The 72,089-nt window shown below is 47.0% G+C and overlaps 1 protein-coding gene across 1 annotated transcript; it reads right to left on the bottom strand.

Moving 5' to 3' along the window:
- Positions 1-1,376: 1,376 nt before the first annotated feature.
- Positions 1,377-37,352, bottom strand: LOC119445176 (protein gooseberry). The gene is made up of 10 exons (XM_049664907.1): positions 37,260-37,352; positions 35,490-35,663; positions 34,374-34,514; positions 33,473-33,635; positions 14,862-15,067; positions 13,620-13,821; positions 11,257-11,375; positions 10,249-10,481; positions 2,945-3,066; positions 1,377-2,011 (listed from the first exon to the last, which is right to left on the bottom strand). The coding sequence occupies exons 1-10, from the start codon at positions 37,350-37,352 to the stop codon at positions 1,905-1,907; spliced, it is 1,560 nt and encodes a 519-aa protein (XP_049520864.1). The 3' UTR covers positions 1,377-1,904.
- Between the last annotated feature and the right edge of the window lie 34,737 nt (positions 37,353-72,089).

Consider the following 72,089-nt stretch of genomic DNA (forward strand, 5'->3'; position numbering starts at 1 on the left):
ACAGACCTCGTTATAACGAAGTCTCATTTCACACAAATACCTTCATTACATACAATATTCGTCATATGCCATTATCGGTGAGAAGTATTTCATTTACTTTATTATTTTCTGGTCATCGTACTATCGAGAGAGTGAGAGAGAAAGCTCTTTATGTATTCATATGCAGAGAATTCTGCCAGCGAATACATAGAGCCTACATGATACTCTGCATGGGGAAGGGGATCAGGGACAGAAGGCCCTAAGAGGAAGAGGACGCAAAAATTATGATCATAATATGTACAGGTGGTACAAAGGTGATGGTGTTCATGTAAACAGGCTAGACATCGTCAATTAATTAATCTGATGTCTTTAAGGAATATAAAAAATTAAAGCTTGCCTGATGTCTGTTAGAAACTGTGCAACACATTTTGTTGGGATGTCTAGGTTGCAGATACGAGAGATATCTTGTTATTTCGGTAGAATGGGCTCCGTTTCACAAGAACCAATATATTTAGGAAGGATACTAGATCTTATGCACTCTCATTCAAAGCATTTGTAGGAGAAGACATAGGACCTAGTATTCTTTCAGATTATAGTGGTTCTTTGGAAATTGAGCCCATTCTACCGAATTAACAAGATCTCTCTCATATCTGCAACCTGGACAATCCATCAAAATGTGTTCCACAGTTTCTAACCCACCACAGTTACCGCAATGCGGGTTGGTGGTCAGTTCAAGGCGGTAGAGGTAGCTATTGGTGAATGCAGGGTTCAGACGAAGTCAATGATAGACATAGTCTCAATGGGACGGGGAAGCTGATTTGGAAGTGATGATGTTAGGATTGGTTCTATTGAGTGGACAAGCGAGGTTGAAGTGAATACTCCACATGCGATTCCTGTGTACGCATATTTCTTTGCCGCTGGTGATGCATCAGATTTTGTAAAATCTTCGACGTATACTCCTGCTTGCAATACTGTCGAGTTTTTACTCTGATGACACCTAGGCATGGACCCTCTGCATTTATGCAGATCAAGTGTACCGTCTGTTGTGGAATCCAGGCTGGTGACCTTGTGGTCCCCAGATCGTAGTATATCTGGCCAGGGTTAATTCATTCCAATAATTGTAAACTTTCTGCAAAATTTACTTCATTTGGGCATTAGGCACATATGACTGATTCCAATAAATTGGAAGCGATGTTAAATCTCAGAGGAGATCAAGCAGCAAGGGGTACAGTGTCCTGTCAGAGTCATTTCTCTTTACATTCCAAATAATTATCTCTCTCTCTCTCCAGGGCACTAACTGAGAAGCGATGCTGCATAGCACCATTGTGAGCTTGTTCATTGTACACTGTGGCTGCTCTTTCTATAATAATAATAATAAAAAAACAAGGAAGTCTGAAGTTTATTTTTTATTTTCATGACATCCAATCACTCATAATGGTATTTATCTAACAAAAAGCACTGTACATGTTAGTGGATGAACACAGCAGGTGACATACACATATGAGCAAAACGGGAAGTTAAAATAATGTGTGAAGTTGTTATAAAGTTAAACGAAAGGACAAGCAGCCCTTCAAGGAGATTTTTGGGCTCCCAGATGAATATACAGAAAAACCATTTGGCACATATGTTTTCAACAATATTGCCGAGTGGCCAAGCAAGTTTATTTACAACATTCAAAAAGTGCTGCATGGCCTCTTTATAAGATTTTCTGTATTTTCATGCAACGCAGTCATACATAAAGGTATTTACGCAACAGAGAGCACTGTACTTGTTGGAGGATGAAGGGAAGTACAAACATGCCCATAAGAGCAAAATGGGAAGTAATAAACAGAGAAATGAGTTTTTTGATGTAGATGTGTGCAAAGTCTTCTTTGTACAGGCGCGACATCTACGTTCCTAAATGAGCAGTGCTGAAAAACATTGGTTTAGAAAAGTCCTAGTGCAACGGCGTGTTCCCGAGACCTCTGTCGCAGACTTGCTAGAGCCGTGGCTGGCATGTCGAATTCCTTGCACATCTGATTGGCACTTGCTCCTGCAGAAGAGAGGGGGCATACAAAACAAAACCTCTTCGTTATAAAAAATACCCTTAAAATTTGAGTTGAGATAACACCACAATGCTGCGTCATAAGCCGTTCCCAAGACATTCAAAGGGTCACTAAGCACGAACATTAAATTGGTTTAGATTGCTGAAGTATTTTATATTGATGACGACTGCCCCGTTTTCAGCCAGATAATCAAGGTCACACACACAAATGCTTCTGCGTAAGACTGCAATATTGCAGATTCTGGTATGCGACCTCAGTAAATAATTATGGAGGTTGCCAAGCAGCAAAGACAAAAAGAAGAAGAAAAAGAGGTGGGGTGCATGATGTAAACTTGATGCGGGTCCTCAGCTCTGGTATGGGAGAAGGCAGGGCAGAACTGTCACTTGTAGACAAGTTCAGGCAGGAGGTGAGAGTGCCTATGTTGTCAGTGGCAGCATGGCAAACACGACATATCAATTGTCTTCTATCTCCCCCAATAATTAACCAATGTGAATAATTATTCCAGTAGAATGCTCCCTAGGCGACACTCTACAACGTCCAGTGTATAAGCAAAATTTGCAATGGCACCTAATGAGGGGCCCTTTAACAATTAACCAGTGAATATCCGTGACATCACAGGGAGCTTGTGCGAAAGCTTCACGACAGCGCCACCACTAGTCTTTCGTTTTTGCTTAGTTTCTGGGTAACCAAGCGCCGACTTGCAGTAAAAGTGTCCGTTTTGCTATTGCAGAAGCGTAATTTGGTAATACAGCTTAACTTAATATTCCTATTTACTGTCACTTTAAAGGATTGTAACTACATGCATTGCGCAATACTTTGTTTCAGCGATTAGTATATAAGGAAGTCGAGGGCTACATGATAATGCTTTCTGTGCCCAAAACTTTATAACTAATGCAAGAACACTTAGTTTACCGACTTACCAGCAGCAAACTGACTTCCGTACGGAAATGATGGCTTCACATCCATTCCCATGGCGCTGTGAGAGCTGTTGAGGTTGTTGAATGTGCTTGAAATAAATCCTTCTGCGTTTCCAATCATTCCACTGCAAGTAAAATTAATACAAAATATTAGTTTCTTTTTTTCAGTACTGTTAGCTGGCAAACACTGAACTGAACTGTTAGCTACTGCATGTGCACTTGATGATCCAGGATTGTTGCCCTGTGAAGCTTGGCACTATAGTTAATCGTAGGGATGTCAATAAAATAAGCAGTATAATGCTAGCCCGCTTTTGTTGCAGATGGAACTGTCTTTGGGGAGATAGGATACATGCGAGCCGCAATTGCGTAATAAACGCAGTTCCATGCTCTGCCATTGGGTCAACTGAAACTGAAGCTGAAAACCATTTTGTCACCGTGTCACGGAGCGGCATCGTCTCTCGAGACATCGACACGCCGATTAACGGGCGTCAAAAAAAAAAAAAAAAAAAAAGGTTGTGGTCCCACTGCGCGGCATTTAGTTTCGAGAAGGCAACACGTCGATTAACGGGCGTCAAAAACGTCGTTGCACCACGGGGTGGCATCTCGTTTTGAGAAAGCGACACGCCGATTAACGGACCCAGGTGTATGCGTGTGCGGCCGCGTGGTGCAGTGCCGGGGCTCGACCTTGGAGAGAGGGGAATATACCGTCCTTCCCTCCTGGTGAAAGGGGTGCGGGCAAGACTTTCGGGAGGAGTCACGAAATAATTAGGTGAACGCTACATACCGACAGTTCTCCTACATAGGGAACTAGGGAAAGGAGAGGCTATTTAAAGGCAGGTTTTTGGGCCCTGCTAATTAGTCTAGAAGCTGAGCCTGGAATCTGCTGAGAAGCAGTCAAGGAGCTAGTGCCGTCCAGTATCGCCTGGGCCGCCTAGCCGCGTCGGAACTCCAAGTAACTAGTTGACGTACGAGAAGTCAAACCGGGGTCTGCAACGAAGCTCACGGTAGTTGGCCTCAAGTTAGCTCAACCTGCTTGAGGGAAGTCGTCAGATCTAGACTCCCGGAAAACCCAGCCCAGCCATCGCATCGACCTCGACGAGATCGGCCTGCCAGCATTCTTCGGGAAAGCTCTGCGCGCCGACTTCACGGTTTATGGACTTGCTGCTGCTGCCCGGCCATGCGTATATGACACCATTTGTTTTCTTTTGAACTTTGTTTTAGTGGAATACTGTTAAGTGTATTCTTGTATATTTGATACCGCCCTGTTTCATTTTTATATCCACTGTTAATTGCTCGTCATATTGACTTGTCATCATCATTGTGCTATATTAAGTTCAAATGTGTTAGCCTGCCTTGTGTCTTTTTGATTATTTTATTTTATTAATTTGTGTATATTTATCAGTAGATAAATATCTTGTTTTTTTTTACTCCCGACTCTGACTCTTTTCACTGGGTTCGCTCGAGTACGAAACGACCAACCGGCTTGTATACCCCGTCGATCGACTTCGCGCCAACGGCGAACGGGGGACAGCTGCGACATAAACTGGCGTCCGCGACAGGACGTTCTGTACAAAAGCAGCACGGTGAACGACGATCGTGGATATTGATCGATTAGTGCTACTGACACATTCTTGTGCAGTGTCGAAGGCACGTGCATGCGAATTGTGAGCGCAATGTTTTTGGTGGTGTAGCAGCATTTTGGAGGGAATGGAGTTCGAAAAGTTGGTGGAACAAGGCAAACAATTGGGCCTAGAGGGCTCCGAGTTTAGGACATGGATTACGCAACAGCAGGGGCAGGCTCGAGAGAAAAAGCAGAAAGAGCGAGATGAAAAGGAGAAAAAGCGAGTGGCAGCGAAGAAAGCTGGAGAGCGCGAAATACGGTTGTTACAATTAAAGATTCAGCTTATTCAAAGTGGCAACGAGAGCAGGGCCAGCAACGAGCACCTAGAAGTACAGGAGGAGAAGCAGAAATGTCAGGCGCCTGTAGAAGTCGCGCACGGAAAATGCGAACAGGTCGCATGCACGGTTCTGCCGATGGTAGAAAGAGAGGCTAATCTTTGTGAGCCTAAAGGTACAGTCACAGGCGAGGCGAGATCCGTAGACCGTGGCGTAGTTGTTGAGGAACCCGTTGATGGGTACCGGATTGAGCGCGATGAGATACTGTGCCAATGGAATGCTAGAGAAGCAGCTAGGTCAGCTGTGGACGATCCGGCACAGTTATCTTGGGAGTACGTCGCGAAGGTAGCTGTTGCAGAAGTAGTCGGAAGTGGCACTAACTCGTTAGGCAAGAGCACCAGTGTAGAGCTCAATCGGTCAGAAAAGTGCTCTAAAGCACAATGCGGGCAGGACAGAGCAGTTGTGGACAGCTCTCGGGTATGCGAGCTGCGTTGCGCAGGAGAAAATACCGGCATTGTCTCGAGTTGTTTGCGGCTTTCCGCCACTGAAGGTGGGATTGAGAGGGGTGATTCACCCGCTAATCATCCAGACCGTGCGGTTGAGGTGGCAATCGTGACCGACGATATGCGTGCCGGTCATCACGAGATGCGAGCGGAAGAACCAGCAAGCGTGCTAGGAGAAAGAATCGGTGTCGCAGAGTCCGGAATACGACAGAGAAGGCAACGCAGCCGAGTGAAACAAAAGGCGCTAATCCCTGTGGGAAGCGCAGTGAAGGATTTGGAAAGGCCAGTTGGCCGACTGCAATGTCTCCAGTAGGAGCGCGTCCGAGCCGCCGGGTGAGGAGGCAAGGAAAGGGCCGTTCGGCGCGGGGGCGGACAAAAGCAAGGGTCCATGCATTATGTTCCCTCTCGTTCGGTTCCTTGCAAGGCGTGCAAGGCATGGCACAGGAGAGAGAGCCGGTACGGTGCCGCCAATTAGTCATACGCGTCAGTGAAGTCGCAGTGCGATGTCTGAGAGGCACGTTACCTGTCTGTAAAGTGTCGGGGGTGGGCAGCGAGAAGGACCTACGTGCCGTTTGTATTCCCTCGTTGGCAAGACGAGCTGTCAGACCGCGCCCGCCTCGGGTACGGCTTAATAAGGATATGGCGCTACCATAAGCTACTTGAAATGAAAGCGACGCAGGTTTTGGAGAAACAGTTGGTTTGTTTCTTTATTTTTCTGTGTTCGGTTAATCTTTTGGAGATCTCCGATACTAAAGATCGTTTGAATAAGCAAGTTTAGAGCTTTGTGTAAATTGTTTTAGAAGCTCTACGATATTCTAAAAGAGCTGGTTAGCGCGCGCATAAATTTTTTGAAACTTTGTTTTCTTGGTATGTCGTTCTTTCTTAGGCGGGTAGACTTCTTGAGTGAGATACCCTGGCAGCGCCAAGTCTAGGTTATTTGTTTGAATCAAGTCTGGCGTGCTGGAGTATCGGTTCACTTTACGGAAGTTGTTCCGATATATTTTTTTTTTCTTTGAGAGTAAGTGCTTTATTTGAAGGAGCCGTTGTGTAACCGTACCTGTTGGAAATTGTGTGTACCGTTCCGCGGTACACACAATTTCAAGCGTGTCTTGCGCGGACAAAGGGAAGCAAAAGCACTGGCGCGTGTCTCGCGCGTGTATTTAGAACGCGGCAGCATTTTTTAAAGTTTCATTTAGTGCATGGAAGTGCTTTGCAATACGCGCGAATGTTCTTGTAGTCTTGAGCGCGTGGTTTGCGCAAGATTTTTTTCCAGTTGCACTAGTACGTTTATTAAAACGGATGTGGAGTGCGAACAGATGGTTCATGGCGTTTGTGCTGCATATGATATTTTCAGTGCCATTTATATAGGGCCATTCTGCAGTGAAGTTGGAGAAATTTTGTGTTGTATGCATAGAAGTGTAGTGTTCTGTTCAATAATTTTTTTTGTATAGTACACGATGTATATTGTATGTATAATGTTATGTATACATGGAACGATGTTCTTTTTCTTGTTTTTTTTTGCGCGAAAATGCCGCTCGCGCAAGAGAATATTATGTTATAATATTCTGAAATTGGGGGGGGGGGGGGGGGGGGCAGTGTCACAGAGCGGCATAGTCTCTCGAGACATCGACACGCCGATTAACCGGCGGCAAAAAAACGTCGTGGTCCCACTGTGCGGCATTTAGTTTCAAGAATGCGACACGCCGATTAACGGGCGTCAAAAACGTCGTGGCCCCACGGGTGGCATCTCGTTTCGAGAAAGGGACAAGCCGATTAACGGACCCAGGTGCGTGCGTGTGCGTGCGTGTGGTGCAGTGCCGGGGCTCGACCTTGGAGAGAGGAGAATATACCGTCCTTCCCTCCTGGTGAAAGGGGTGCGGCCAAGACTTTTGGGAGGAGTCATGAAATAAGTGGGTGAACACTGCATACCGGCAGTTCCCCTACATAGGGAACTAGGGAAACGAGACGCTATTTAAGCGCAGGTTTTGGGCCCTGCTAATTAGTCTAGAAGCTGAGCTTATAATCTGCTGAGAAGCAGTCAAGGAGCTAGTGCCGTCCAGTATCGCCTGGGCCACCTAGCCGCGTTGGAACTCCAAGTAACTATAGTTGACGTACGAGACGTCAAACCGGGGTCTGCAACGAAGCTCATGCATGGTAGTTCGCCTTAAGTTAGCTCAACCTGCTTGAGGGAAGTCGTCAGATCTAGACTCCAGGGAAACCCAGCCCAGCAATCGCATGCACCTCGACAAGCTCTGCGCGCCGACTTCACGGTTTATGGACTTGCTGCTGTTGCCCGCCATGCGTATGACACCATTTGTATTCTTTTGAACTTTGTTTTAGTGAAATACTGTGAAGTGTATTCTTGTATATTTTATCCGCGCCCTGTTTCATTTTTATATCCACTGTTAATTGCTCGTCATATTTATTTGTCATCATCATTGCGCTATATTAAGTGCAAGTGTGTTAGTCTGTCTTGTGTTTTTTGATTATTTTATTTGATTAATTTGTGTATGTTGTTTTTTTTGTTTACTCCCGACTCTGGCTCTTCTCACTGTGTTCGCTCGAGTACGGAACGACCAACCGGCTTGTATACCCCGTCGATCGACTTCGCGCCAACGGCAAACGGGTGACAGCTGTGACACACCGACTTTGGGAACACTACGCAAAACTGATGTCATTCTCAGAATTCGTTCCGAGTGGATATCCCTTTCAATGTCGCCGATGTGCTGTAGAGCAATTATTTCTGAGTAATTCTCAAAACTTAATTAGCACAATATTTATTTTGATTTCTCGTGCAAGATCATTTTCGTGTACGAGAATAATCCATCTCAAGAAGTAGAATTTATCTGCATACCACTTGCGATCCTTAAAAATTCGGTTTACAATAAAAAAAACATTGTTATTACACTATTTTTTTAAAGGTTTATTTGTAACACAAGAGCAAAAAAAAAAAAAAAAAAGAAGCACACATCTTAGGAAGTAAATTAGGAGGTCTCAAAGTAGAACTGTGCGGGGGACCTCCTGTTTTACAATGCATACGATATAATCACATAAACAGCAGCAGGATGCATCCAACAAGCGATTACGACTTTACACAAATCAGAATGTTATATAAAAACAAAATAACAAGATAATACAATAAAAATAAAGAAATGTCATAAAAAGGTTGTTTCATTATGATAAGCTAACAAAGGCATAAAAACAGATTATGAAGATAGTTTAACTTGTGAATTTAAAGCAATACAACACGAACGTCTTTATTTAAAATCTCTATGAACAATGAGTGAAGAAATTTATACGTGGTAGAAATTCCCACAAAAATACTAGAAAACACAACCGCAGAACATACAAAGACGAAAAGGAAAATCGGCAAAAAAAATCGGCAAGAAAAAAAAAAAAAGAAACAAAGACAAAGAGAAAGATCACAGAGGAAGCAGCTCTTGTAACAATTTTATTTTTAATTTCGTTTAAAGGAGTAGAAAGAAGAGGTAACCCTAATGTCTGCAGCAATTGCATTCCAAACACTTATACCAGTGAATCTGAGGGTAAACTTTCCATAATTTGATGTGATTTGCCGTAAAAGGAGGTTGTTAATTCTGTTCATAAAACCTTGTGTTGTATGAATTATCGATGTGACACAAAGAAAGGACGTCCGTAGGTTTGTCAAGATGAATGAAGCGAACATGAGAAGCAATAACTTATATTGAAAAATACCGAAGGGGTAGAATACGAAGAAGTTGGTAAAGAGGCAGGGAATGGCATCGCAGTGGTGTAAATGTCATGAGCTTCAATGCTTGGTTTTGGAGGCGTTCTAAAGGCTTGAGGTGAGTAGGATATGTGTTTCCCCATGTAGACACACAGTATGTTAAATGGCTGCCTTTATTTTCATGATATAATGAAGTCAGAATATGTGGTGCAAAGTACACACATGCTTTGATGAGAACATGAATACCAAATGACACTTTGTGCAGTAATGAACTCACATGGCAGTGGTATTTTAGGTGTTTGTCAAGGGTAACACCAAGAAATGTCATTTTTTCAGATATCGGTAGTACATAGTTATTAAAAGAAATAGTTATAGGATTTACTAATACTTTTGGTGGACTATGGAAGAGGACAAACATTGTCTTAACTGGATTTATACGCAGTTGGTTTAAGGGACACCATGCATGGACGTTGGAGAGGTCAGTAATTGAATGTAGCTTCACTATAAGCTGGAGCAGCACGGCTGAAACGTGGACACCAAGAAAAACGCACACCACAGATGGAACGCTAGCTCTAGACAACGAACTAATGCTCCGAGATATTTCCAGTGTTTCAGGAGAAAAAGAAACACCACTGAAAAATGGCAAAGCGACAGGCTACGAAGGGCAGCAGGCGTCTTTTTTGTCTTTCATTTTCCCTTGAAGCGCTGGAAATGTCTCGGATGTCTAAGCTCGAACGAGCTCGGCTGTCTGCATTTAGTACATATAACCCTCACCAAGATGGTATTACTACAAATTTATGCTAGTAGCTAAATAGCTCATGTCCGTCATTGAAGTATTTCTGCGCCTCTGGTCGAACTCGGCGACACAAGATGGCGCCACCAACACTGCTACTCACGTTTACGTCATCGTTGTTTCAAAATGTATATGTTTATTTTTTATTTGTAACACCTTCATGGTACATGGTACATTGCAGATGGGAGGAGTAAAAAGTATGTAATTTTTTTACATACCGTAGCCTTGTTAGGGCTGTGGTAAGGCATTTCCAAATGTATATGGAAAGGCTAAAAACTCTTTATCTGAGGGCTGGCCGCAGGCTTTAGGGCATGGCAAATTTTGCGACAGACAGTACGTGTCACCGCGAAAAAAAAAAGGAGCTTGATACTACGCCGTTGTTAGGTGCGTATATTGTCCTGCCACATACCCGAAGTTGTCCGACGCGGCCGCAGCGCCGAACGCCCCGTGGTGTCCGAAGACGCTGGTGGCCGCCGGCGCGTCCGCCCTGGCTGACAGCGCTGCTGCCGAGCTGACGAGACTTGGCGACCAGCCGGCCATGTCGTTGGCCGCACTCAGAGCCGGTATGTGGAAATCCGGCACGCTGAGCGAGGACGGGCCTCCCGCAGTTCCGCTTCCGTTACCGCTGAGCAGGCCATAGACCTGCGGACGAAGCGATCGAAGGGGCTATAGTTAGCAATTAATGACTACTGCTTGTCAAAGAAGAAAAATTTGCTGACTGTGCTCTATAAGTACCAGGCTGCCACCTGGCTATCGGTCAGCAGTATGAAGAGGACGGAGGAGACGGCATAGAAGGTGTAAAGAGCAGAGCTATAAAAATAGCGAACGCAAGCAGCTTAGGGCACCCAAAGGGTGTACGGTCAACAACGCCAAGCTTTTGCAAAGTCGGGGAGCTTTTGAAATAACGGATGCAAAGTTAGCCTATTATATCCGTCCTGCGTACAAAAGAACAGCGTCCGCTTGCCTGGGCTATTTTTAAAGCTATTTCATTGCTCGTAGCAGACAGTGCGAGTACAGTAATAACTGCACGGTACAGAAAAATTACACCCGGCTCAAGCGACATCCGTATACATCCGATATATATATTATTTGCTTCTGTATCCGGTGCGGTCGGAATGCAAAAGCGCATGTGCACTTGTGTACCATGATTTTCTTGCTCGTTGAAGAACCCTAGGCGATCGAAATTAATCCGGTAACGGCCCCACTACGGAATACCCATAGCCTGTGCGTGGCTTTACGAAGTTAGGCCGTGAAATTTACGATAAACCATGGCGAGACACTCGATTCTCACTAAGTTAAGAGCTTCATTAAGAGCAAGAGCTTCATTTGATAGCCTGCTCCATATGCAGAATATAGTTATATATAGGTCTTCAACAGCAGCTAAGTGGAGCTACGTTCTCGCGTCATAGTATCTTACCTGTTGAGGCAAAGGGTCCCCGTTGATGCAGGACTCTGTCGCGTACGAGCCGTACCCTGGCTGCAACACTGAGCTCGACGATGCCAGAGACTGATGCGAGCGGTGCCACGCTGTGGTGTCTGCGATCAGTGAAAATAAATATACCAGTTTAGAACACTGACGTCCCCAGGTTTCAATATAACTAGCATGTCATGTCATTCTCTAAAAAAATAATTAAACATTTCCTTATTTCTATCGTATCAATACAAGAAAATATAGCTCCCATATGTAGCTTCCCTAAGCTTTTGAAGCAACAAGAATTCTTCCTCATACACACTTCCCTTCCATGACCTTAACAGCGACTCTACTTTTGTTCGTGATCATTATAAGCCTGAAATATCGGGGACACCGGAATTGAAGGTTGTGCGACGCCACTGCTTGATTATCTTTATCGCAAAAATTTAAATAAAATCCTCCAACCAAGAAGGTAGAAAAGAATGGCTGTTGCAAACTACTTTTATGAAACCGGTTCAACGTTTTCCAGCTCCTCTCACGGACATGTTTGCCATCCTTCTTTCTATGTCATGATTTGGAATTATTTTTAAGGAGACATGCTAGGTGAGTCGTACGGCTTATATTGGGGCGACGAAGAGGTCAATACACTAGAGAGAGCGAGGGAAATGAAAAAAAAAAAATGACGAAATACTTTGTGAATAGAAAAAAAAAAAAAGAAAAAAAGTCGCAGTGTCGCCCGAAAGTCGAAGCATTGATAGCGATAACAATGTATTGCACTACACGAAGTAAGGTTCATTGTTTTATCTGGCCGTTTAATTTGCAATAAGTATTCGCTTACTAATTAAATTAACAAGCACAGTGTCACGATGAATCACTCAATGAATGCGAACACTCGCTGTCACAATGCTGGCGTGATGTAGAACGCCGGCCTCGGGGAGCGTACCGTTTCGCGCTGCCTCTCGCTTCAGCGGGTGTCCGACACTTGCGCGATTCGGTAATGCACTGCTTCTGAATAAAAGATTGGTTCTACCTTCCTCCTCACGCACGAAGACGCCAGTGTTCAGTCGAGCACATGCCTTTAAATGTGGCTTCGCTGCACAAAGGGTACTAGTGCTGGAAAGCCAAATAATTCGCTACAGGCTGCGATTTTGGTGGCGAGCGGCGCACGATATGCAATGCCTGAAAATTTCAATGCATGCCATGTAGAAGTATACGTCGTTGGTTTTTGTTTGTAAAATCGAATATACAGGAACATTAGCCAAGCATTTGATTTTCGCTTCCCACCCTAGGAAAGCATATGCGACGCCCGCTAGGACTGATATCTGTTAATGGCCCAACTTTAAGGCGCACGACATCTTCCTGGCCAATAAAGTAAGCTCTGACAGGAAGGTTTCTTTTTTCCCCCTCTCATTGTACATTTAAAAGGGCGCAAAGATGCACTGTGCAGAAACTAGTAGAGCTACTCGAACACAATTATGACAATGCCCTGAATCAGCCATATGACCCAGGCATCGGTGAAAAGCCTTTACCGTTGATCACGAACACAAAACATTAAGGATCAAAACAAACCATCGCAATACTACGTTTAACTCGTGGCGAGAAAACTCCGTCGCTGTTGCCGCGATGGAGTTTTCTATCTCACCCTCGCGCGCCACCGCGCCACACAGGGGAAAGGGCGCGTTGGAATGCGTGGAATCTCAATGGCCGTTATCGCAACGCAACGTTATCATTCCTTAGCGACGAAAAATTTCGAACAGAAGCCGTCAAAGTCAAAGACGTCACAGTGAGCTGGCGCAGGAAACCTCAAAGCGTTGTCGGCAGCCGTCTTTCGTTTAAGAACGCATCATGCCTGGGCCGTATCAAGCCCCGTCTAGCTCACAGTAAGGATTTTTTTTTAGCATTGTTGAAAGCTAATCTACCAATGCAGCTCAACTCGCTTATTTTTTGCCTCTCTATCTTTAGGGACCATTTAACGTTACAGCTATTGTTATCCGCCCTATAGCTTTTCGCTAAGTCCTTGACTTATTTTCAAGCTACTTGACGAAGACCTGAGTTACCGAGGAAGAGTGCCAGCTATACTAGTATGATAGCTTAGACGAAGATCAACAATTATACGATACGTGCACGTTTCTGCTACAGATTTATTTATTCTACTCATTATGTTACTCTGATTGCGGTACTTGTTGACTTATTGTGCCTTCTAGTTTTTGTATGTGACTATGATATTTGTACATTACAGGCACAAGCCGTAATTTACAAGCCCCCCCTCAATGCATGCTCCTTCAAGCCGAATCTTGAAGCTGTATAAGCTAGCTATCTGCAAATGTTGATGTCAAATATAAAAGTTGATTAGACTTGACTTTGCTCACCGTGGTGCTGGAGCCCCGCGGAGGCCATGCCGGAGTCCAGGTGTGGGTGGTGGTGGTGGTGCGTCGTCGCTGCGGCGCTGACAACCGGAGCAGCGGCTGCCGCCTGCGCGTAGCCCTGCAGCAGCTGGCTGCTGAAGGCGGCGCCTGCGGGTTGGCTGCCCACCTGCTTGCGCCAGCGGGCGCGTCGGTTGCTGAACCATACCTGCAGTGCGCGCAGCGTTGTGGGGAACGGTGAGATAGGAATGCAGTAAGCGCTCGCTATAGCGAAGTCGTCGGGGACAAGAAATTGACTTCGTTATAAGCGGAATTTCGTCAAAGGTGGTGCGGCTGTTGAAGAGTCATATAGCAACGAGAGAACAGAGCTGCTCTCGATACTGACTATACATGACAGTTGGGAAATTCTGTTGACGCCCGTATACAAAGCGGCCTGTTCTGTTATCATCATGTGGTGCAATTAGTTTGGAGAAGCTGCCGTCACATGGCGGAGTGACGTTTGCAGCGACTTTTTTTTTCTTTTGCCTCGGCAGATTGGCACGAAGAAACGCAAATGTATGCTGCACCGAGTTGTCCCGTGCTTATACACCACTTCGCACTAATTAAGCGGTATCTGATACTACTTCACTTCAAATAATCTGGTATAAAATGTATGCGCTGCGGTCTGGACCATGCGATCCCGGCTGCGGCGGCCGCATTCCGGCGGAATGCAAAAATTCCCGTGTACTTATGTTTAGGTGCACGTTCAAGAGCCCCAAGTGGTAAAAATTAATCCGGAGTCCTCCACTATACGGCGTGCTTCATAATCAGATCGTGGTTATGGCACGTACCCAGAATTCAATGTAATTTTTTAAACACCAGTCTTATTTATATGTCTCATATTTTCATCCGCTTCTAAGGGAATACATCACTCAAAGACAGACACATCCATCCATATAATTTGTATAATGTAACTCAATCCTCTCAGCGAAACAAATTCGGCAACATCGGCACCCTTGACTCGGCAATAAACTGAATTAAACCGAAATGAGTAATTCGACATTCGTGACCGCACGGTCACACTGAGACATAACTGGTCGAACAAACTGGAAAATTTGGCGCTCCTTTTGTCTATCTATAATGAACAATTTCTCGCCAAATGAATGGAAACAGAGCTTTGAAAGAAATGCTTTACCATACTAAGCTTGTTTACACTGTAAGTTTATTTAATGCGGGAAAAAAGAGGGCAAAGAAACGTGCAGTGCTTGCCTGAACTCGGTTTTCGGTGAGCTTGGTCCTCTGCGCGAGCTCCTCGCGCGTGTACACGTCCGGGTACTGGGTGCGCTCAAAGGCACGCTCCAAGGCGTCCAGCTGCTCGGCGGAGAACGTGGTACGCGAACGGCGCGTCTTGCGCTTCAGCAGCAGGCCCGGCTCCGAGTCGCAGTCGGAGTCGTCGTCCAGACCGCTCAGCCGACCTGAGTGTATGCGAGCGTCGTGTATATACATAAGATGATGGAGGAGGTTGATTAGACGTGCTGGCTTATACAGGGCCAAGTGCTTAGTTTCCATATACTGAAAACGAGGGCCAGGCGCTTATAGGATATGTATACTCACATACTGAAAACCGCAAAAGGCGCGCTGACTATATATATCTATAAAGGCTTTATTCTGCACGTGGCAAAATACCGCTTGAGTTTGTATGTTTTTTGCCGGTTGTTTCTTTCTGTAGGCCTTACTGTATTACTTTACTACTGTAGTTTGTCACCGGCGTGTTTTAAAATTGCGAGTGTGCTCTTGGCTGCGTACACGTGCGTATAAGGAAAGCTCAAGATGTGGTGCCATTCAATGAGTGTGCACGGTACTCAGCCCGCACAAAGGCAGTGATTGTTGCGCGGGCTAGTGGAGGAGGAGGAAAAAGAAGAATGCGCCATCATTGGCGCAGTCAGCTATAGTGATAAATTGTATGGATGTACAACTTGGCTGTACAGCGCGAAGTCCAGAGGCAAAGTGCCTCGAGTGGCCAGTCGCGCTGTCAGTCTTGCATGTATTCGCGGGTTTCTTTCAGGCTCGGAAAAACACTTATGTAGCGCATATTGAGCAACAGAAAGCTGTATAGGGAGTTTCCCATGTTGCTCCACAATTTTCTCATTGAAACTTTTCATCTAATTATAATAATTGAGAAGTTGATTACCTGATTAAGACTAATTATGTATATAGGTGGAATGCAAAAAAATAATCCGAGTATCTCCAAGCAAAGGCAAACAACATTACCTTGGTTCTGTCCAGCTATGTGGCATTTGCATACTTTTTAAAATATTGGTGCATGATATTTGGGACACCCTGTATACACAGGCAGTTAATTCACCCCATGCTTTCTTTGACTTGATTGCCTGCCTGTTGGCTTCACATGGTTGAACTGGAAACGTGTTTCTGCACTGTATATATCTGGCACCCGGAAGAATTGTGATACATTGATTTAAAAGGAAGAGAAGCACAGGAAATACTTGTCGCTGGAGTTTATTTTTTCTAATTGGGAAATTTGTCCCTATCTTATCATTTAACAAAAAGCAAATAAAAAAACGCAATGGTACAACGATCAGTAAGAGTTCATACAATTGTGACAATTAATTGGTTTCTTAGCTAAGCAAAACGTAGAAGACCAAGTCCTGTCATCAACACCGGTGAAATGTATCACCATTCAATCGACAGCCTCATAGTGCAAAACAACAATAATAATAAAATACGACGACGACATTGACAAAAGGCTACCGCAGATATATATCTACGGAAACGCTCCTTTTGCATGCCATGCGAAAAGACGGAGCGCGATCCATCCAGATCGACGTTGTCGCGCGCGCGCTCACACGCGCCTGTTTTCGCGTATAATGTCGCGATATGGGACGTCCCACAATGGGAAAGGGGGGAGTGAGGCGAGCCCGAGTCCGAACTCGGCGGGGCGTTCCGGGCGACCGACCAATGAGCGTGTTTCCTGTTTACGCCCTGGTTTCTCCGCATTGTGAGTCCTTCCCGTCGCCGCGGGGCTATCGCATGTGTCGTTGGCCTCCCCTCCCCCGTGATTTGTTCCTTCCTCCCTTTCCCTGTTGGTGGTGTCAATGCGCGGGCATTATGCGCTGCGGGACAGGTTGAGTGATGAGGCCCTTTTCAATAAGGGATGGGGAGGAAACGATTGCCTGGCTCGATGTCTGCTTTTATGTTTGCTTTTGTTATTTTTTTTTTCCTGTAAGGGCAATTTGAATGCTATAGAACTGCACTCTTTTTTTTTTTTCTTCGCACCGGTTCGACCGGCAGTTCACAGTGATATGCCATTGTCACAGGCTCAGCTTTCGCCATTTGGTCAACCTCGCAGCGTTCACTAACCTGCTAAGCTTTAAGTTATACTTCACGCATCTCTTACGTCCGCCAGGAAGCTCCGTCATGCTTATACATGACGAGGATTCATCACCGACTGGAACGTTCCTGCAGCTTTAAATCTTTAAATCAACAGCGATTTGTGTGTAAGAGCGCGGGCGTGTTGCTATAGCGGTTTATTGCGATGTAATTCGCAGCCAACGAATGGTCACACAGAGTGAAAGAGCGGTCCTTCACTCTCTTTCCCTTATTTTTTGAGCAATCGAAATAGCGTTGGTTTCTTTCCTGGGTCGGGAGAACCAGAAGGTCTGGGAATTTAAATGGCGATCATATCCGACTCAATGGCAAAGCTTCATTCTCTATAGTCGACTGTACACGTATTGTTTGAAGAATGCCTGTTTACCAAAAACCCAAACTGTTCCTCGACACAGGATGAGCCATATTTCCTATAAGCTGGTTGTTCCTTCCGGCATTTGTACGGCCATCCGCGTGTCTCCATACGCGAAAACTATAGCTCTTTCAGTTTCGTTGTTGGCGGGTCAGCTTTCGAAGAAGTTCTGGGAGCCCGACAGGAGTCTACATACGTGCCTTCAATCAGCGAAATTCTCTACGCCTTTCCCCTACGCAGCGTCCAGTTTGTGAGAGCAGAATTGACGCGTGTTGAGAGCCCAGACATCTGGGGTGGTCAGAGAAGTGGACGACGCGTTGTCGGCGGGGCGCCGCCGCTGTGTCGCGAAGACCTCACGCGACGACTCCGGCAGCAAGGAATGATCCCTGACCCCCTGCTGACGTCAGTGACCACTAAGTGACTCCCGCCGCGGAGCGCTCCGCACGGGGTCCTTGTTGCCGTTGAAAAGGAAACGACTTCCAGTGTGCTTAGACAAAGCCTGTCATCCGGAGGCGCGCGATGAGGAAGTTGAAGTTCGTTAGGCGGAGTTCGGCGAAAGCCGGAAGAGAGTGCGCTTTGCGGCAGTCGGAGTGAGTCCTGACCGATTCGTCTCACCTATCGTATAAGATCGTCCGCTATACATTAAGAAATGGGGTTATCTTGTTGGCTCTAGCGGTTTGGAGGCGGTTAAAGACGTTAACGTGTTCTTGAGAACGCTTGATGGCATGAACCACGACTTTTCTTTTTCTTTCTTTTGCATTTCCATGCGTGTGGTGTACAATCCTTACACACGGAACGTACATACTTGCTAACCGCGATGAACGTTAGTCAAGCGTCGCGTGCCAAATCATTGACGTCTACAGCATCAATGATACCAGTGATGTTGAAGACACCAATGGCTTCTGCAATCAATACTCGAGTGAATGTGTTTGCGGGGCTAAAGGCGGCACAAATACGGCGACCGAAAGAAGGACATCGTTCCAACTTTCGGTTGGTAGCAAAATCAGGCGTTTGAGGCTGTTCACGCGACGACTACTAATGTGCAACCATACACGCACGTGACCAAACCGTTAGCGACAGTACCTCCATATTCAAATGCATACGAATCGAAGTGGTCGCACAGTAATCCTTTTGTGGAACTCAAATAATTTCACACAAAATATCGCGCCTAAAGAAAAAAAATAGGAAGAAATCGTGAGCTCTTTCCTGTGACACGAGTCATAACTGCCGCTTACGATCCACAAGTAGGAAGTATTTATTATTATTATTTTCCATATCGTTCCGTAACATATATTGCTCGCGTATGACGCGGAAAGCGGTAAGTACACAAAGAAGCCAGAAATATATGGTATACATACTGCAAGTGAAACAGTCAGACTGTATAGAGCTTCATTGACCTCCTGTCGGCTCTTGGCGGCCGGCGTGTATGCTTTAGAATCGTTCAACCAAATTGAGCGAGGAGAATTAACAGCGCGAAAGGTCGCTTAAGTTCGCACGCGCAAGAAAAAAAAAAAAAAAAGAAAGAGCACGCGGAACGAGAGCTTCGCGGCGGTGTAATGCGCGACGCTTAACTTCAGGTCCCCCGCCACTTTGAATAAAGGGAACAACCGGTCGAAGTCGAACGCGCGCGGCAAAGCAGTGTTGCTCGGCCCATTTTTCACGGGGATCAACACCGCGGCACCTAAACACGACCACGCGGCGGGACCGCACCGGGTGCAGAAAAACGAGCGGAACCCGCGAAGAAAAGCGGCAACGGAACACGGTGATTAGCGGTCCCATTACAGCTTACCCGCGGGCGTCTTTCTCAAAGGTGGGGGAGTTACAGGTACGCGCGGACTCGTCCCCTTTGAAACTTGCCGCCGAACACACTCGGCCGAGTATGTTTCAGCTGTGGCCGGTGTTCCTTTAGCCACCGCCGCGTGTACCTCCCCCTTCCTTCGCAGTGACCGAAAGGAATTCCCAGCACACTGCATGCTCGGAAGGAGTGACGGTCGGACGACGCCCCGCTCTCACTAGTGCTGCATGTGTTCGGGTGAGTGTGTTGCGGTTAAGCGAGCTGGCCGGGGGTGTCGCCGTTATCGATGCTTCTCTAACGCTATATGTTGCGTATATTCGGTCATTTGTGGAACTACAATGCCTGCGCCCTCCACAAAGTTCAACAGAATGCGTAATATACTCCACAGGATCCTCACATGTCTCGATCGTTATATGGTTATAACTAGACATGCCGGAAGGTCACAGAGAAAACCTCGAATGCGAAAATGCCATACGCTGTAAAGGTTCAAACGTTCGGGTGGCGTGTGCGTGATCACTTGAGAATGCGTCGGCTTCGTGTAGAATGTCAGAACGAAAAGCGAGCTACATGTTTTAAACGGACAGAAACCTCGCACTCGTTTTGTATCTGCAAAAGAAAGCTTCACGTTCGCAGCCTCCGTAATTTTCGTCGACATCCTAAGACAGTGAATATCAGAATCAGTTTTTATTTTCCTCAAGGAAAAATGGACCCTAGACAAAAAGCTGATCATTGAGCAGCTTGACGAGGCCTGGGGCCTCGTCAGGACAACATCCCATGACAGGACAACATCAGGAACTTGCCGTCGAGCTGTTTGTCAAAGGCCGGCCATCGTCACTAATAACAACTTTGCTATCGTCGACTGTTTTGACGTCTGCGCACCTTGTTCTGTTCAGTCCTCGTTTCGTCAGCACAGTTTGCGTCTCTTACTGCATCCTCGTGTGCGTAAACTTGTAACGGAAAGCGAAAAATCTTCCCGTCTTTCATATTATACTTTTGCCCAGCCTCAGCTGTGGTTAACTGACATTCATGGCCGTAAACACACTTGTGCCATGCACCCCTCACAGGTCGCTACGGATAAAAAAGAAAATCAGGTGCAGTGCATTGCACATAAATGCATAACGAACCTCCTATAGAGCTGGACTGAAAGGCTAGCGGCATGTAAACATAGATATTGAGTTTACATTAAATTATTATTGAGTTCTATAAGATTGAAGGAAACTGGAGTTAAGTTATTATTGAGACTTGTCAATGGGACCTCACAACACCTTGCGTGGTATCGACACAACACACTATCAATTGACTGGGCTCAACAGAATATACTGTGAGTAAAATTAGCTTTGTTTGTTTCTTTGCCATCCTCAAGTAACATCTGTGTGTAGCTTCACCGCCTGCGCATATATGTGTAAGCATACAGATCGCATGTGCGCAATTCAATTAGTCCTGATTTCTGAATAAAGATGCAGCTGCTCACCGGGCCAGTTAATGCTCAGAAGCATGTCTATATATACTGATATTGTTGATGCTTGGATATTCCGCGTAGTGTGATAACGTTTGGCTTTTGATGTCTCTTATGTAGCGTGCTTATATATACACTTGTTTGATGCGTTACAGCAGCAACGCCAGCATTCGACTATAATACTTCCTGGAAACTGCAGTTAAGGGGGGAGTAAATGTTACTCCCGTAAGAGAATGAACGATATGTGACAATCTTTGCTGTAAATTGATGGAACAGGTCATCAACAGAAATAGAAGCTGCAGAGAAAGTGAGAAACAACAGAATAAAACAGCAATGTTATCTCACTAAAATTGCCATAATCTGTCTTTTTTTCACAACATTTTTTTTTGTAGTCTAAGAACTACCTCAATAAACCGAAAAAGAGCATACTGAGTCTAATCATAAGAGTTCTATTGGAAAGCTAATTATGAGTATTCATTTAAAATCAGTGGTTAATTTGCTATAACAATACAAAAGAAACGCTTAAAGAACATTGAATTGCTCTTATGCGTCATATATGTTTCATTTGTGGCACCGAAAATATAGACAGCTGCCGTCTTATGCTCGTCTCGTCAATAAACACGAAGTTTTCAGTAATCCAATCGTGCCTACATACACAAGCCATGCTCTCAGAAATCGCCTGTGTTGAAAAAACGCCGGGCCGATAATTAATTATTCCCAGTATTCCAATACTCTCGGAAATATGTCGACGACGTCGAACCGGCATTGTTGTTCACTGGGTTTAAAACAGCAGCGGAGACACGTTCAGTATTTCCATTGCTGTACTAAATCCGAATGTGGTCCCTCTTTGCCGTTCCACACGTTTCTCTCAGCATGCTCACTTCGGTCACCTGCTTCTTTTGAGCGTTAGTCTTCTTCACTACAACGCGAAAACTGGCATCAGAATTTCTGCGTGGTGAGGGTCACCTCTCAGAATCTTTCTCTTTTTTTTTTTCTTTTTCCGTGGTGTTAAATCGACGTCGCTTTTCGGCAGCGCTAAGACGACCGCTTCAATTGGAAAAACGCTGAGTAAGCTTACGTTCCAAGCGTGCCGAAACCCACAGACTTTCACACCGATGTTCCATTTCAGCCCACGCCTACGGAGACCACGGCTTTGCGCGAGCATCTACAAGCAAGGCGCGTGTTTGTTGTTCGCGGGCGATTCGACGGTGCGTGCATTGCGCCAAAAGAGAAAAGAGGCGATCGGATTTTTAGCGTGCCTTCGGCGGCGTGTGTGTGTGTGTGTCTGCTCGCGCGCGCGCAGGTGCTAGTGGTGTGCCGTGTGTGTGTGCTCATGTGTCGGGCATTGTCGCGGCCGCCACTTCAAAGGAAGCCGCTGCAAACAGGAGCCTCGGGCCACCCGGACACCCGAGAGGGACCTCCCAAAGAGGTCGGTGACGCCCCCCCACCCTCTCGGTGCCAACGCCGCCGAGGGGACATTGTGCGTTCTCTGCCGGTCAGCGGCGACGGCGACTGACTGACCAACGCTTTGAGAGTGCCGGCGGCGAACATCAGAGGCGAGCCCGCGACAATGGCTGCCACGAGTGCGCGCTGAAGGGAGCCCGTTTTGTTGGTCGCCGCCAGCGTAGACCCGAAGAAAAAAGTGAGAGAGAGACACGCACCCTCTCCCCCGTTTTGACTTCTTCGCGCCTTCGTGCCTGTCCTTCATCCTCTGTATCTTGAAGGTAGTCCGTGTGCGTGTGTGAGCGCGTGAGTGCTTTTATGGCTTATAAGCAGGGGCGCGCTGATCATGTTTCTTTTTGTTCACCCCCCCCCCCCCCTCCTCCTCCTCCCTCATTTTTTTTTTCGTTTTTTTTTTTTTTTTTTTTTCTGCGCACAGCGGTTCGGGAAGCGCTTCTGGTTTCTTCGCGATTCTCGTCTCCTTCGCGTCCGTCGTTCGCACCTCTTTTGTGAGTTAACTGAGGGCGTATTTCGCACTTTCTCAAAGGTAGGAAAAGCGATTGCCGCCGCTGAGGACGGCACTGGAGGTGGTGGAAAGGAAAAACGGCACAGGTAGGGGAGGGGTGACTTCTTCTAATGACTCCATGCACGTGGCCCGCCGGGTGCCCTCTTTATTATTATTATTTTTTCTCTCGACCGTTCTCTGTAGCTGCGCTGCGGAGAAGACACCGCTGACGAGTGTTACTATACTGCCCCGACATGACGCCTCCCAGGAGGCGGCGCGACTTCGCGTTCTTTAACTGCGCGTGCGAGGCTGTGTGTACGAGAAGATTATACGAGCAGTTAGACAAAAACTGCGTGTCGTTAAGTGCGTCGTTGCGCGCGTATGTGGCTTTACGCGTCCATTTGCGTGAATGCGACTGTGGCGTGTTTGACTACTATTCCGGAAGTAAACGTCTCGGTTCTTTGATGCGAGCGCATTCGCGACGGCTCGTAAAAGCCGGCGACGTCACCCACGTGTGAGCGAGAAATGTTTGGGTGCCCGGCCGTCAGTGTCTCCGGGGCATAGCGGTCGTAAAAACGACTGGGTGCTCCGTTCCGAGAAGCTTCGGCACCCTCCCTAAGCTGCAGTTTGCACCTTCGAGTAAGGTGCCTGTGACGGTTTTGAGTTTGCGACGTTTGGGGGGAGGACAGGAGAAGCAGTAAAATTTGAACTGTTTTCCTTCGCGGTTACATGGTTCGCTCGGACACAACGGAAAAAGGATGCCTTTCTTTTCATCATGGCTCGGGCGGCACGGCGTTGCCTTAGGTAAGAAGCTGTTATATGGGCTTACAGCTTGCACGCCTGTCAAGCGAGGCGGCCGATTTTATTGGACTGTTCACTGAACGTCCCGCCGAGCGTGCGCGCGTTCGTGCGGCTTTGCGAGGAGTTTTCACGCGGTTCTAAAGCCACTATCTTGAAGAATAAAAGGGTGAACGGTGTGAAAAGTGATACACACAAAAAGATGACCGAACGTGCATTCAGGAGTGCTTTCCTTGCCCGTTGTCATCGAACTTGCGGCGTTTGTGCAATATGTTCTAAAGCCTTATCCGCGTGAAGCGACGAAAAGACTGATCAAGTAGTTTGTTAGAACCTGTTTTTCATCTTTCGTATGACATATATGGATGGCCATCTACAACTCGTTTCTAAAGCAAGTGTATAGTGTCGCTTTATTGCTCGGTTTCGTCACGATTTGGAGCGGCGATTGATTATTTAGGACGAAGTTAAATTTGCCTTGTTGAAACGGGTCCTGTTACAGCTGTCTCGGATCTTCTTGTCGCCATGCAAGTAGATCGTGCTTTGAGCGTGAACGTGTCGGGTCCTCAGCTAGTATTCTTCAGCAGTGCGGCCTTATATTATAACTTTGGCTTCAGCGTTGCTCAGAACAAAGCGCAGAGGAAATACGTCGCTGTGATCTAACAATTTTAAAAATATCTTCACAAGACTAGGCTCACCCATAACGCTGTGCCCTGTGACTCGCGGCGTATGCCAATGTGTAGAACTGGCAAATAACATATCCTCGTGAGGCCCGAGAACAACTATGGGACACAATCGCTCTTTAAGGTGGTTTTTATTGTCTATTGCTATGTTATAAACTCGGAAAAACATTTTTTAAGATTTAAATACCATGGTTAGATTCCAAAAGCTGCGTCTGCAAGTACGTTAAGAAATCTCCATCACCTCCTCATGTTTGCTATGGTAAAAACTGCACTTCATTGCTTAAACGCAGAAATGTAGATGGAACGACGTGTAGTACATTGCCATGTTGCTGCCGCATCCGGTATTTTCACGCAATCTCCGATTTGGAAACACACCTCAAAGTTGCTTTCGACCCTCCGGGACGACAAAGAGGTCTAGATCAATTTAGTGTCAAATTTCTTCAAAGCAGATATGAGTATGCGTAAATCACTTCTTTACAGTTACACATGCACCGTACTTCATACCAAAAATGAATATTTTGCGTAATTACTCCCTAGTGAATTTCAAAAAAAAAGTGTGATATATCGTAGAAGGGGTCTTAGGAGGATATAGTTGCGAGCAGCGAAACTGTAAACGAGCCTCACAAGAATTTAAAAAAAAATGGGATTTCATCCGTCTCTTCCGATTAGAGCGGTGGAAAACGTGCGTTTCTATTTTTCTTTTTTTTTTATATACTTGGATTTAGAATCCGCAGTAACCATACCAAGATGGAGGCAGTGTTCTTTCATTTCAATATGCACAGCAAGCCTACCTTGCTGTCTCTCTTCGCTATACCAAGACCAAATGATCCAAAGAGGAATGAACTGCGGAAAGCCACAGACTGCGTTGATGAATACACACGGCTTCTCAAAAGACTGTAGCATGCAGTCGCGCGACGTGAACATGCGGATTTCGGCGACAAACGGCGTAAAAGAAATAAAGAAAGAAACTCGCAACTGTTAACTGCTTCCTTCCACTTCGATCTTCTGATCCCGACGAACGACTTCGCAAACGATCACCGCGGATTACGCGCCCGCCAAGGCGACACGGCAGTTATTTCGGCACGGCCCCCGCAACCACGAACAGAGTGCGCACAAAAGTCGTGTAAATGCGTCCGCGACAAACCTCGCGCTCGCCTGAGCCAAGTCGACCGTAAAAAAGCTCGCGAAATCCGCGGGGATGACTTCCAGGTGCGACCGACATGTGTATGCGTATACATACGAGCGAAGAAGACGGAAATGTGGATTCGCCTCCCTGTCCTGGCCCGCCACAGAAGGGGACATTGTTTACGTTGAGGTCGCAGCGTCCATGCACGCCGCCACGTTATATGCATTATCCGACACCGGCGCGGTGCTTCGATGCCTGGGGCAAGCATACAGGCGGAGGACTGCAAGCGAATGGGCGAGGAAGCGACAGAGCGCGGAATTCATCCGCCAGCTGATGCTGCAGCCAGCGGCATCGTAACGCCGGATTAGAGTTTTCTAAGGCAATGAACAGGATAACACTGTCGACGACATTGTGGTCGCGCCTGTGGACGGCTTTGTGTTAAAGAGGCGAGAACGTTGTAAAACAGCACTTTACGAAACCGCCGCAGGTACAGAGATTTCAGGTTGCCCGTCCTTCGCGGCACACCGTGGTTTCTTCACATGCATGTGCACGTTCACTTGAGCGCGTTTCGGAAGATTCTTCCGTGGTGACCCAGCCTCGTATAACATGACCCCAGGCTTCGCGTTTCACGTTATTTCGTCGGGAACGCACTCCGGTGTTGTTGAGCGGCCGCGCGCACCTGCTTCCTGTCACATGTACACATTCTTGTGGGGCCGCCGAAGGCTTTTGATCTTACGTCGAATAGGAGTTGTCTGGACCAAACCTATTTCAATGGTATTCGTTGTAACACGAACATGAAATTTAATAAATACGATTGGCCACATATAGAAACTGTTGCACTTATAGATATCACTTAAACATGGTTTACTTGCCAGCACAAACACACAGTTTTGCATGCGTCGTTTATCTTTTTGATACTTGCAGACTTATAAATACAGGGTGTTTCAGCGAACACTTTCAAATTTATTTATTTTCTAAATTGCCTGTGGCAGATAGCACAATTCTAGTCTATGAGCTGGTCTACTAGAAGAAAGTACTTGCGCAAAAAGTTTAATGCATAATCGACTAATTAAAAATTCACTAATGCAGTTTTTAACTAATTGCATTGTGGAAGATATTGCAATTTACATTCCAGCGGGTGAGACTGAAATGCATATCCGCTTGAAAATAATTGTGTGGATGCCACCATTTACGAGAATGCGCTGTCAAACTTGTGGTAAAAATGCACTAACGTACTACGTACTTTCTTAACAAAACGTCGTTTTATGCATTGAAGCATAAAAGTAACTGAAACGCCAATGCATTTCGCCGCAAAGTTCGGGAATTAATATCTCGAGACTGGTGTCATCCTGATGATTCTTACCAATTAAGTGGATCCACCTTGCGATCTCCCCGGCTAGAATTTGTAAATTGCAATATGCCACAGGGTAATTAGTTCAAAACTTAATTAGTTCATTTTTGTTATTTAGTCGATCATGCGTTTCAATGTTTTTGTGCTATTAATGTCCGCCTCTTTGAGTAGACCGGCTCATGGTCTGTAGAATTGTGCTATCTGCCACATGCAACTGAAAAAAAAAATTAGAAAAAAAAATATTGAAAGTGTTAGCTGAAACACCCAGTATATGGTGTCACAGCTAACATTATCCTAAGCTGTTCAGAGAAGAAAATAATGATTTAAAAAACATGGTGCAACATACTATTATAAGACCTATACGATGTTCGGTCGTCAGTCCTCTGACGAAAGAACACGCATAGATATTATAAGCGTATCTTGCACCGTGATTTTTTAATCTTTTTTTTTCTTTTCTTTCTTGAACAGCTTGGCTAACGTTAGCTGGGGCACACAGGTAGAATAGTTACAGTGTATACTTTACCAGTACTATGCAAACCCTGAGAACAACCGTTTCCTCCATTTCATAAAGGCCTACTTGAGGCTACATCTGGTCAACTCAGATCAAATGCCACACTATGAGCCGGAGTTGTGACTGATCACATATTCTCGAGATGCTACATAAAACTTTGAAAGATATGTATCATACTTAAGTATACACAACCTCTACTACCCGAGCATCTGAACTCCAAAATTCACCAGAAAACGACGGAAAATCTAGCCACAAAAGTGCTCGCAATTAGCAATTAACGTATGCAAAGGTATATACAGCATGTCATCGAGCGCGCCGACATTCATATATGCTATTAAATTAACATAGATGCTCGTTGTAATGTATTCTGTACGAGATTATTCTTTCATTTTTTTCTTTATTACTTTGCATCACCGCAGATCCAGCTAGCACTCTTACCGCCTTTTATTCTTTACCGGGGTGTCGCTAGCGCAGAAAGCAACGACGGCGTTTCTAGTACTTCAAGTTCGACAGGTCTCTGCGACCCTTTATATAGACGTAACTGGCGTGCACCTTCAAGTGTGCGTGCAACTAGTGATCTCGATCATCCTCTTCTTTCTCTCTTCCCCTGTGCAGGGTAGCAAACCGGACGTGCGTCTGGTTAAACTTCCTGCCTCTCCTTGCTACTATCTCTTTCTCTCTGGAGAACTTCAGTTGAATTCTATACCACCGTGCCCTTGTTGAAACCGCAGATTCGGCAAGCTCGGAAGCTGGAGCTGTGACTTGCCCAGTCCCGGTCGCCGGTCCCGAGGGGTCGCCTCCAAGTCTCCCATGCTAACGCGATGGACTTTCCGAAACTTTTGTGAATATTGTAAGTATATTGTAATGAACCCCGTTTTACTTTTCTGCTCCTGGCTGTTCTGCCCCTCGCTATACTTTCTCCTATTCTGCTTCTCTATTTTTTATTTTTTTGCTTACATTTGCTCTCCCCCTTGCTGGCCGATGTTCAGCCATCGGAGCCACCCATCGGCTGCGTGTATGTTGCAGTGCGTGTACAGTAGACATTTCCATCTCCCTCCTTTCTTCTATCAACTACAAACAAATAAGATAGCGCTATGGGTTAGGCAACCCACATCTTAAGTCGTTGACTCTCCGGCTCGTTAGGCATGGTCTCAACCACCACCACCCTAACGCAACTATATAGTGAGGAGGACGCTCCATGAACACAGGCAAAAGAAACGACGCGCGCGAGAAAGAGGCCTGTGTATAGATGCGTACATTACGGCCTTCAGGTGGTTCCGTATATACGGGACGGCAACAGAGTAGCGCGTGGCCCTTAGCGCCCCCAGATTCTTTTATACGATCCACTCAGCCATCCCCGCATGCAGCGCGAGTTTAGCGCAGTCAGTCAGTCAGCCAGCCAGTCCGTTCGTCCTCTCCGGCAATGCAACAGTGGGTCCTCCTCCTTCCTCACCGAGCGGTAACCGTGGCGGACTCGCGCCATAATCCCATATCGCGCGCCGCGGTGTAGATATTTTACGAGCCGCAGCCGAGCGCGACGGCTTCACCTGGTGGCGGCGGGCTCTCGGCGAATCCCTTTGAAGCCGATGCGCCCTAACGTACGGCCCATTACCGGCACGCACGCGAGAGAGTATACGTACGTTGTTGCGCCCAGCGTGAATTCTATCTGCTTCGTGCCGTAAATAACGGCGCGCGACAACCGGCGATGCTCGAAGCGGCACCACGGGCGATCCGCGCTTCCTCGGGCGCGAATTAACGCGCGAATGGCTGTCACCGCTTGTTTTACCATTCGGGACTCCCGTGTCGAAGCTATTGCAGATATGGCGCGGGCTGATGAAGTAGCCGAGAATCCTTTGTTTCGAGTATGTTGCTATAGCGTTAAAGAGGTACCGTTATTGAAGCTTATTTGACTGCCACCGAGAGGCGCTTGACCGGAGACAGGCAGCTGGGCATGCAGGTATAGAATGTAAGGATTCCTTTCTCCCGATTTTTTACCTTTCTTGTCAACTATACATATATACCGTTCGCGACCGGCTGCTCCCGGTGATAATGTAAAGCATAGCGCCTGTCAGACCACTGAAGAAGCGCTAAAAGGAGTAGCCACTAGAAAACGAGAGAGAAAGAGTGAGAGAAAGCGAGAGACGAAAGTCGTAGATCTATTGCATTATATAAAGGCCCTGCTTTCCGAAATCCGGTTTCAGTATAGCCTTCGGCCCTCGGCTTAATGCGTGGGAACGAATGGCATGTTTGATAAGGATTTGAGGAGCTGCGTCAACCACTAATACCGGATGGATATGACTTTGCAGTGAAAAGAGAAACAAGAAATTATATGCGGGGGTGGGGATGCTGTTGAACGACCTATACTATACAGCCCAACGTACTTTCCCATACGCAACTCTACCAGGCCGTATATAGGGTTGGTATACAGACGCCGCCCAATTCAGCCATCTCTCTTCCCTTTCCTTTCCTCGTTACGCGCGGGTGGCTTGTCCCTCAAAACGGGATCGAGCAAAAGGAAACAAAGCGGTGCCGTGGATAACCGGCGCTGTGAGATCGTTTGGCCATGCGGCTCACGGCGGACTGGCTCCGCGGCTTTGCACGCTCAGTGACCACCTCCGTCAGCCTCGCGCGCGGGCTCGGCCGCACTCGAACGTGCTTGTACAATCAGCGTAACACCGGAGGCCTGCGCCGCTGGCGTCACTGCTCGCCAGCGTGGCCTTTCTTCTCGGCGAAGGTGTGGGGGGTCCGCCAAATCGTGAAAAACGTGTCGTGTAACAAAAATGACGCTCGCGCGCGGACAGGTCGCAGAGGTGTGGCGTCGCCTGCTGTGGGGTGGCCGAGGCTGCCGCCGTGTGCGACGCGCTCAACGTTCCAAACAGAAGGCCCCCTGTGCGCTATAGCGTTTATTTTTGGTGGTGGTGGTGGGGGTCCTCGGTCCTTTCATTCGGGCGTCTGCCGAGCGTGGCTAGACGTCGGCTCCTCGGTCGACGCCGCCGCCGTTGCCTGCGTTCCCTTTGCGCTCATAATCAGGCGGAACAACCCTCCCTATAGTTGCCGCTCTTATTTCGCGCGTGCCCTCTCCTATTTCCTCCTTCCAGCTTCTACCCTTCTCTCCCTCGATTCCCCACGATTTCGCCGGGACTCGCAGGGATGTCCCCTGCCCTTTCCATTCTTCTCCCTCTGTCTATACGGAGCCAACGAACGCTGTTATTCACGCGATTCGCAGGGGGAACGCGCGATTCGCTATAGCCGATTGCGCTCCGGGCGCTCCCTCTCTGAATTCAGTGGAGATGGTGTGTGCCGAATTTCGCAGATGTGCCCGCGCGGCCGGCCATGTACGATCGCGTAGCCCCGTCTCTTTCCCTCTTTCTACCCACCACTTCTCTCTCTCTCTCTCTCTCTCTCTCTCTCTCTCATGTACATCCACGCGGCTTGACTCCATGGCTTCTGGCTCGACTTCACGCTGCTATAGGGCTGCACGCAGAGTCACCACTGACTCTTTTTTGATATTTTTTTTACTTTATTTATCTTTTTCCATCACGTTCATCGTTAACGTTTCCTTCTTCTCCCCTCTTGATTTTTGCCCCTTATAACACGAAGCATCGTGTACAGTGTACCTCTGTACGCGCCATCCGCACCGGGGTGCGCGTACTGCGGCATCTGTTCGGCCGTGCCCGCGCGCTGTGTCTGATATGAGACATTCAAGCGCTTCCTGCACGGACGACGCTCGGCTTTTCTGCAGTTCTTTTGTTGTTAGATCACGACTGGTGCGGCCTTTGCCACGCGGCTTTCTGTTCCGTTCGGTTACAGCCACAGCGTCCCGGTCTTTTTTGGCGCGCCATTTAGGCGCGTCCAATCTTCTATTTACGGCCGATCTCTCCGCGAAGCATCTTTCTATGCTTTCGAGCTCCCTATATATACGCTCCCGTATAGCCAAGCCAAGCCGACAGGCCCAGCAGAACCGTGGCAGAGACGATCCCTTTTTTCTGCGCTCCCATCGTTTCCAACGTATTGTCTCCTCGCGTTAAGCACCTAGTTTCCCAGCGTTGTTGCCACGTGACATGCCTGGTTCTCTCTCTCTCTCTCTCTCTCTCTCTCTCTAAGGCTGCTTGATCGTCCTTTCATTTTCTTTATAGCGTATTTAGGTCCTTTGAATGATCTCCCCTTGTAAAGGTCGGGACCGTACAGGCTTGGGAACATTATGCTCGCGTATCTGCATATACAGAGAATAATTCCTTTCCTCCTCGCCCGACCGGCGCCAGCGGGAATCTGGGAGATGCGGCGAGACCTACAAATCCGTTTGGAGACGCTTCAAGCGCAATTCGGACACGGCAGCAAGGCGCAACTGTGGCATGCCCAACTGGATTTCTTCGCTCCGGAGTTTCCGGTGTTCGCGGAGCGATTTTAGAGTCGTTCGGCGCGCATTCGAGATCCCGTCGAAGGACTCTTTCTTTCCGGTTGATTTCGTGACTCGCGTCGTGTGTCGTCGTCGTCCCCGCGGGTCTGCGTATAGAGCGCATCAGCGCTGGTTCCTTGTCATGGTCTTGGTTTTGCGATTACGTGGAGTGTGAGGGTTCTATATATAGGCAACGAGCGCGAAGACGATGGGAGATCCCACCTCCCCGTCCCGTTTTTTTCTAGTCGTTATCCTCGTGATTAGATATACGTTCACCGCTTCCTTCTGTACGTCCGTTATGCTTTGAGAGAGAAAGGGAAGAGGGCTGTATAGTCGCGTTCCCGTGCGCCTTTTGAGTGAAGGTTAATCTCCGATTATTACGCTATCGGAGTCGATTGGAAGACGGGCGATTTTTACTGCGTGGAGAGGCGAGGGGACTATGACGATTGATTGAAATATATCCACCATGAGATGCGCAGTTTAGTACGGTAGAATTATACGCGCATTCTAATTGAACAGAGTAGTGCTTTGGAAATAGAAGCTGCACGCGACTTAGTGTACGCAAGAAATATCAGTGGCGCAGCGTACGCACTGACCCGGAGCTGTATTTCTCTCGCTTCGGGTCTTTTGTTTTGCAATGCTGATAACGTCCGCTAATATCACGTTCGATGTCCATAAACATCAGCACGTTGCAGCCAATGTTACTCCATTGGTCTTCTTTTGTGCATGTACGTCAAAGTATCATTCAAGGCCTGCAGAAACTTTAACAATAATGGCACTAAGACAGTTGTTATAACCGTAGTAACTTTTTAAAACTTTCTATTTTTCCATCACGTTCATCGTTAACGTTTCCTTCTTCTGCCCTCCCTACCTTCTCTCTCTCTCCTCCCTCCTCCTATAACACGAAGCCTCGTCTACAGTGTACCTCTGTACGCACCATCCGCACCAGGGTGCGTATTGCAGCATCTGTTCGGGCTGCCCCAGAAAGGCGGTGGTCCCGGGTTCGAGTCTCGGACCAGGACGAATTTTTATTCAACTGCGAAGCTTTTCTTTCGAGGAATCCGTATGGCTTTTCTTCGTAGCAATTGCTACGATTGGGTGGATGTCTTATTTTCCATTTAACCGTAGTATGTATTTTTAGAATGAGTTTATGTAGTTGATAATTCTACAGATGATACTTGGCGAAAAAATGTATTACCTGAAAATGGAGCAGTGTAGATGCGCACTCATTTTTCCAGGAAGCGAGTACTTAGGCATAAGATTGATATTGCTGGCACAATTTAAAAGAAAACATTGCAGCAGCATCGAAGAATTCATTCCTGATTTGATATCGCACGTGGAATTGTACTACATGAAAAAAGTTTTCTGTAAGCTCTTGACAGGAACCGTCAGAAGAAGGTGTCTATTATTTTTCTTTCATGACCTAAACAGCGGTGACGGGCACCAGGTTTCACGCGTGAAGTGGGGACATGGAAACGACACTATTAGCCCATAAATGCTATTGCATTCAACCGACAATCGTCGTGTAAAGCGTTCTGTTTGCGCTCTCTAAGTGCTTCGCTTCCTTGTAACGTCCCACACCAAGCGACCATAGTTAAAAAACATGAAAAAGAGACTATTATTATTATTATGAAAACAATGGACAGAGAGTGAAATAAGAAGGGAGCAGGCTGGCAACTGCCACTGAGAGGGGCACACCGCCTGCTAACTCTTTAGGAAGGAGGGGGTAAGATAAGAAGAAGGGAATATAAAAGAAAGAACAAGGTGACAGATCGCAATGACTAAAGTAAATCAACGACAAAGAATGGTGCGACAGTGGTAACAGAAAGAAAAAAAAAAGGCCCTGCAGGTCGCACCATAATCACAAGCGAATAAAAAAGATAAAAAAGTCTTGTCGATCACTCTTGTGGTTCTTGCGAGTCTATTAGCCCACTTAATGCTATTGCATTCAACGGGCGCGTACACCTTTTATAAAGCATTCTCTGCACTCACGCAAGCGGTTCACTCTCTTGTTATGTCTCATGGCCTAATAACTAGCGAACTCACGGAGAATGGACGGTGTACTGACCTCCGAGGATGCCGTCGATGCTGTGGTCGGCCTTCTTGGCGCATTCACCGTCACTGCCGCCACGCTGGGGCGAGTGGTCGGGGCTGCCGGTGTATCGGCTTCCCCGCAGCACACGGCTGATGGAACTCACGCTCGGCGCAGAAGTCTTGTCGCACACGCCGTCCTGCGGTAGCGACCACGCTAAGCTATTACATATGGATCGAAGTTTGCATGGTGGTAAGGCTGTACACGTGTAGAGTACATTCTATACACTTTATCGATGTTTGCATTTGTAGTTACGGCTTCACGAGTAGGCGCTGATTGATGCATTCATTCGTAAGTTAATTCGTTCTTTCACCCTGTGATTGACATGCATGTTTATTCACTCAGTCATCGACTGATAAAAAGAAGGTGAGCTCGGCATACAAAAGTCCAAAGCCCATGTACCGCTTTCGCACTGCTTTCATAAAAAGAAGCAGTATGCAAGCGTCACGTCGGTTATATCTTAACTATAGAGCACAAGGCGTTTCCTTCTTTTTATTCTTATCCAGATTCAGTCCCATCAATATTTTCTTGATATCTGCTTTTAGTTGCCGTGCAAAGTTTGGTAGTATCGACAAATCACGCAGCACATTTTACGTATGACCCTTTTTATTTCGAATCAAAACAGTTGGATGTTGGTGCTGTATACATGCATGTCATTTCTCGCTTTCTATAGTCCCTCGTCCTGTGTTTCACAAAACGATACGAGTCCATGCTCCCGATAAGGAAATTATTGTCGAGACAGGACAGATTGATAAACTTTGCTGTGGCTACAATAAGTTGCTATCGAACGTCGATGCATAAGCATGACTGAAGGTTGGCGATAACGCGAAGGTATAGACCCGAGGCGCGTATAACAACTTGCTGTACTCACACGTACCTTGATGAGCCTGTCGCGGATCTCCCACGAGAAGATGCTCGGGTTTTCCTTCTTGTACTGCTCGATCCTCTGCTCGACGTCAGGGGTCGCCACACGGGGCTTGCTGCCGCCTATCACCCCGGGACGGATGCTGCCCGTCTCCTGCGCACATGGGTGACACGTGGGTCACAGATAGCCTATAGCGACGGACTTGGCATGTTGCTCCAGGCGTAACAGAGGGATGAAATGAACGAGAAGGCACACCCATACAAACACACGCATACGAGACGCACTATCACAATGGGTGTTCGAGTTGTAAAACATCTCAATTGAATCGCGAATACGAATACTCAAGAAAAAACGGCCTTCGAATATATATTCGAATATTTCCTCATTTTTAATCAAAGTCAAAAAGACAATGTTGCGTGGAGTCAACTTGTAAAGGGGAGAGGGGTATTAACATTATTACATGCGTGTAAGGTAAAAAACAATGACACTTTCCTTGGTGTCATTGTTTGTTGGCTTCTTATGATATGACTAATAAAAATCGGGCCCCTCGGTTTCCTTTCTTCTCGTTCATTACATAGCAAGGATCTCGAATATCCGGCAGCTTTTATGCCTTCAGGTAGCATGTGTGGGTTTATTGACCAGTTGCCTTCACCCAAAAAGTTCACGTAGACGTGAGGCCTGCGCAGAAAGGATGTTCCACATCCGGCGCCAAGAACATCAGTGGTGGCGCTGGCTAACACTCCCAGGAATAGTTGTAGTAAATAAACATAAATACCCCGGAAAGTGGATGGGGGAAAACGGCGCCGCGGCAGCTCAATTGGTAAGAGCGTCGCGCGCGTAATGCGAAGACGTGGGTTCGTATGCCACCTGCGACTAGTTGTATTTTTCATCCACTTTCATTTCCATTTATTTATAATTTCTTTGATTCAATTAAGAACGGCAGATCATTTCCCTTATGTTGTCGTTGGTACCATTGTTTGTTGGCTTCCTACGCTTTTGTAAGCTCTCACGTCTCCTCTCTATCTATACCACATGACTGGCTTCCCATACTTCACACAAACACACACTCCTTTATTTTTTTCAATTTGACAATCCCAATGCTAAAGCAATAAAAGTGGTTACCCTCACCTGGTAACGGTTGAGTATCTTGGAGACGCACCCGTGTGACACCCTGAGTTGCCGGGAGATTACGCAGGGCCTAACCCCGGCAGCGGCCATCTCGACGATCTTGAGCCGAATGTGGTTGGGCAGCGGCCGGCCGTTGATGAACACGCCACCCAGCTGGTTCACGCGGCCCTTGACCTGTACCAGTGCGAGCAAAAAAAGGAAAGGCGTTAGCTGGAGTAAGTTAGAATTTCGTCGCCTGGCTTATACGTCTTCACTGTTTCTGTCGATACTAAAGTAATCATTTGATAACGTCGGCAATTATTGCAAACGCGCGTGCTCAAGCGGTTCGTATAAGCGTCTTCAAACGAGTGCCACAGGCAGACGAGAAAGCGGGTGGAGTTGAAACATTGCGTGAATAAAGTGAAGCGTGTGTATACAATGGTGAGACCCCCGAAGAGTCATGTTCAATCCATAAAACCCGTAGCTACCAAGGTTGTGCTGAACCAAGAGTGGGCGGGTGCAGTGACTCCCAGCGAGAGACCTCCTTTTTAAAGTTTATGCAAGTCTTCATGTATAAGCTTCTGCAGACTTCAGTGATCTCGCGAAGGCTCCGGGATGGGCGAGAGACTGCATACGGCAATCGTTGCGGACCTTTAGGGTCCACACTCGGCTAATGATGTTTTGATGTTGCATACTGATAGCTTGCGCAGATCTGCTAAATATTGTGACAGATCGACTGATGAAGAAGACGTGCAAGATTACTCCGAAGAAGACGACGCTCTTAACTTCGCGAGCTAGCTACCATCTTGTCAGATGCTACAGTTATTGCAAATATCCAGCAAATACATTTCTTAGTTCTTTTTTCCCCGTAACAATAGTCTGCCATTAGTTCAACAAGGTCGTTGAGCCAATCTCCTTCTTAAAAACAATGTGGGCCGATCCTGGCGGTATATAGTGGCTCCAATCCACGCTGTGAAGGTGGTTGGACAGCGAAGCTGTAAACTACACCCACAACGATTACCCATTGTGACGTCACTTGAATTAACACACGTGGCTCTACAAAGAGTGAAACCAGAGACAAGTGAAATGTACTTAACCACACCCTTTATTACTTCACAACGACATTATATTCACGCTGTTCTTCTGGCGTGTTTACTTTCCGTGGTCTACCCATGGTAGCCTGGAATGAACTGAATGAGTTGCTAAACCATGGTGACATTACTAAGTGATTTCTATGCTGTTGTGTACTTTTCCACTCGGAGTAGCTTACGCAACGGTAACATTTACCGTGAAACACACGCGTGAGAAGGAACGCTGTAAACGACACCCACAACGATTACCCATTGTGACGTCACTTGAATTCACACACGTGGCTCTACAAAGAGTGAAACCAGGGACACTGGTTTCACGAGGGTTTTGAATGACGTCAACCCCTTTCGAAGCAGCTGCAAAACCAATCTTTACTGGAACGCGTCGGAGGGTGTTCCCATTGTTCACACGCGCCTTAACATCCATCATGTGGTTTTGATGCTTGTTTTGTGGTTTCTCTTTTGAAAACGAGTGCTGAGCTGTATTCTGTATGCCTGATTTCAAAGGAGATATGCTGTTTGTACTCAATTTTTAGCCTGGCGTTTTTTGCTTACGCCGACACGAAAATTTCCTTGGCTGGTAGAGGTATACAGCTTCGCTGTAAAAGAATAATATCTTCAGTACTTGGACATCCAACCAGCCCACGGAGTGGCGACAGCGGATATTATAGACCCAGTGCAGGAGCGCAGCGCGCGCCCTCACGGGGCAGGTGCAAGCACTATCCGTCAGGAGAGTCGTGCACGGTCGCTGAACCGGTCTCTGGGTCGCGTGCGTGCGGGCGCCTCGCGCTGACATCGTGGCGGTATTTATCAAGCGGCAGCGTTCGCTTTCTCAAGATCATCAATCTGCGGCGAGCTTCCACGGCCTGGTTGGTTGTTTGGTGGCTAGCTCGCGTCCATGTAGTACATTCGCGCGAGCGGGACTGTGACAATAACCGGAGGACAGACAAAACAGAGACGGGTGTGACTGGCACGTTTGCCCCCTTTCGAATGGTTCCGAAATTCTCTCTCGGGTTGCCCTGTGGGACGTCGCCGGTATTTCTCTTTTGCACAGCGGCGAGGTTTTCGTGCAGCGGTCTGGTAGGTGTTACGAGACGTTCTTACATTCGCTTTGTTTGTTCGTTCGTTTCAAGCTGCCATTGAGCTCCTTGCGGTGGCGCATTTATCACGACGCCTCTTACCGCGGCGCTGCGCTTTATTTATGACAACCCCGGCAATGCTGTAGATGCTTTTAAATTGCCATTTTCGTACCTCGTCATCAATACGAAGCGCATCTTCCGGCGGCGCTGACTTCCGGGTTTTCCTCTTCAGTCGTTTCCCCCTTAGTCAGGGACGAGAGCAACGTCAATAAGCAATTCCAGTCCTGATGCCTATATGCAGTTTATCTTCCTGTTTTGCGCGTATACGTCCCTGCTTTTCTACATGATAGTTGTAGCATATCCTCCGAGATATTGTCGCGCGTGCAACCCGATGTCAGAGACCGTGCTTGTAGTAATATGATTTGAAAGCAGCAAAATGGGCGCCCGCCACGTGTGTATACTCAGAAGTTTCCACTTGTGGGTCCTTCTAATGCCGTCTGACGCTCCGTCTCAAAGGCTTCACTCCTTTGTGACACGTCGGAACCACCAGAAGTGACGCGGCAAGCCACGTGACCCTGCCCTATGCATCGTATCAGTGGCCGACCTATAAATAGAGCGCTGAAGGAGCAGATAGTGGTGTTTCACATTTTGTTTGTATGTATACACCTCCACATAGCGCACGGTTGTGTGTTCCGAGATGCCTTCCACGGCAGAAGGCTACACACTCGATCTGCATCGCTGCCGCGCCGATTGCCTTTATGCACTGGACTACGTAACGACCTCCATCGTCATGCGCTATAGTTGCAAGGTCATGGTTGCGTGAGTTATGGGGTCCATTCTCTGTTGCGTGCATGCCCACGCATGCACCAAGGATGAGCGGCAAACATTGGTATGCAAGATGCGAAAGGGGAACATGTCCTTGCACATGTGTTGGAACACATGGTGTTTCTTTGTGGTTATAGATTGGACAGCCGTGTGGTGAAACGTGCACTTAAATTTACTGTTACGCCGGTGTTTCTGGCGAGTGGCAAGAGCCACAGGAGTGAAATGCGAAACTCAGACGCTGCGAACTTGTTTTCTACAGCAAACTGACCGACAGACCAGTGTAAACAAATCTTAATCCCTTGTCTTTCCTTTTTTCATAAAGCTTCCTTTATATAGACGGTTTCATGCTCGCGATAACAGCAGCGAGCGTGCCGCCCCCAAGAAACTTCTGGTCACGTGCCCTATCAGTCTGCTATGTTTTAACGCATGGTACCATGCGTTACAACTGGCAAAGAAGCAACGGTGCTTCTTTGCCAGTTACATTTAGCAGCTACGTCAGTAGGCAAAACCGGAAGCCGTGCAGGGCCTATGTTTCTAATCAGTGAAAAGGTCTATACAGTGATTTCCTCATAAAAGTGGAAGAACTTTCGTCAAGAGGGACCCCACTACATTAAAGTATTCAAGTGTGCATGCGTCGTTCCAGCAATGTGTATCACAAGATAGTCTAACATGATTGCCAAGATTGGTTGAGGCAAACGAAAGAGCACTGAAAGATTGGGGTGATGAGTGAAGCCGGATGCTCGCATGCGGGCGCATATAGGTTAGGCCTAACAGCTCTCCTGCGGGGCAGTGACCTTGACCAGACAGTTAACCATACCCAGCCCTCGTGTATACGCTGTGAGAGTAGATTGTAAAAAAAAAAAAAAAAGAGTAAGGTATATGTTACAGTGGGTCACTGCACCACCATGTCTAGCATGGACGACGTTTTCTACAGCTACCTGACCTTAATTTCTTGCTTTGTTTACTTGTTTACTAGCCATTTATCGTTGAACTCGGCAACTTTTTTATCGTTTAGCGTTTATCGTTTAACTCGCCAAGACCGCGGCAACTTCACAACGCGGAACTGCGCAGTGGCCTGTCGAAATAGTGGGAGAAAGTGGAAACAAGGAGAAAGACAGGATCGGCGCGCGAAGTCATCCTTCAGTCTTGAAAAAACGGAAATCTGCGAGTGAAAAGCACTCTTCCGGGAAGAGTTTTGGCACTCGTTGAAAAATTGCCACGGAACTATCCATAACACCATCTCCGCTATACCATCCCGTATTCTCTCGCGCGCGCTCTTCTCCAAGTTCTTGCTCTTTGGAGCACCTTTCCGGCGAGTGCGGGGTTCATCGCTCGGCAGCGGCGGTGGTGGCTCACCGTGAAATATGGCGGCAAGCGCGCGCGAGAGAGAGAGAGAGAGAGAGCGGCCGTACGCAGCTGCAGCCAGGGGGCTGCTGAGGGTGTGCGCGCTCGCGCGCAGGCACGCGTCTCTCCGGGAGCTCCACGCGCCTCAAGGGGTCAACCGGGCGTCGAATCTCGCACCAACCGCTGTCGGCGGCGGCTGCGGCAGCAAGGGTCGGCCAACTCTCTCTCTCCGGAGGCACGCCGTTGAGTTCGCTTACAATGAACCTCCGTCGTTGCTTCGAGACAGGCCGCGCTATCCATTCTTTTTGGCCGGAACCCCCACTGCGGTTCTCGACAGGCGCAAAGGCTTGTTTCCCCCCTTCCGATGGCGTTCCTCTATGCGAATGAGTGCCGTCGGATCCCTTCCTTCCCTTCGCGAATGTATCCATTTCGTCAACTGTGTACGTTAAGGGGCGAATTTGGACAGAAAACTATGCACGGACCTTAGGGGTGACAATGAATTCCAGCGCTTGCGACACTGTAAGAGCATTACTATAGCTAGCAGTGTATGCGCTTCGAAAACTTTGAATGCATCTTCAGTACATCACCATGCTCTGGAAACAGGGCACAGCATAGTCTTCCAGTGGATTCCTGCTCACTGTGGCATCGTCGGCAACGACATTGCTGACAGGGCTGCCCGATCTGCCCACGAAGACACCCAGACGGCGTACAATACCTTTGGCGAGGACGGACACTGCCAGGGAACTTCGTCTGCTTGCACGCAAAAAGTCACAAGCTTTATGGGGTTCAAGTGCCTTCAATTGCTGATTGTATAAGTTGGACCCCTTGCTACGGCTACAACTGCCATCTAGCCTTTCCCGCGGCGAAACAACCTTGCTGTGCCGCTTGTGGCTGGGAGTGGCGTTCACGAACGCTTACTCATATAACGTATGGGAATGACCAAGAGCCCGATGTGCGGCTCCTGTATGTGCGAGGAAACCATCGAGTACCTATTGTGTACCTGTCCTCGCTACGACGTACAACGCCTCTCTCTCAGGACAACTTTAAACTGACTGGACTCAAGACCGTTCTCTGACTCAAAGATATATACTCTGACTGTGGCTACACCCGTCACTGGCACAAAAAGCGATGCGTGCATTCGTACAGTATTTGAAGTGCACCATTTTAAGAGACCGCCTATAGTGTCCCTGTTCATCGTCCCACGTGTACTCAGTACTCATTCTTACCCTATTTTTCTCTTTCTATTCCCCCTTTCCCTTACCCCTAGTCATCATCATCATCATCCTATATTTTGTGTCCACTGCAGGACGAAGGCCTCTCCCTGCGATCTCCAATTACCCCTGTCTTGCGCTAGCGTATTCCAACTTGCGCCTGCAAATTTCCTAACTTCATCATCCCATCTGGTTTTCTGCCGACCTCGACTGCGCTTCCCTTCTCTTGGTATCCATTCTGTAACTATAATGGTCCACCGGTTATCCATTACATGGCCTGCCCAGCTCCATTTCTTCCGCTTAATGTCAACTAGAATATCGTCTATCCCCGTTTGTGCTCTGATCCCCACCGCTCTCTCCCTGTTTCTTAACGTTACTCCTAAGATTTTTCGTTCCATCGCTCTTTGTGCGGTCCTTAACTTGCTCTCGAGCTTCTTTGTTAACCTCAAAGTTTCTGCCCCATATGTTAGCACCGGTAGAATGCAATGATTGTACACTTTTCTCTTCAACGACAGTGGTAAGCTCCCAGTCAGGATTTGGCAATGCCTGCCGTATGCACTCCAACCCAATTTTATTCTTCTGTAAATTTCTTTCTCGTGATCAGGGTCCCCTGTGAGTAATAGACCTAGATAAACGTACTCTTTTACTCTAGAGGCTGACTGGCAATCCTGAATTCTTGTTCCCTTGCCAGGCTATTGCAGGGTAGCAAACCGGACGCTCTTCTGGTTGACCTCCTTGCCTTTCCTCTCCTCGCTCTCTCTTGAATGCATCTTCAGGTGAAAGAAAGTTTGACCATTCGCGGTGATAATGAGCGACTTTAATAGTAGAAGCTAAGCCAACTAAGCCAAATAGCCATTCCTTTCTTATCCACAGTGCACGTGACCGGCCGACCCGGGTGATAACGTAGCCATTATAGCATATAAATCCGTGATAGATAAGGTGCTTTGTTCCGTGAATTTTCTTGCTTGATTCTAAGTATACTATATATAAAAACGAACTTAGTATTTAGTGCGCTATGTAGTGTGGTATGGCAAGAAAGCTTCCCGACTTCGCCTATAGAAAGCTCGCAAACGCTTGATGCTATTTTACTCGTTGCGTGCGTGTGTGCAGGTTTACAGTGACCTGCGTTTCTATTATAACAATTTTAAAAGACTGAGCACCTTATCACTACTCGGTTGTCACCCAGAGTTCGCACTAAGATAACTTCGCGGTCCACGTCGTTCAGTAAGACACTTGGCATCGTTATTTGCCTGGTTCGTACTCGACAGGCAGCGAAATACTTCGTCCTCCCGCAGAAACTCGCTTCTGCAATGGCGAAGTGCGCTTACTATATACAGTGGTTTGATTTGTGTTCTCTGAGCCGGAAAGTTAACAAAAATGTCCAATGCTTGACTGAACGTTGCAGATTTCAATAACGCAATATTTCTGCGAAATTTGAGCAAGAACAAGGCAGCGGTATGCGCTAAGTATTCTTTGCTATATAGAACAGAAGCGCACATCACATTATATATGAAGTAAAACAATGTAAGTAAAGTAAGTATAAATTATCGCAACTTTTTTTTCCTACAAATTATACAGCTTTCTTCGCAGAGCTGTGTTGTATTGACACATAAAAGTTCATACTGCAACATTTTCTTATTTGGCAGCCGTTGCCCCGTTTCAGGAAATCTTCTTGCGAAGGGAGTCCGGCGACGACCGCGGCTAACGAAAGCGTACAGCCGGTGCCGATGCGATCAGAGGAGTACCGACGGAGAACTCGCGCATGCGCACGAGAGCCGGTGATATCGGCCTATACACATGCGCACGCCCACAAACGCCGAGTTCTAGATGCATACTGAAACGAATTTAGAGCTTCGAAGGTGGGGATAGTCAGGAACCAACTCGAAAACACCTGTTGGTCTTTAAAATACAAGAAAGCAGGATCCAGAAGTGGGGTACTCAGTATATACGTGCACTCTTGCCGGAAGCACCATGGTGACAAAATGGTCATGTTTGTTGTGGACATCCACCTACATTTTTAAATCCTCGTTCTAAGGAAGACTCGCGATTTCCTTTGCAATATATAGTAACGGAAGCTATAGTACCGGAAGTAGTGCGGCCAAGCTCGCGCCCTTTTCTTGAGTTCACACGCGCACACAGTGTATACGCTGCAGCAGCTGCATGCAGCAGTGTTCAATTTGTCCGGCGCCGTCCGGATTGGAAAGGAAGTGACGTCCCGAGCCTTGCTGCCGCAGAGGTGGTGGGAGCGGCACTTACTCGCAACACGTTCGTCACGCCACGGAAGGAGCTGTTTGCACTTAGCGACGGGATTTGCGGTTTCCGCGGTTAAGAATTTCCCCGAACCCAACTTGTCACGGTCTTTTCGACTCGGTGAAGAAGGCGCCAGGGATCGGCGCAATGCTGCATCTCTCGCTTGAGCTCTTGATTTTTTGTCTCAAGCACTTTCGAATATCGATGGCCACGCGTAGTTAAATCATTAATCAAGCCGTTTAAACGATGCTAAAGACTATATATTTAAGAACCAAAAAGTATTGGAAAGTAGGGTATTCAATTCCTTCCCATATTCCTTTATAGTAAGGTTATTTATTTATTGGTATACTGCAACCGCAATTACACAGGTTTTAGCAGAGTGGGATAAAAAGTAAAAGAAAATACAACAAGCAGAGGTTACATTATTATTATTATTATTATTATTATTATTATTTGTAGACATATGCACACAAGGACATAAAGGAATTAAGGAGGGAGCAAGCTGACAACTGCCACCGAGAGGGGCACAACGCCTGCCTACTCGAAGTGGTATATATACCATGCTCGGACCGTCCTCCACTTATTCGGAAGTTGTCCTTCCTCTAAAGAACGTAAGAACACAATGTGCTGGCATTCATAAACTCACTTGACATACCTTTTCTGGAAAGTATTGGCTACGCCAGTTGGACCTTGCAGAACTTTACTTTTCTTTTAGTTGAGCTTTAGGAACATGTGGAATTTACCATGTTCACGTTTTAACAGATGAGGAATAGACGGCAAGTAATCATCTAAAGCAGGTAATACACCATCATCGTAACCATAAATACAGAGTGGAAGTGTTCGTTAAGTGCGCTGGCAATTTTCCTCTTTATCATCCAAATTGATAACATCAACTTCAAGTACATCGCATTGATAATGTTTCGGCGACACTACCGCAGACGCCGCGACGAGTTTGTGGCAGTGATTCTCTGTAGTAACGTTGTTTGTCAGAAGCCAATTGGTTTCGAAACAGAAATAAACTTTTGTTGCTGAAGCATAGCCCAGTTTCTTTTTTTAACCTCTTCATCTGCCTTTTCATACTCGATCGGCGTCTTCCGAGAAATCGAGTTTTTTTTTTTTTTTTTCTTAGCCATAGTTGGTACAAACTTCTCAACGCTCTCATGAACAATACACTTAAAAGCACTCGTATAGTTCATGCAAGTCTAGAGTACTTTCTGAAAATACATCTAAATGAAACGGAAGCATGTCTACAATCGAGACGTCATCGGCACAGGAGATGTTGTAAAAACAAATGGCATCACAGTTATCTTTATAATTATATATGTATACATTATTTACATTAGAGGCCCATGATTGTTTTAGAATTACCCTGAATTCCAGTATACGCATCCACTAACTGCAATAAATAAAGGAAAAAGATAATGTTCAGCACGACTTCATCATAAATGTCGTTATCACTTTTGAGAGTTATGGTTCCGCAATCAACATTTGTCAAATTAAAATCTCCCGAGAGAATAATGCAGTCATCGTGTTTCACATGTTCTCTCATGTACTGTTGAAAATAATTTAGACATCAACACGAGCGCTAGGAGGTCTATACAAAACAGCTAAAATATATCTGACGTCTTCATGGTATATATAGGCTTTGCAAAAAATGCACTCAACGTCTAATAGATCTGGTATTTTTACTAGCTTAATGTTATCCTCTACACCACCACCCTAGCAAGGGTGGTGGTGTAGGATGGCTACACCACCACCCTTGCTACACCTGTATTTTCTAAATGCACTATACAGTATATAGTCAAGTGGAATGAAATCACTATCACATATTTCGTCACTTGGCCATGTCTTGATTAAAACAGCAGCGTAGAAGAATTCCCTCTGAATTAGTGCGCTTGTTAATGACACTTCTACAATTAATATAAAGTATTCCTAAAGGCCCAGGCTCATGCTGACGTTGTCGAATTTGAAATACTGATAACTTATAACGGGATCTTTTAGCAGCGTAACAGCCAAACAAAGAAATCCCCGTCAATGCTCAGCCTATCATAAAACAACTTTCCTTTCATACACTTGTGCCTTTTGTCTATACCGAACTCTCCCACAAAAGCTTCTGTTCGCCATGTATACCCGCCTAGAAAAGTCTTCAGATAGTGACAACTCACTAAGCTTTGAACAAGTTTTGTTCGCGGTAGTATGGGAAACTTAGGATCACCAGAAGGGTTTTATTTCCCTTTTTTTTTCTTCCGAATCTGTGACACCTCTCCATGGCATGCAGTTGCAGTAATGCCTATAGTTTTTTTTTTTTTTCTTAAACACCGCGTCTCTTACTTTTTGTTCTAATTCTTCTGAAATTTCAACTTTAGGCTTACGTAAATCATAAATTATTAAATTATATCTCCTGTTTCGGTTTTCCAGGTCATCTTGCTCTGCACTGTTCGAGAGTTTTGTCTCGTAATCTGTTATTGTTGCTTCGATAACTGTCTACTTTACAGGTTAGCATGTTTAGACTACCGAACCGCCGCTCAATGTCATCAATGCTTTCTGTTAACTTCGACAGATGTTAGTCGGACGCGTTCTTGGATGGCTAGTTGCGCAGTTTTAACCTTCCTTCTAGTATGGCCAGATTTTTTTGCATATCATTTTTGTGTCACCTACATGTTCTGTATAGCTGTCAAATTCTATCCGTTTGTACATTTGACAGTTGCAACAAAAGTTTTTTTTTTTTTTTTTTTTTTTTTTTTGAGGGACCTGGGTTTGCTTCCACATCTCCGCAAACCAGAAGATTTCTAACGAATGGGCTAATACTACTCGAGATACAATTAACACACAGTGGACAGGGCAGCAGCAGCAGCAAAAACTAATTAGCAGATCGATAACCGCGAGTTGGCAGATATCTACTAACCTGTATACATGTGGCAGAAGTGACTGCTCAGCATGTCGCCGGGATTGCTGCCGCCGCTCACTGGTGAATCCCAGCTCATCGGTTGTCTTAATACAGCTGTCCGAAAAGGCACGTTGCCTGACGTCACTGATGTCGAGGTACCTGGACTAATTACGCATGGAACGACCGGTGCCGGTGAATACACGTCGAGTGCGTAGCTCGCGACTGCCATCGTTGTAGTGCATGCGGTAGACGAAATTCGAACTCCGAGTAGGGTGGCCGTAATCTGTAGAATGAAGCAAGAATGGCTGCTGAGCATGTTGCCAGGATCCCTGCCGCCATGCACACTGGCGAAGCAGAGCTCGTCGGGTGCCTTTACAGCTGTCCGAAAAGGCACGTGACTTGACGTCACTGATGTCGAGGCGATATCTGGACCCGTGACGCATGGAAAGATCGGTCGGCCCACGATGCCGCATTCACCACGTGTTGACAAATACGTGCCAATTTCGCACAGCTCGCGTCCGTCATTGTTGTACGCACTCTGTGTTGGATCGATGATCTTGAAAGGATGGTTTCTTCAGATAACTTATACTCTACGTTTGCCGTTCCCGACTTGCATTCTACCTTCTTCTGACCTTCTTTCTAATGTTCAGAGTACAGTCCCATGCAGGAACTGTACTTTGATTTGGCGACTTATTCATGATAAGTTGCCAAATCTTGCAATAATTGCAACTATAGTCCGATTTCTGACGCATCTGTGAACATTCAAAGGTCAAAGGAAGTATAGAATGACTTGAATTGCAGCGCAGGAGCTGTTGGTGCCAACATGCATCTTGTAGACCTGCCTTGTACAAAAAGTGTAGATAGCTTTTTTTGCCGCGTGTGTTCAACTTATCTGCTGGCATAGATGTTGCGCGGCAGCAACGTCATCTTCATCGTACAGCATTTTTTTTTTCTACATTTTCAATTGAACTTGTTCCTTGGTCCAAACGATGTTACTAATTTTCTTCTATGAGCATCTTCCGGAGCAAGACGGACGTCTTATGCGTTTGTATGACACCTCACAAATTATTTTTAATGAAGTTTTTACTCACTCACTCACAAAGTGTCACCCTTTTAGGACACTGTATAGGTTCAGCAGAATTCAAAGACCAAAGTAAAAGGTATCATTAAAATGTTCTCTTTCTTAAATGTAACCAGCGCGGCGTACGTAGGAAGGAGATTTAAATGACTGAGAATACAGGCGACGCGTAATGAGGTGCTGACGGAACTGGAAGGGTCTGGACGATACCGTACGTATCGACATCGCTCTGCCCCGGCGGTCTCCCGAGTTTCACGCGCGCGGGCCCGCGTTGAGGCTGAGAAAAACCTTGAAGTGACACGTTCACTGAGGAAAACTTAAGTGAGCGTTTATTTGTGTGTTAAAGAGACTCTAAAGAACAATACTAAGTCACTTTATACTTGTGTATGTTCCTCTTCAAGAACTCTATTTTCATTAATTTGACGGAAAGGAAGTGATTACTTCGGCTGTGTTCCAATACCCGCCGTATATAAACGGCAAAATAAGACAACAAAGCAGACAGAGGTCCCGTTTCAATTCTGATGGGCCAGCAAAGAAGACACTGCAGCTTCACCGAGACAGCACACGTCAAGAATGATGCAGGCTCCAGACAAAATGGCGCCTCGAAGGTCGACGGAAAGTTCGCTTTTACATAAGAAAGCGTAATCAGGCTATATGCACTTAAACTAAGCCATGTTGTGTTTTTCTCGCGTTTGCACGCACGTAATGTTAGTGTTGATATTAACTTCTCATAGATTTCTTTTTTTTTTATTGTCGACGCGAGGTGGCTTCAACTCACAGATACGCCTTAAAATCCATCCCAATACTTGCATGAGATCAAAGCTGTCCTCTTATCTGTCAACACTAACAAGCAGAAAGCTGAGCAAGTTAGCAAATGGGGATTCATGGTATACAGAAATGTGGGGGCACAAAGCATGAACTCCAGAAGAACGAGAATGAGTCGGCATTTGTGCTGTCATTTTCGTGTCCGCATATAGTACAGACCTCCCTTCTTTTTGCATTAACAATCGATTACCGTATCACTTTATTGAACGTCTCGCCAGTAAGTCAGTGTGACATAAACGAATTAAATATTATTTCTCGCATTACGGCCGTGTTGGTACAGGAAACGTTCTCTAAACTTGCTGGATTGTTTCACTGGGTCTCCTTAGAATGCAGCGCAGTACTATATACTTTACCGATAAACAATGAATTAAACTCGAACAGACAGCGAAAATCAATGAAGTCATGGCGAGCTAGTGCGGGAAAACTTCAAGGCGGCGTCACCATCCGTCTATCGCTTTCTTTTTTTCCCTTCCCTACCGACACATAGCGGCCTTCATCGTGTGGCCATCAAGGATACATGTCATTATTTCATTGAAAACGTGCAGGGCGACTCTGTCACGTACAGTCCACTGTTCCAGACACATCGTTCTGACGTAGCACGTGCATCACACGGTCCTCCTCGCTCGTCACTTTCAGCAACGGGCTCGATGTTCAGGTTTGAAATTTATCAAATGAGCTATTTGCAGGCGACTGCGGAAATCGGAAGGCCAATCCTTGACGAAACCCTGACGATGATAAGGCCCCTTGTCGAAACGTTGTCTACAGAAACATCCCCTTTTCGGTCACTGTTTATGATATGTGCATGTACAACGTCACGTTCCAAAACGAAAGCAACATATTTTCTTTCCCATCACCCGTGATTCGCGCTGCATATGCTATGTGTACGTAAGGAGTGGGGAGTATACTGACTGATTAGACAAAGGTAAGGAAATGCATCGGTGTCGTTGGCGAATCCATCAGCTGAAATAGACGCGCACCAAAATTGTTAAGATTCACTAGACAGTTCCTTCTACAAATGTTTATAGTGGTCTCTTAAGCAGCGGAAGTATAAAGCGACGTAACACATCGTTAGCCTCGGTTCACCGATGACGAAGAGAAATGCACCTCTCACAGAAGGCGGTACTTGAATGAATAAATTTATTTGCATTCTTAAATTACAACACTTGATTAGAACTCTTTTTTTTTTAGTATTCGTATACCTTATGCCATGCAGTTGCTAAGGCCTCTTACTGTATAAAATGGTAGTGAAATCATAAAGGGCAACAGCATTCTTTGAGTTAAATAAAAAATAGTGATAAAAATGGTACCAGTGCTGGAAGACTGAAGAAGAAGAACAATAACTTTATTGAAAGTCCGGCGATTTAATTTAATAGCATCATTCATTTACATGTCCAAGTTCCGCATTTGCAACTGAGAGGAAAGAAGTATCAACTACACCTGGGCACTGCCGTTATTGATGTCACGCGTAATGCAAGTTATCGCGTACTGTCGCGATAACTAGCCGTGCTTCTAGAAAGATGAAATGACAGTCAACGGAATGTGATGGTTTGACATTAAGGTGTAGCACAGCCACTACTGCTCTATACCGTTCCGCTACCCTCTCGGCCACTTATCACATCCGCATGTGTCAGCTGAGCCGCTCTGCACATGCACCTGATCTACAAAGCTGGCGACGGCAGCGTTAGGCTATAAAGATGCCTAATGTTGATATGGATACGCCCTGACACTCATATAAGAGACGGAAGCTGTTCACCTTGGAAAGGGTAGGCGGAGTACAGCGGCCGTATGTTCAGCGTCCCGGCCATCGCCGCGTTCAGCTCCAGGGCCAGCTCCAGCGTCAGCTTCGTGAAAGAGGTCCCCGTATTCAGCGTTCTCCCCCGCCGCCAAAGTGTCCCGCTCGGGCCGAGCTGCTCGAGTGACCACCACAACCAACACCACCAACACCACCACGCGTATAAGGAACGGGCACACACGGGCACGCACCTCCTCTGCTTGGCAAAAGACCACGGCCGTTGTACTCCGCCTGCCGCGGATTCATTCAATGAACCGCGTGCTTCTCCAGTACGGTTCACGAAAGGACGGAGGCAGTGGGGAGGCTGCAAGTCACGGAGGGGGGCGGAAAACCGAGGCACCCTTCCCGTCTCTCTGCTTGGCAGTAGCGTACTTGTCCCCCCCTCTTCCGCCTGTGCCGCGGGGGGACCCGTTTCCGTAGAGGTGAGAGATGTGTGGGGGGCGCCGCGTTTCTCCCTCCCCGCCCGCTCGGTCGCGATTCGTCCCGGAACCGACAACGGGACGTCCCCGGACCGGACCACGTGGGAGGAGCCACACATGCCGTAATGTGGGGGCTACCAGCCCCAAAGGCCCCCCCAACGTTGGTCCGTCACCGTTGTTGCTGCCGCTCGCCTCCGTTGCTTCCCTGCCCCGTGCGCACAGCTTCACAATCGCCACCGGCAACAGTTTTGCAAATGAGCGAGGGAGAAGCCCGTGTTTGAGGGCTCCCGGAATCCGTATACATATGCAACGCGCGCACGCGGCGCTGGCTTGAGCCATGAGAGGAGGGCGAAGCGCGTGGCGCTCCGCGTTGAACACTGAGACAGATGCATCTCGCACGGGAATACGCGATGCTTGGCTTGCGCATTTGTGAGCGTGGCGTGCATTTCGAAAGGTGGCAGCTTTCGTCGGGGCTTCGCGCCTTGTATTCGTGCTTCTGGACACGCTCTTACGCCGGTCGAAATTACGAGTTGCACATTATGGAGACGTCTACGTCAAGAAGGAGAGAAAGAGCTAGGGGCATAGCTGATTTAGGCAGCGCGGCAAGAGGAGGACATAGAAGGAGGGAACTGACAGGATGTGATCCGTACTCACAACTTTGTCCTCGTTTCGTCCTGACTTAAAGGAACTATGAATCCACCTGAGCTCGCACACCTATCTGTCCTTTTGCAATGCAGGAATTGACGTGTCCATCAAACAAAGGGATGATACAGAAGACCTTAACATTGGCCAAGAAGATTCGTGAGGCACTGCTCCCTCCGTAGTATATAGTAGTAGTAGTAAAGTGGGCCCGATACCGTACTCTTGCTCTAGAGTTGCACTACTAGCGTGTACAAATAGATGTGCTTATGCTTGAAGTGTTATTTTCAGGGCGTGAAACAGTTCAAGGAATTTAAAGAGCCTTTGTGTGCGTGTGTGCGTGCGTGTTTGTCGAAAATGGATTGCTTTTCCAGATACCAAGTTTCCGCACTGATCGAAAGCGCTGTACAGAAACAAAAATGTTAATGAGAATTCAATTAATTTCACGTTTCATTTTCAATCCGTATTTATATAGTAACTGGTGAGGCACACCGCTTCCAGCTAGCCGCTTGCTTTGAGTATAACAGCTGGCTCCAATTTTGCAACTACATGCATTCCACGTACAGCCATTATTAAGAAGGTAAATATTTATCGGCGCGGATTCGGATTAACCACTATACACTGCCACGAAGCTTGGTCTATACCGAAATACGCGTAATCACCAAGCCACAGACGGTAAGCAACAGTGTTTCTTCACACCGTGGTAGTCCAGGTAATCACCAAGCCACAGACGGTAAGCAACAGTGTTTCTTCACACCGTGGTATAGTCCAGGCGGCAGACAAAGCTGCATAGTATATATGTCAGGGGTCAGCGAATGTATATAGGTAAGGGAAACGAGATACATGTAACGCTTTAGATTCAGCCATAGCTTGCAGAATTCGCAAGTTGCCGTTGACTTGGGCACGCGACTGCGACATACACAGAAGTCACCGTCGCCACCGCCAGTTTCAAATGTTTCCTTATTATATCTCTATACACTCCACACTCGGTTATAAAGCGGCCATGGGCGTTTATCGTGCACTGAAGGATAGAAGAAATTTCAGAAATTGTGACTGAATGCGCAAAGGAAATAGTCGCTTTTTTCAGGAAAGGGAAGGTTAAAACTGCGCGAAAAAAACGAGGACAAGCGGAAGCAACACACAATTCACCCCAAGGGTGTAATCCTTCCGCTTGTCCTCGTTCTTTCGTGCAGTTTTAACTATATCCTTCAAGTGTGAACCAAATATACATAGCCTCCAAGAACTAAAGTATTTTCAGAAAATAAATAAATAAAATAAAATATGTGAAATCGTAACGCATTTGTCAGAACTGTACTTTTTATTGCGATAGCAATTATATGGACACTCCAAAGCAGATTTCTGCCGTCGGCGTCGCCGTCGCCGTTGCCGTGAGGTTCCGTATGACGTCAATGGAGATGAAATCGTCGCCGCGCGCCGCCCAACGCTGTATGTGCGAGTGAAAGGGCGCGAGGGACGCGCGCTTTCACGGGGAGTGAACGCACGGCGGAGAACAAACGCGCGTTCTGTACCGTGCTCCCTTAAGGGCTGCAGAAGTAGGCGTCTCTTTCCTCCTTTACAATCACCATATATGTAGAGCAAACGCGCCTTCTTCTGACGCAGGAAAGGCCGTGGGGGGGGGGGGGGGGGGGGAAGGTAGGCGACGTTTAGCTGCGGCACCAAGTGCCTATTTATAACAGAGGCTCCGGCAACAGTCACCAACGCCGCACGCATTTTGTGCGAACGCGGGCAAAACGCCGACGGCGTCGACAACAGTGCTGTGTGTTGCCGGTGCTGCTGCATGTCCAAGTTTGTACAGCGGATAAAACTACTATCCTTACTCCGTATAGCTCTCTACTAAGTTGCTATCGCAATTGATGCTTCGCCTTTCGGGTGAAACTGCGACAACTTTTTTTCATTATTGGACATCATAAACAAAAGTTATTCGTTTTGCAATACAGAATGGAACAAAGTGTTCTTTTTTTCATAAGCGAAGTAAGAAAATTCGACCGTTAACGAGAGGTCACTCAGCGTCGGTGTCGAAATAATGCTGGATACATCGACATTCGCATGTACATATAGAGCTTCACATCTACCGAAGCTTTCTCCACAATCAACTTTAATTTAATGTGGATATCTCAAAAGAGATAACAAAGTGATCGCCGATGTTCGACCGCGCGGCAGCAATTGAGGGCCGGACTCCCGGAAATGTTACCAACCAGGGAACATATATGCGAAAAATCCCGTAAGATAATGAAGGTAACGATTATGAATCATTGTACATTGTAAGTTTTATGTATTTTTTTTGTAAAAAAAATTCCTGTGGCACATGTCCTTGAGCTGTATTTTTCGAAGAGGCGGACATTACTAGCACGAGAAATCGAAACACATATGTCTCTACTTAACAAAAACTCATAATTAACTTAATTACTTTACGGCACATATTGCAATTTACAAGTTGTAGCCAGTGAGTTCGCAAGACGTATCCACTTGAAATGAATGTCCACTATATCACCAGTTTCGAGATATTATTTCGCAACATGTGGGACGATATAGATGGGCGTTCCAGTTAATTTTGTGCTTCAAAACATAAAAACGCGTTTGTAGCAAATTTAAGAGGAACTACAGTTTATCTTTACGGCGAGTTTGATGGTGCATAGCTCGAAGCTGGTGTCATTCTGGAAATTCATAGCAAGTGGGTCCGCCTTGCACATTAAACGGCTTCAAATCATAAATTGCAATATGTGCCGTGAAATAACTAACTCAGAAATTAATTAGTGATTTTGTTAATTAGTTGAATGTGTGTTTTGACTTCTCGTGCAAGTAATGTACACCTCTCTGAATTAGCCTGCTCAAGGACTGGAATTATGTAATATGCAACAGGCGATTTTTTTTATTTCATAAAGCATCAAAATGATCCCCCCGTATATGACGCACTGGTTTATAGTATGTATAGCCACTTATACTACCGCTACAGACGGGCTGATTAACGGCTATGTTCCTTACGGAATAACGAAACTAAATAATAAAAGGCAACCTAAATATCCTCACTAAATATCCTAACGAATATAGGCCGTCAAGCGTCTATATTTTAATAAAACGAGAAGCTTTCTTGGAGCTTTCGGCTATTCGCTGACATGGACAACCATCGTCCATCGTATCTGCAAATTTTTTTTTCCGTTGCAGAGGTCGTCATGTGCCCAGTCGAGGTCACAATGCTCCCTGTCTCTGTTAATGAATGCATGGATGAAATCGCAATCAGTTCCAAACAGAATAAGACGGTGGTCGTTTTTCAGGCTCCACCTATCGCTTCCGGAGCTTGCAGCACACTGAAGCATGGCGTATGAGATTGGCTCCCGTTACTCCGAGGGAACTGTTGCTGGCTGTCTCGCAAGGTCATTCATCGCGTCGCAATTGAGCTTGAGCCGCCGGAGCGCGAACCGCCGGAGCGCGAGCCGCCGGAGCGCAAGTGTGACAGGTATGCGCACTGCGATTCTGCACGCCCAGCGAGAACACTGCGTCCGTAACTTACAAAATATTAATAAAGGCTAATAATTTCGCTTGGACGTCATGAGTCGCCAAATACGACTCGTTGCACCACGTCGAGAGAGATTGGTAAGGGGACCATGTCTTCGGAGATGCTTCCGCGCTGCAGCGCTCTCCGCTAGCAGACGACAGGGCGCGGAAGGACACACATAAAATGTGTTCGCGCTCCTTATTGGTCGAAGAGGCTTGTACCTTCCACAGTGCTGCACGGAAATACTGAAACATAGTATAGTGCCGTGCACGAAGGAAGGGTGGGGGAAATAAATCGTTGCTATGCGACGCGACAAGCGTCTCATGGTGCTATCTGGCACTATAGGGAAGGACTATAGTTAGGGAGCCTATATGCAAGCGCTGTTGCGTGTAGGCTCTCTAGGACTATAGTCGGATACAACTTTAGAAGGCAGCGGCATTTGCCCCCTCGAAGACGGATGCATACGAGCCTCCACCAACGGGCGCGCACTGAAGACTTGCGTCATGAGCCGGACGGCCGGTGTCCCCGCCGAAGAACATGGCAGTGGGACTATTTCTTTAGTCGCGGTGGAAATCGGCTGCTGCGCTTCGGTCATCTGGGCGGGGCCTCTCCTGTCTTCTTAAGTTGTACCCGACTATAGTAAGATTATTCTCTCGCGTTAGGCGTACCTCTGTGGATTAAGGGGTCAGTGGGGTATTGCCCTGGGCGACCCTGGTTCCAAGCCTACCAGTGGACAAATAATTTCTTAATGCGGAAGCATTCTACAGGAGGGGCTGCGGTGCTTAGTGAATGGGAGTTGTTGAAAATTCGCACCTCGGCATCGTGGAAAGAAGTATTAGTGGGAAGACCCGGTAAATAAAACATCGCGAATACTTCACACGATGCTTCTGTGTGTACCAGACCGCTATGCTCACGTGATACCTTAGATGGCGGCGTGCGCTGTAATCGGTGGCCGTTCAATGGTGCCTATAGTAACGAACCATGATGACTCGACATGACATAGACAATGACCAGTACAAATAGGTGAGCAAAAACACGCACCAGGAGAGACCACGTATATGGTTCTGCATATATCTCGCTCAAGTGTAGCATGAGAAGTCGCACAATAAGTTTTTAGCGTTGTGCGATTGAGGCCACCCGGCCGAGTGCTTTACGTACGAAGAAAACCGGGGGGCGATCCTATAGATCCGTCGCATTAAAAACGTGCACTGCACTGGTAAGATAACACGGAATTGCCATGTGTGTCCAACGCTTAACATTACAATTATCATTTATTATTCCTTTAGAGCAGTTGCGTAACCAACGGGGGAGGGGGGGGCTGATGGGGCTTCAGACCCCCCCCCCCCCCCCCCCCCAAATTTTTCCGGCCGGCGCCCTGCTCCCTTTTATGCCTATGTGCACTACGTGTAATTGTGATTTTTGTCCACTTAACAACTATTCGGGGCATTACATAAGCATAATAATCAACGCCAAAAGCATAAGAGAGACCTGAAAGGTTCCTGGAAACCACCTAGTGGCCGTATGCTCCCTTAGCGCCTCGACCCCCCCCCCCCCCTTACCAAAAAAAAAAAAAAAAAAAACTCAGCCTGGCTATGCGCCTGCTTTAAAGGCCCCTGCTTGGTTTATTACTCAGGGGGGTCATATACTGACTACACTAAAATTTGGCAGTGATACAAAACAAAAAAAGAAAAGAAAAACCGTGGGAAGTCATTCAATGAATAAACATGCATAATCTGAGCGACCAAGAGGCACTTTAATGAAAGCTGGTGAAGTTTGTATTGTGGTATGCCTAGCACTCTACTCTAGATGAAAAAGTCGATATATGATAGTGATGCGCACAGTGCATGATACAGGCATACAATACAATACAGTGCAACACGCAACATTTATCGTAGAACCATAATCAGCTTATAAACTACTGCAGCAGCTTAGTGCATTCTTGATTATCTACGTACTGAAGATTTCTGCTGAATCAATCATTGTTTCAGCGCAAGCTAAAAACAACTATTCCCCCATGTTCGTAATGTCCTTGCAGCACAATTTAGGTGCTTCGCCGCGGTACATGTGTGTTTGTGGTGAAACAAACTTGTGAGACGGGTGGGTTGGGTATACGAACGGGGAATTAAGATTCTGCCAGGCACATATGACTGGGGGGACGCGTGTGGGAAAATGAAACAAGCATGTGGGACGTATCCGAACTGCGGCGACGCAGAAGAGCCGTTGTATAGCTCACCATAATCTTACACGTAAACAAGGCTTGGGCATCACTTTCTGGCAGCCAGCGAGCTAGGTCGACGACTCGTATGCTATACCGGCGTACCACTGTGTCCTCCGTATTTCACGCAGTATTCTCGACATGGTCGAGGTCGATGCAGTAGATCCGCCGCTTTCCGATTCGCAGTTAGCAATCAGCTCCATCCAGCGGCCACATCCAATCCAACCGAGAATCCTAGAATCTCTTTTAGCGCACGCAACCAATTAAGGAGTTCAAGACAATGCGAGACTTGGGAATTTCGTGCCGTGACGTCATACTAGTTTCGCCGATGCACGGTAGCCCGTATAAGACGACCAAACATGAAAGGTAACTCCCAATCTGCACTCAAGTAACGATTACTAGCGTAAGATGTGTTTTAACCTATCGCTACTGATACGTGGCAATCAATATATTTTGCGTTGAATAGGCAGCTCGGGGTACTTTTCCGACTTCAGCTGAATAACAAAGACAAATAAAAATATTGAATGGCAAATCAGATGTAGCCTTGTATACTTTACTTCATATGGTAGACCCGCGGCTGTGTTGGATGTCATGGTGGCAACACATCGATACGATGGGCTTTGAGACGGAACGGGCTCGGACCTGTATTTAGCCGACGTCTGAGCTTTCTACTTTTATTGCCTGCCCCGCGAATGAGCCGGCGACCGCGTACAAACGATCGTGCGCGAACGATCAGCAACGGCTCATCGCATGCTTTTGACACCCATATATGCTTTGCGAAGGAACTGTGGTCCCAGTAGCGGGTCCTCGAGGCACCGAGTGCGCAGGCGTTATGGCGTTGGCAATATGCGCGTATATGGGCGAAGACGAAACGAGCAGAGGCCGTCGGGGCTCCCACAACGCCTGTGCGCCCGCTGTGGCAGCCAAGCATATACGCGTGCCCGGTTATTCTTCGCGCCGTGGCAGCCAGGAAGAGACCACACACCGGCGGGGTCAAACATTCCGCGAGACGCCGCAGCCGGCGCGAGCTCGCAATATGTGTGCGTGCGTGCGTTCGCGTTTGTGCTCATACGACTGTGGAAGGCATGCACCAACACTCACGCGGACAGACAGACGCGCGTCATTTTTCAGAAGCGCCAGAAGCGATCGCGAGAGCTCACATGGGGGTCGGCTGCGCGGCAACAGACTCTCCGCCGCGCGTTTTCTCGTTCCTTTCTCGCGCTGCCTGAGAACTGGCGGCGTCTGGCTGTCGTTATTAATGGTTCTCCCGGAACGATGCCGTTGCTGCCACCCTTGCGCGGTGTTCTTTTCTCGCGCGCGAGCGTGTTTCTCGTACGTGCACGATTGCCTCCCCCTGCAGGTATATAAAAGAGCGCGAAAGGCGTAGAGACCATGCATGAAAACCACATAAGCCTCGCTCGGATTAAACTCCAGTTATATAGGAGATCTCAGTGTCTGATTGCCGCCGAAGTCCCTCGAGAGAAGGGGACGTCTCGATGTGCTGCGCAATTTCTCAAATGGCAAAACGCTGGTTCAATGCAGGAGCAAGGTCCGCGAGCAGTGAGCGCGGCCGAAGACCTCCAAAGGTGGTCGCGCGGAATGGTTAGTGTTAAAGATTAAAATGACACAAAACGGGCGTGTCGGGCTGGAAACGTTCTAGTCACAGACTTGCATTGTTCTGCTATTTTGTTACGATTTCGTGTGAGTATATACACGGAATACAGCGGTATCTATCTATCTATCTATCTATCTATCTATCTATCTATCTATCTATCTATCTATCTATCTATCTATCTATCTATCTATCTATCTATCTATCTATCTATCTATCTATCTATCTATCTATCTATCTATCTATCTATCTATCTATCTATCTATCTATCTATCTAGTTTTCCTGCCTACCTGAGTCAATGTAGTTCGACCAGTAGCACACCGGGCTGCTGTCCTGAGGTAACAGAGTTACAAATCTACCATCGAACTAACTTGGGTCACTGAGTATGTGGCAATGTGTACATACGGGCGGCTCTTCAACGAACCTCTTTTATGCCGATATGGGTCACTGTAAAATGCGGGACTGGGTATAGGTACAGCTGTTCGAAGAAACCCTTTGACGCTGACTTGGAGCACTGGGTATGTGCCACAAGCTCTGTGTCGGTCTTCGATGAACCTCTTTGATGCCAACTTGAGTCACTGCATGGGGATGTGCCATCGGTGTGTACCGCTCTTCAGTGAACGTCTTTGACGCCAGCTTCGGTAACTATACCCTGTGCCACTGGGAAACTGCCGCTGTAGAATGACGAAAAGGGTCCCTTAAATTTATGCGGCGCTGGCTGGAATCGAGCCCACGTCACAAGGGTTCCTCTAAGACAACAGCCCGACGCATTTGAGGCATTCGCAGGCTGCGCCACAAATTCACAGGGTATGTTGCCGCTTTTCAAAGAACGGCTTTCACACCAACGCTTTAGCGAGCTGCGCCATGAATGCACTGGGTATGTGCCGCTCTTCAATGAACCTTTCGCCAACTTGGGTCACTGAGTATATATGGGCCACTCAGTGTGCGGCAAGCGGAGGAAACAATTATCAGCATTTGCAGGCACCGGGACGCCACTGCTTCTCGTGTCTCGGAGGGCATGCGCAGACTTCTCGGCAGTGGCACCAGAGGGCGCAGCGTGTTCACAAAGAAGCGCAAGAGAGGAGCCCGGTTGCCGCATCACGCGCGTTTCAGCGTTCGCACGCACCGGCGCGCCTTGTGTTTCGGAGGACACCCGCAGGATTCGCGTCGGCTGCGTTAGATGGCGCCGAGTGTATTTAGGGAAGCGCGAAAGATGAGTGCCGCTGCAGTACACGCTTCATACACATAACTCGTTTCGACGATGGTAATACGTTGTGTCGCTAGTATTGATTCAATGTTAACACATTACTGTCGACAGTCATTGTGAGACGGGTTCTGGCGCAATTTTTTGTCCTTCTTTCCGTCTCTGGTGCTCGCTATATACGGTAGTGACACTATATATGACAGATAGGACGATGGTTGAAACGTGCGCTGCAACAGTTGCCTTTGTTATTCTTCGAGTCACGTGCATCTCATGCTGTGAGGGATATAGAATATATTGCGTTATGTCAGACAATTTAGGAAAGTTGGCACATTTGCAGCCAGGCAGCGCGTGATCAATGTTCGACAGCAACCGAACACGGTTTCTACAGAACAGTGGAATACTGGAAGCATACAGACATGCGCAGTTGCAGTGGGAGCCCCAGTTCGTGACGCTGAGTTCAACGAGAGCTCACAAACGTATTATTGCAATAGCATGATATATAGATGCAGCTTAGATGAAGGTATAAAAGGGCTGGCGGCAATATAATCATTAAAGTATACATAGTGGCTCCTTCCTTTTCCTTCGGCCAGCCAATAAACGTTTACAGAGCACAAAGACGTATGTAGTTGAAGAAAGCGCGCCATAAGATGGCTATCGCTCTATATACCTGCTTTATATCTGCTGTCGTGCTGTTCTGAAGTGTTCCCGTATTCCGTAAACTACAGGCTAGAACTCTTCATTGTCTGTGTACGAAATTCTACGACAGCAATAAATGTATTATAGCTGCAGTGATTATTTGAAAGCACGGCTCAGACAAGAGCGAAACAGTTTTCACTGACGCGCGCGCGTTCAAAACTGAAGCCTCACGTCTGCGTGAGCGCGAATTGCCGAGAGCACGAGTTCGTTACCCGATTCGGCTGCTCATAGCGCGCCCACTTCAGCGTCGCAGCCGCAGTAGCAACAACAACAAAATGAGTCCAAAAGAAGGTTAATCAGTCAATCTGGACAGCAACAGTTTGACGAATGATGTTTGCTTATACACACTGTGTACCGCGCCCTCGTCTCATCCTCGCATCCGCAGAGAGCATGCACAGGCGCGCGAGCCTTGTCGGGGTTCTGTTGCGCGCCGGCGGAAACGGGCAACAACCATTTACACCTGATGTGACGCGCTTTCTGCGGGCTCACGCCCCGCCACGCCCACCCACATGCGCGCGCGCCTCGAGCGCCTCGCTTTGAAGACGCCCACGGACTCTCGTAATGGTATAAATACGCGCCCGCGACTGCCTGCGCGGTACGCGTATATAGTGCACGTATAGGTCTGTGCACGTTTGTGTGTGTACGTGCTCGGCGGTCATTTTTCAATCAAGAGTCACTCGCGACTTCGTTTACTCTTTTGCTGCGAGGTCGGCACATATAATGCTTCGTCCCTCCGGGCTAAGGAAAAAAAAAAAAAAAAAGTCTGTGAGGCGGCTTTCTTCGCTGAATGCGAACGATTTTCTTTGCTGATATTTGTCGCCTTTTTGTCTTCAGGCGCTCCGCGCCAATAACGGGTCACAGCGGGAATTCCCATCTCTGAGAGTGCCGAAATGAGTGATGACCGATACTTTGAGGAACGGCAGCACGGGTGCAAGCGTTGCTGTTTAGTTCTAATGTTTATGCCAGCTATGCGGAGCGATGACTTTTAGAGGATTAGCTACAGAATACGCTAGGAATTGGAGCAGACGGACACTGCTATAGCTAGCTGGACACTTTCTGTGCTGGGAATAGTGCGGGATAGAGGCTCTTGAAGGAAAATGATCGCTCGTCCGCGTATAACGGCGAGGTATATCTCTCGGAACATTGATATATTGCCGCCGCGTTCTTAGAACTTTACGTTGCTTGAGTCGAGTGTCACGTCATGAATGACGTTCGGAAAGTCGTATATAAAAGCTGGCGATCAAGTTGCACGGTTTTGTATAACATGATACTTGGAGTCTCTAAAGAAACACAAAGGATAGACAGACAAAACGCCTTAAGCGCCTTATCTACCTTGTCTGTACCCATGCATGTATACCTTATCTGTGTGTCCCTTGTATTTCATGCCGCACTTACGTATTTCTGAGAACATCATCCAACTGGCCACCAACAAGTACTTTTAAATCATACCTCAAGGCTTCCCAGTCTTCGAGGCTTCCCTAGTCCGGCTACTTTTCCATTGTTCTTATGCTGCTATTTTTCGTTGCCGCCATTGTGGTCCGAACTTCCGTTAAAAATAAAACGAGCACTCGCCTAAGCGGAAAGTCAAACATAAAAGAATAAACGTGTACCTGAAAAGAATCAGCGTGCGAGGGTCCGACAACTTTTTTTTCTGCGTCGAGGGACGTTGAGTGCGGATGCATGCACTATAACAAGGTAATTTGTACACCAACCTTGTACACAAGCCAAGCAAGTGTTTACTGAGGCAGTTAACGTGGCCTTTCTTATAACGATCTTTCTCTATAACCATCTCATACACGCATACACTTTTTGGGGCATCAACGACACTCTGCCGTAACTAATGGCAAGAGTCGTGTATATATGCTTGGATGGATAGGTGATATATATATATATATAGATATATTACCTTCCTATCTATATATATATATATATATATATATATATTCTCTCTCTTTCTAGAGCCAAAGACTAGAAAAATGCTGAGGTTTAACTCTTGTAAACTATAGTTATCACGAGCGAAAGGTCTGTTTGGCTTGGTTTTGCAAGTACTATGCACACAGTGCAGTAGCTTCGATCTTGGCACGCTTCCGCGTTTGGTAAGCTTAATTCTCTACAACGTGCTATTCTCGCCTCCATTTGCTCCGGTGTTTCAGCAGCCAGCTTTGCCTTTGCTTGAGATTTCGCAGCCTGCCGTCTAGCTATATCTACTGGATGATTGGATTCAGTCTGTCGCTTGCGCTGAAGCGCACGCACAGACGACCCAGCCGCCGCGCCATCCATGGCGAGACTGATGAGCGACCAAGCGCCGGTGAAGCAGCCGTTCGCGCCTATAGTCACGTGGTACCGCAGCGGCGAGGCTCCGGGCGAGCGCAGCTGCGACGCCTCTCCGCAGCGTATCACGTGGCAAGACGTCACACCTGCCACACTTACGCTCCGGCAGCTCAAAGTCAGTGCGACGCGATGAATGACCTTGCGAGACATGGAGTAGTAGAGCTTTCGCTCTAATACACCTGTCCCGCTTTTGTTCCCCTTCTGCCAACTCTTAAGGCACGGCGGATGAATTAACTTTGACTAAGATAGTCCAGTAACACGTACTGTCCACATTGTTTTGTATATTCCCTGGCTGGCTACTCAGGTGTTCGTCATGCACCAATAGATCAAGCTGGTTTTACTGAGGCAGTTAACGTGTCTTTCTCTTTATAACCAGCTCATATACGTATGCCCATCCATGCACCGCGATGCCTCTTCATCGATGACGGCCGCAGGCCGGCGATTTGACCAAGACCATGGGTGCAGTTTAACTGGACAAAGCCCAACGTATAAATTTAATGCACTGATCTGGTACCTTAAAATTGTGGTTTAAGCACGAGAGACAACGCAAAGCGCATATTCGCGTTTTTGATACTCTGGAATGAAGTTTGAGCTCTGGATAGTTCATATACAGGGTGTTTCAATGCATTTCTCCGCAAAGTTCGGGAATTAATATCCCGAAACTGGTGTCATCCTGAGAATTCGTTCCAAATGGATCCGCCTTGCGAACTCCACGGTTAGAATTTCTAAATTGAAACATGGGGCATAAGGTAATTAGTTAAAAATTTAGTTAGTCGGCTTTTGTTAATTAGTCGATTATGATTTACAATTTTTGTACAATTAATGTCCACCTCTTCGACTAGACCAGCTCTATAACTATGATTCTGCTATCTGCCACAGGCAACCTTTAAAAAAAATTTTGAAAGTGTTTGCTGAAACACCTGGTATAGATAACCAATTACCAATTTTTATTTACTGCACTAATTAATCTATAATACTAATAACTTTGTCATTTCTTTTGGTACGAACGTTCTTCCTTTGTCTAGAAACAAAATTAACAGTGTGTTCAAATTTTTCTTGATATGGATTGGTGCTTGGGCTTTCTGGGGCTAAATGCATGATTTCCCTTCAAGAATTTTCATCAACCTACAGTGTTCACCGCGACCGATTTGTCACAGTGAAAAATCGGTAGCAGTAATAATATTGAATGACTAACTCCTACAAACGCACACTTCTGTAGGACACAAGAGCGCTTTTGACGCGTTTACTCGTATAGTCCCGTCTGCGCTACGCTATTACCGATCCCGCGTGACGGATCTTCAAGGTCACGCACTTCCCGTATATCACTGCCTTATTGTTGTAACACCGGCCATGTTGTGCCTAACTGTGGTTGATCCAAATTACCGCTGTGCAGCTAAGGAAGTTAGGCAGTCCAGGCCTACGTGCACCAAGCGCGCGCACATTTTTTTTTTTTTTTTTGCCCATTTTGTTTCTTTACCTGGCCCGGCTAGAAGGCCTGCGCGCTCTAAACCGTGACGTCACGCGAGAAGGCCGAGAGACCACTCATTTCAATACGGGAAAGCAGGAGCTGTTAAGCGCGATGATCTTAATTTAAAGGCATACTTTTTGACGGGAGGACCAGCTTTCCTAAATGACATAGAGAACAGAACGCACAGGCCTTCAGCATCAAGGAAGTGCTGTTAGAAGCCACTACGGCATCACATTCTTGCTCCACGGTGCTCCAAATAGTTTCTCGATAAGGAAGGAACGTGCTCGCTTCTTACTTCCATCTCCCTTTTTTTGTTTCAAAATGAGTCGACGATTCTTCGCGTATACTCACCCGGAGGCCAGGCTCACGCAAGCACTTCACACTTCATCCATCACGCGGCCCGTTTTGCCGGCTGCGGTGCATGACTTCACGCTGCGGAGTATACCCCATCACGTGGTCGCGCGCACGCGGTCGCGAAAAGGCCCGCACGTCAAGCGCAGCGGACAGACAGAAGCCAAGCTGAGCCGGCAGCAATCGCACTTCGGCGGAGGTCGACCACACCTGGGACGCCCGCCTCGGGTGGGCCTCAGTCCGCCACCGCTCGACGGCTGTCTTCGTGCACGGAGCAGGGAAAACGCCGCCCCATTAATCTTTCGCCTAACACCCATCGCGCCGAGCACTTCGCGTCGGTAGTTCAGTGCAGTGCGATGGCACTGTCTGCGATCAAAGTATAGTTGGGAGAAATTCCAAGTTGTTCAATACGTGGATGCTGAGAGAGAAATGGGCTCGCCGGTCTGGAACTACTGCACTGCCGGAGCTTCGGGCTATCAGTATTGCCATGCTGAAAACGCTCGGTTGTTATTAAAGGGCACTAAAAGAAAAAAAAAATATGCGTGGCTCTGCTATCGCAAACACCAGAGACCAGCGGAGCTGGGGAAAGCCTAGTAAAGTAGTGGCAAACCACACACTTAGTCTAACTTTTGCTGGGCTTCCCCCATCTCCGCTGGTCTCTGGTGTTTGCAACAGCAGAGCGACGCATATTTTTTTTAATTTTTTACATGCCAGTGTAGATTGAGAATGCTAAGATTTCTTCGCCTACGCGAACTCTCGGCTTCTAAGCTCGGAATGTTCTCTTCTGTGACGCTTGGTTTCAGCTTCCCTAGCTCTCGCTTCAGTCTTTCGGAAGTGACGAGTGTCAATGCAGTTATCTGGTCGAAACTAGAGTTACCATATATGGCTCCCACAGGGAGCCATATAGGGAGCATATAGAGTAACTCGAGTCGAAACCTGCCGAGCCACCGCCAGAGGCATCGGCTGCCGTCACGGACACCGGGTGCGTTCGGCGCGAACGCGGGGAAGCGCGGTCGGCGTCGGCAGCGGCTCTACGCGTCCCACTACCACCTGCCTCACTCTTCCTCTCCTCCTCGCATACGCTATGCTGCGCGTTGCTATTTTTATACTCTGCTTTCACTCTCTCTCAGCTCTCTCTCTCCCAGCTCGGCAAAGCTGCGGACGACAGAACGATCATTATAGCTAGGCTCTAACAGCTCCGCTATAATAAGTCTATCTAGAACGGTAGGCCACGATTTCTTTATTGAAAGTGCCTTTTACCGGGAGCGAAGGCTTGGCGAGTCACAAACGGTGAATGGTCTCACTGGGAAGAAATGAATGAATGCGAATGAATGAAAGTTTCTTTCAAACGGCTCATCGTGCAGTCAAACGCACGTCTGAGTGACGCTGTAATGGAGCGCCCCTGATGAACCTTGATCATGTACTTGCAGTTCCTTCACGTGTACGCAGGGCACGTTACGCGAGCGTTTTCGCACTCTGCCCTCGATAGGAATGCTGCCACTATGAATCGAACCCCTGACCTCGTGCTCGGCAACAGAACGTAGTAGCCATGCACTGAGCCACCACGACGGCTCTTCAGAGAAAAGCTCGCCAGACTAATCTTTTATCCGGTCGAAAACTCACTGGACAGATTAGGAAATTCAGGAAGAGGAATGGCACCGAGGTTGCCAGATTCGAGTTGCCGGTTTGGTATACCCTGCACTTAAGCGGGAGAAGTAGAGGGTGCAAAGAGAGCTAATAAGAGAGAGAGAGAGAGAAATATATAAACACAGCAACAGGAATAGCCTCGTTGGACAAAATCCGACTGCGCCTTTACACCGGACAGAAGCTCGCCTGAGGAACGTATATTACCCCGCAGGAATTCTCAAGCGGGAACGTTAATTTTTTGAAGCTTGGCCTGGGTTTCCTTAAATTAACGCACTCAATCACCCATGCGCAAGCAAGGAAGCGGGAAGCCAGCGCCGGAGAGAGCGCGGGGGGGGGGGGGGGGGGCAACTTCTACGCTGCCAACAACCGCGCTCGTCGCTCGCCTCTTATCTCCGCACGGCTCTGACCTTTATGCGCCGTTCATTCGCCGCTCAGTTTCCGTTGAAGCGATAGACCGCACGTACCTTCGCCCGCTGCGGCGTATGGGCTGCCAGCGTTTTGACAGCCGTTGTCTGCAGTCATTCAGTGTGATCTATTCATGTTTGTTTGTGCGCGCTTACACCACGCTTGTTCATTCAGTTAGTAATAGTCGGGCCACATTTTCAAACGCACGCTACACATGCAATGCTGCCCGGATCGGCAGTGCAGCACTACAGGTGTGTCCCTTCGCACGCGCTGCCCACGGGAAGCGCTTCTCATCAACACCACCGTTTCACACGCGCCTTCTCGTGGTCATCGAGTCTCTCTTCATGTCGGTCTACTTACGCCGCAGCACACCTGCTTACTAATCAGCTCATGTTTACTACAATTCATATTGCTACCAAAGCCGCTCACCTTACTTCGTATGACTTTGTTACATGATCTTTTTTCACGTATGTGTAGTCAGCTTTCGTTCCGTTAAATTTAGTACGGTGATCTCATTTCTGGGCTCGCGAATGAGGCGTTGAGCTTATTACGAGGTGTGACACAAGAGAAACGAGACTAAGTATGTAGCTTGAAAAAAGAGTGGAGTTGGCAACAACTGTTTTGCTGACGTCATCCTACACACCTCCTCTCTTCATGCTGCCAGTTTCGACTGAACCGATCACGCCAGTTGGGAGTGCTGCGTCGTTTAGTGAACACGTGCAACTGCATTCTGCCGGAAAAATGATATAAAAACCGACAAGCGAATCAACATCGAGTTTCTTGTGAAACTTAAGAAATCAGCCACGGAAACATTTCAAATGTTAACCAGATGCTTATGAAAATGAAACTTTGTCTCGTGCACGTGTGTTTGAATGGCATAAGCGGTTTTCAGGGGGAAGGGACAGTGTGGAAGATGATGAACGTGCTGGGCACCCAAGGTCAGCGATTACAGACCAAAACATTGCCAAAGTTCGTGATTTGATCTGTGGTGACCGAAGATTAAGTGTTCGTGCAGTGACGGAGTTGGTTAACTTGGACAGGGAAGCTGTTCGACGCGTTTTAACGGACGAATTACACATGAGGAAGATTTGTGCGAAGGTTGTACCAAAAGTTCTGTCCGATGACCAAAAACAGTGTCGTAAAGACGTGTGTGTGGACATGTTAGAACGCAACGAGCCAAATTTGTTGGAATCTGTTGTAACATATGATGAGACATGAATTTTTACCTATGACCCAGAAAGTAAGCGCCAGTCAATGCAGTGGAAGTCTCCAGGATCCCCAAGACCCAAAAAAGCACGCATGTCAAAATCAAAGGAAAAGTGAGACATCCACCCAAATGTAGCAATTGCTACAATTTGGAAACCCAACCGGGTTCCTCGAAAGAAAGCCTCGCAGTTGAAGAAAAATTCGTCCTGGTCCGGGACTCAAACCTGGGACCACCGCATTTCCGGGGCAGCCGCTCTACCATCTGAGCTAACCAGGCGGCTAGCAGATGGCAGGGCGAAGTCGAATTTGTCGGCAACTCGAAGCAAAGGCAAGTGTATGACGTAATAGTTCAGCGAAAATCCGCTAGGTGGAGATAAGTAATTAAAGGGAAACTTATCTCCACCTACTTATCTCCACCTAGCGGATTTCCGCTGAACTATTACGTCATACACTTGCCTTTGCTTCGCCCTGCCATCTGCTAGCCGCCTGGTTAGCTCAGATGGTAGAGCGGCTGCCCCGGAAAGGCGGTGGTCCCGGGTTCGAGTCCCGGACCAGGACGAATTTTTCTTCAACTGCGAGGCTTTCTTGCGAGGAACCCGATTGGGTTTCCAAATTGTAGCAATTGATACATTTGGGTGGATGTCTCAGTTTCCCTTTAGTTACTTATCTCCACCTAGCGGATTTCCGCTGAACTATTACGGCATGTCAAAATCAAAATTCAAGGCAATGTTAATTGTCTTCTTCTACATCATGGAATTGTAATGATTGAGTGGGTTCCCAGTGGTCAGACTGTTAATAAACACTACTACATTGAAGTACTAAAAAGACTTCGTGAAAAAAATTAGGAAAAAAAGACCACAGTTGTGGAGTGATGGATGGCTGTTGCACCAGAACAATGCACCCGCTTACACGGCCCTTTCTGTCAAGCAGTTTCTGACCACCAAAAACATTACTGTGATGGGGCATCCTCCTTATTCACCTGATTTGGCTCCATACGACTTTTTTTTATTTCCTAAAGGTAAATCTTGCTTAAAGAGAACCCAATTTTACCTCAGTTGAAGAGGTTCAGGCAAAAACGAAGAATTTCCTGAAGGGCCTTCCAAAAACTTCGTTCCAGAACTGTTACCAGCAATGGCAGCACCGAATGCAGAAGTTTGTGAATGCTGAAGGGGACTACTTTGAAGATGATAATGTCACGGAGAACTGATTCTGTAAGTACAATAATTTATTGGACCAGTCTCGTTTTTTTTTTTTTTGTCACACCTCGTATATCAGGTTCTGTCATGAATTAAATGTTTTGAGCTTTTGTCCTGGATTCGCCACGAGTATAACGTGAAAGTGAAAGAGTGGCGACGCCATAATGAACATGGTTTGGCGATAAAATGACTTGGCGTAGATTCCAGCGTAATCGCTGGTGCAGCGTACATATAGAATGTACAACGCTAGTCGCGTCGCACATGCATTCTGATTACACAAGGTTCGGCGACAACATAGACGACAGATAGAACCGGCGATAACATTCGAGAAACTTCCGATATACAGGATGCCCCAAGCAACTTGTGCAAAAATTTTTAAAATATGCGAGTGCCACGTAGCAGGATAGAACCAAGGTAATGTTGTTTGCCATCGCTTGGAGCAAATCAGATATTTTTTTATATTTTGCTGAATTGCATAATTATTTCTTAATAATTAATTAACTTCCTTAAATGTTATATTCATAGCAAAAATGTCCATGGGGAAATTGTATACCATCCTGAAAAAATTCCCCGATCCTGCTTTCTGTTGCTCAATACGTACTACACAAATGTTTTTTTTTTTTTTCCAAGCCCGAAAGAAGCCCTCAAAACACACGAAAGTACCGCGTGATTTGCCGCCAAGCAGTTTTCGCGGGCTTTCGTGGTCCAGCTGATAAGCTGTACCTCATGCAGAACGGCTCACTTCCACTATTATGTCTGACCCTACTACTGATTAAGCGGCATACATAATGTGCGTTCTTTTCAGGAATGCATCATTTCTTAACTCTATCTTTTCGAGCTGTCACACGGCGCTATGTATAGTTCTAAAGTGCAACGTGCTTGACATAGCACGAAAGAGCCACATGATCGAGTGTGGAGTAAACGCGGAGTAAGTGTAGTCTGCAGAGTAAACCCGATCAGGTTTTCTCCCCAGCTTTTCGTTTTTCCCACATCTCAGCCGTGACGTGCTGGGCTGAACTGCTTTCCAAAAACAATGCCAAATTTGCCTTCTGCAGCTCCTATAGTTGGCTGCATATAGACTCGATCCTAGTATTGGGTGCTAGCTTTAAAACTCTTCGAAGGAACAACCCATATCCAAGCACCCCACAACCGCGCGAAAACGTCGGCGACAAACAACCAGAACATTTCCGATCCTATCGAAATCAACCAATCCACACGCGCGAATGTCAAAAACGTCGAAGTGCGCTGCCGCGTCGCTGGTGCACGCAACTAACCATGCTGGTTTCCGACCGTCTTGAAGGGAAACGATATGTGCGTGCCTGCAGCAGAAGAAATGGCGACAGTATACAGTTCGCGACTGATACGTGTCGCACATCTCTCCAAGTACACACACAGCCTTCGGAGTGCAAACACCGTCACACAGGGGTGGAAACGTTCGGTTCAAGAAACGCTACCGCTCGATTCGCGTGCACGGGACACGTGCTTCCGAACGACTTCCGAAGGCGCAATGTGGGAGGGGACGCTGTTTGCCGTACGTGATGATGGGCCGTAAAATTGGCTTTGGAGCTGCCCCCGAAGCTTTCGCGTCGGTCTTCCCTTCGTCGTAGCCAGGTATGCGATCCATATCCGCAGCTCTAGTGCAGCCGTTCCCCCTGCAGTATAGCCTGAATGAAACGCGGGATCAAGGCATTCTGAAGGAATCCTATCAGGCCGGGAGAGATAAGGAGGGAGTGCCGAACGAGTTAAATATATAGGGTGAAAGGCTTTGTTCACAGACTCTGAAAAACTATAGTAGATATGGCGGATTAGCCGAATAGTTTGCACGCCTGGTGCCTGACGACACGGTTTCTCTGATAATTGTGTTCCGGTGAACGCTGCAGGCGCAGTTCGTGTTTAACTATGGATGGAGGCCTTTTGCGTGCGTGTGTGCGTGCGTGCGTGCCCGGACTATGCGGCTGTGCTCTTCTTTATTTTTTAGTCGTACAGATTCTTAACGCCTTGCGACAGATAGCACTGAACGTTCCGTCTTTTCAGGAGCGTTTCTGGAAGAGTTGGAAGTTACACGCATAAAAATTATCCATGTCCCAGGCAGCTAATTAAAAATAATAAATAATTAACTTCTTCAATTATTCGCTTTGAAATTCACGTTGAAATTGAGAATTTGAAGCTGAGGAGTGGTGAAGTCATGTCTGTTAAGCAGAAATCCGAAGGCTAGCTATAGCACCACTTTGAAGATAAATATCCGGCCCCAAAATCTGCTAAAGAAATGCAATGACGTTGCAGTCAACGTCGTCTTGAACTGCATGCTGGGGGGAGGCTTTTCGGACGCTGTTAACTGAAACGCTTATGACTTCAGTATACTTCCCAGCTTCAATATCGCAACATAAACATGCGGTCTATAAAGTGACTAATTAAGAAGTTAATTGGAGAATATTTTTGATTAGCTATCTGGAATTGCGACTTGTCGCACAAGTAATGTCCGCGTCTTCAGGCGACCTATCTGAACAGGCAGAATCGCGACATATATTCCATGCGATTTTTTGAAAAACTTGTTCAAACTAAAAAAAAAAAAAAGCTAATTACAAGGTACATACGCCTTGCATTCATTGCCTGAGTAGCTAGCAGATAATTTCGTAGGTTTATCACGTATATAACAGTCCAGATAATGCACCCGCTCGGCGCCCTAATTCTTGACAGCAAGATAAGTAGCATTTGTTTACATATTTTCCTTTCCTCTATTTCTTTTTTCATGTGAAATGGGGCGGAAACCTCGCTGCCTCCCCTTGACCACATATATTATATCTGGTGTATTTTCTAACGACGCAATGTCATTCTGAATTGTCTAAATTTAAATGTGGGATCTTGTATGCTAAAACCACGACCTGCTTGTGATCAGCACGTCGTAGTGGGGTACTCCGGATCAGTTTTGACCACACGTGTTTCTTCAAATTGCTCGTGCACTTAAATTTAAATGCAGGAGCGTCTTTTTTTTTTTTTTTTTTCATTTTGCCTCCACTGAATTGCCGGCGCTGTGGCCGGGATCGAGCCCGTGACGTCGTCGTGCCATCGTGCGAAAAATTGCACATGTCGAACAATTGTGCACAAATTTCGGTTTACACTGTGTCCGCACATGCAGTCTAAACCGAAATTTGTGCACAAGTGTTCGACATATGCAATTTTTCATATATGACCGCCCGCCTTCTACCTCGGCGAGTTCATTTATTTTCGCTCTTCGCCACGCTCGAACGTCGCGCAGACGCCGCCGCGCTGCTGTTACCTCTGGGATCAGGCAATTAATTGGCGTGACGCGTCATTAGAAGATTGAAAACTTTACTAGA

Source organism: Dermacentor silvarum, chromosome 3 (genome assembly GCF_013339745.2).
Source record: "Dermacentor silvarum isolate Dsil-2018 chromosome 3, BIME_Dsil_1.4, whole genome shotgun sequence".
In the NCBI taxonomy this organism is placed as follows: Eukaryota; Metazoa; Arthropoda; class Arachnida; order Ixodida; family Ixodidae; genus Dermacentor; species Dermacentor silvarum.

Excerpts from the sequence above, each read along its gene's own strand:
- LOC119445176 (XM_049664907.1), bottom strand. The coding sequence starts at position 37,352 with ATGTCAGCGCGAGGCGCCCGCACGCACGCGACCCAGAGACCGGTTCAG. Across the intron at positions 34,515-35,489 it reads AGATACTCAACCGTTACCAG|GAGACGGGCAGCATCCGTCC; the intron begins GTGAGGGTAACC and ends CCATGTGCGCAG. Across the intron at positions 10,482-11,256 it reads GGGACCCTTTGCCTCAACAG|GTCTATGGCCTGCTCAGCGG; the intron begins GTAAGATACTAT and ends CTTCGTCCGCAG.